Source organism: Procambarus clarkii, chromosome 26 (assembly GCF_040958095.1).
Source record: "Procambarus clarkii isolate CNS0578487 chromosome 26, FALCON_Pclarkii_2.0, whole genome shotgun sequence".
In the NCBI taxonomy this organism is placed as follows: Eukaryota; Metazoa; Arthropoda; class Malacostraca; order Decapoda; family Cambaridae; genus Procambarus; species Procambarus clarkii.
Genome location: NC_091175.1, coordinates 6,270,565 through 6,342,653, shown reverse-complemented (window position 1 = coordinate 6,342,653; position 72,089 = coordinate 6,270,565). Strand labels below are relative to the sequence as shown.

Below are 72,089 nucleotides of genomic sequence, written 5' to 3'. Positions count from 1 at the left end.
AGGGCAGAGCCATCCTCCAAACCCTCTGCCTCTGGAGAAAAGGCATAGTCCACCGGAAAAGCAGGGAAGAAGGGGGTTGGCTGGTCTGACCCAAAAACCCAGGCAGAGGAAACTGGCTCAAATGCCTTCACTGTCATACTGGAAGGGGCAGCCCCCAACCCCCTTCCTCCCCGAGTCTCACAAACCATCTAAACCCTGTCTCAAGTCCGAAACCCTCAGATGTTTGGGAGTCAGCAACAGGGAAGGGAGAGGGGGGGAAAACAGGATGAACAACAGAAGGGGATGGTCGAGGAAGCAAAACCAAAGTCGGGGCGACTAACGCCCCAAGTCCGGGTCCTTATAATCAAAGTGGGGCAGCCTCAGGACATCCGGAAAGGCAACCAACCTAGCACGTTATCTTGAGATGATTTCGGGGCTTTAGTGTCCCCGCGGCCCGGTTCTCGACCAGGCCTCCACCCCCAGGAAGCAGCCCGTGACAGCTGACTAACACCCAGGTAACTATTTTACTGCTAGGTAACAGGGGCATAGGGTGAAAGAAACTCTGCCCATTGTTTCTCATCGGCGCCTGGGATCGAACCCAGGACCACAGGATCACAAGTCCAGAGTGCTGTCCGCTCGGCCGACCGGGTAAGTCCCTCTTTTTTTCTTGTCTTTGGTTAGGTAGCTCCGAGGACCCGTAGGGGCTCTCCACAGAAAACTAGCATTGAATGAATGTAATGAAATGCCATTTTTAGGGCAAGTCCCAGGGGCTCCCCAGCAACTTTCCCTCTCTCCGTTCTGCAGTTTTTTCATGTTTTTGACATTTAGCCTTTGAACTGGGGTAGGATAGCTGGCATGGGGGGGGCTTCCACATCCTGCCTCCCGGGGAATGGGAAAGGGGGGGAGCTGTGCAGACAGTGGCACAGCGGCAATGGTGACTTCATTGCTTGTTTGCTTGTTTTTTATTTGGGGAGTTCTGCTTACTTGTTTGGCTTTTGGTTGCAGTTTTTAACCAGCTGCAGTTTGTTTTAGGATGCTTAGCTTTCTAGGTGCCTAACCTGGTAGATGGCAGACATAGAATGCTTCCAACCACATGGGTTTTTTATTGGCCATTGCTCCTCGTGCCTCTCTGAGGGGACCAGGTTCTGGCTCGTGGTCCCCAGTAGGCTAGAACTCCATCGAATTGACTGATGCCATAGTCTATTATATACCTATCAGCCCAGTGAGCTCTGGCGAGCCTCCAGGACTCATCCAGAAAATGGGGTTTCATTACATTCAAAGCTGGTTTTTCAGTTAAACAAGGAAAGTAAGGACAATGTATTGTATAAAAAAAGAGGAGTTACAGACTATCTGTTGAATATAAAACTGAATCAAAAGAATTGATGAGAGAGGAATTCTGGTAAAAAGATCCCACAGATCAGTAAATTAAGGTTAATAAAGTACTGTAAATAGGCACGAGATTCATGCATGAGTTTAATATCAAAATTAATACTCAGAAATCATATTAACGTGATATATCACTGAACAAATCCACAGGAGCCGTGATCCGAGGCACACTTAAATTCCAGGTATGCTTTAGTCGACTGCACCATGACTGTGCTGGGAACACCCAGCGCATAGGTTCGAACCCTCATCATGGTTCCTGTGAATTTGTTCATTGATATATCACATTAATGTGATTTCTCTGTGTATTGAAGGTAGGAGTCAGAGGTAGAAATACTGGACGACAGAGCTCAAGTGCATGGGGGGAATTGTGCGAAACCCTGGTTAGGCTTCAGTGGAAGCCTAAGGATCCTTGTGGTTGCTAGTACCCAAGGTTGCAATTCTTTTTACCATGTCATGGCACAGTTGACTAGAGTGTGCCTGGGAACACCCAGCACATTGGTTCAAACCCTCATCATGTCTCGTGTGTATTTGTTCATTAAAATTAATCATAACAGGGTGAGCCATTAGTGATTGTTGAAAGAGAAGTGTTTGGTAACAAAATCAAGCTAAATTCAAATACATAAAAAATGTAGTTAAACCTCACAGGAGACAGGAAAGCATGTGCCCAAATAAAAAAAAAAGTGCAGAAAGTCACACTCCTAAATTTGGTGTGTGTGTGTGTGTGTGTATACACACACACCAAGTGATTAGAACATGGTTAAATTAGTGTGTTTACAGCAGACTGTAAACGTGAGTAAAAAACATCTATTTACTATCTGAAAGCCCCCACATGTATTTTATTAATTTTTATTTTTTTCTGGAAGAGCTCCCTCAATAAGTACCAACCTGGCCTGTTGACACAGACTTGAGAACCACACAAAGGCTCCATCGATTTACAAGCACATACTGGGAACCAGGACCAGTCTGACCCCTCTCAAAAGTGGCAGGGAAGTTACTATCTAAGAATCCAGAATCAACCATAGTACCCAAGAGAAAAAACTCATCAGAAAGGCAAAGTTCACAAAAATAGATGTATAGCTTCATGGTAATTACTGGAAATGCTGCCCCTAAATATGTAAACAATCATTACCAAAGACTCATATGCCGCGAGGCATATTAGTTTCCAGTGATTGGCATCACTTGTTTTGCGATTAGGCTTGGCATTTCACCTTTCCGGGTTTTGCAATTAACCCTTCTCGGCTACGCTATGGTGCATCTGATCCCACGATCATCATCGCCCCTAAATCAACAACAACAACCCATCATGCAGCAGTACTGGCCACTAGCAATCTTGGTACAACATCCCACTCATTTTCACACTGCTGACAAGACCTGAACTGTTCCCCAGTCCCAAGTTCTGAAAGTATAAATATATGTTGGCCATGCTTTGAACTTTGTTCAGCATTGGGTCTGTTACTTCTGTTCCTTGTTTTACACTCAATGTATAAAACACGTAGGGCTGGACACAGAGACAGTTGTGGAAGAGATTCAAACAGCTGCATATTTTTCTAATTTGGTCTCTGAATTTTTAATGTGTCTGAGGGATGGGGCTGTGGTCTGAGGTTGATGCCAATCTTGTTTCTTCACCATCTCGTGGGTATCTCAGCTCAGTCCCACCCACATTACTAACTATTTTGTATGTACAAAGGGGAAAAGGGAAGCATCTTTGCTTTTAAGTAGTACTGTACACAGTATTCATAATATAGTACTGTACTGTTAACTGTTAGTAGTGTTGGGAGATATAGTACTTGTGATCACCTGGCAGGGATCATGAATACATCCCTCAGCAGCTGTAGTCATATCGTATTCAGTTATTAGCATCACAATTCCCTAATAATCACTTTTTTTTCTTTGTTGCAACAGTTGTGGGCCAATAAAAGCAGGAAAAAGTCGAGTGTTGTACGGTGTGTCAGAAGACTTTCCAGTGGTGGCTTTGGTGGGACTTGGAAAGCAAGATAACAGTTTTGATCCCATAGAGGAGAGAAATGAGGCTAAAGAAGCCATTCGGACAGCAGTAGCAGGTAGTGCACACATTCCAATCTTTCATGTTCATACTGCATCATAGTGCTAATGTAATATGTACATTGTTAGCATGAAATGATCTGGAGTAGCAGAAACTACATCTGAACAAAATTTGTACAAAGATTATTTTTAAAATAAAAGTTCTTTTATGTTTTATGTATGGTTCACATTACTATATCATGAGGCTTCACACACATTACTGTTCCTCATATTGGTAGTTCATCATTACAAGACATTAATAATGTGATGAAATCTCTGTCAGTCAAAGTTGGAATCTCTGTACAGTATTCACTATGTATCTGTAAAATGTTAATACAGTATCTTTAAGAATGTCAAAAATTATTTATAGTGTACCCTGAAAATCATCTCCTAAATGTTGCAAAAGTGTTTATAATATTTGGAGACATAAGAACTCATTCTGAACCTCTGTAAATGGGTGAACCCATTCTGTGCCTCTGTAACCTTTTCTATTACTACCTGTAGGATGGGTATAGGGTGCATAACAGGTGAACAAAAATATAAAATAGTAACTCAAATGTTGTACAACATATGGATGCATAACTTTGTTTTAGGGATAAGAAAAATAGTTTTCAGGAACATGAAATATGACCTTCAATTCTATATCTGTTCATTTAAAGCTGGGTGTCGGGCACTGGAAGATACAGATATCAAAAAGATATTGGTTGACCCATGTGGGGATGATGAGTCAGCTGCTGAAGGAGCTCATCTGGCTACATTCAAGTACCAGGATTTTAAGAGTAAAAAGAAGCTCATTCCAACAGTCCACTGCTTCACAGGAGTTAATGAAAGGTTAGTTAACAAAACATTTCTGTGGGGAGTCCTGTCAGCTTCCTGAAGCTATTCGAACTAATACGTGCTACAGTATATTAGTTCGGAGTGATCAGTCACAGGAGTCATTATGCCTACTGGGAACCACAAGCCAGAACCTGTCTATCTCAGAGAGGTGCAGGGAGCAATGGCCTACAAGGCTTGCTTTAGGCTTGGAACTAGCCGGGCAGGGTTCTGCTCTTACCAGATAGGTAAAAGTTCAGGAAGCAACTGAAGGGACCCCACCAGAAAGAGGCATTTCATTACATTCAATATGATTTCAGGTGGACTCGTGGATCAACTCTAGCAGAGGGACAAAATATTGCTCGTAGGCTTATGGAAGCACCTGCCAATGTTCTCACTCCAACAAAGTTTGCACAGGTATGTATATTGATGGTAACATTAATTTTGTCTATGTCAATGTTTAATTTTGTCATAATTTCAACCCGTTCTCGCAAATTCGTAAAGTCAGTATTGACTTATTAACTACGTGCATAGGTGATATACTAAACACAATAGATACCCTTAAAAAGATTCATAGAAAACACCATCCTTACCTAACCTTGTTAGTATCTTAAGATAAGCATCTTATTGCTTCGTAATTACAATTTTTACTTAACCTATACCTATTATAGGTTAGGTAATAACTGTAATTACGAAGCAATAAGATGCTTATCTTAACATACTAAGTAGGTTAGGTAAGGTCGGTGTTTTCTATGAATCTTTTTAAGGGTATCTATTATGTTAAGTATGTCACCTATGCACATATTTAATAAGTCAATATTGACTTATTAAATTTGCGAGAACGGGTTGCATAATTTTTGTTAAGGCCTGGCAAATAGCAAAAGGCCTCTTTGAAACCCAGCCTTGCCTCTTGGACACCATGGCTTAATTTCTAACCTTCTCAAAGAGGTGAGTAGGAGCTTGGGGATCAAAGATAAACTCAAAATTGAGGAAAACCTACCAAAAAGTATAGGTGCAACAAAACAAGCAGCTGCTGGAAGAAAATTAGTAATCGAGAGCTAAATAAGGCATCAATCATTGCTGCAGGATAAATACTCACACCATGAACCCATGGTGTGAGTATATGATTCCCACCTGCCCGGCTAGTTCCAAGCCTAAAGCATCCTGTCACACCAACTCCTCTGAGTCACAAACATCAAGCCCCCCCTCAATAGGAGCAAGGGAGTCTGAAGATACTAGATAAACAACCCAAATGGAAAAGACATACTAGGGCAAGATGATCCTTCTGGCACCTTGATAGCCAGTACAGCCTTTTGTTTCTGGCATTTTTGGTGTAGTTTCTAAAGCTGGGCAACCCTTGAAGGAACTGGGAGGTAGGCCAGGACTCCAGGTCACCTGGACTGTTCAGGCACATCACAAAAAAGGTTAGGGTTGATTGCTTATAACAATGAATTTGCCTTGAGGCAAACAAGTTTTATTCTTTCTTCAAGCTATTGGTTGTTAGTTAGGCCTACCTTCTGGTTGGGTTTTTATGTTTTTGGATATACATGATACCTAAGGTATCTTGCCTTGTAGAGACAGTCAGGTAATATTCCTGGTGCCCGTTAAGTCAGCATTGGTCTCGGATGCATGTTGCACTTCTTAAGGCTTGGCTACACTAACACATGAACTATGGTGAGCTACAGGAGAACTAGAAACCCACTAGAAACCTGCATTTTAATGCATGATCATGGATTAAAGTCGAGTATTGATGGAAACTACTGTTTTTCTTCTGTCAATCATTATTAACTATAGCAGCATTGATTTATAGGTATCCTTCGTTGATAAATTACAAAAGTTAGTTCATGGGTCACATACATATTAATAGTTTTTAACTTAAATGTCATGAACTCAAGCTTTTCAGGTATGTACTATTCATTATAAAAAAGTTCGCAATAATTTAATTAACATTTTTAATCCACCCATAGGAAGCAGTTAATTATCTAGAAGGTTTAGGAGTTGAGGTACTCACAAGAAGTTATGAGTGGGCCAGAGAAAGAAATATGAATGCATTTTTATCTGTGACCAAAGGATCTGCTGAACCTCCAGTGTTCCTTGAGCTTAATTACCGTGGCAGTGACTCTTATGATGAAAAACCTCTGGCTATTGTTGGTGAGTCGTGTACTGTTTATATTTTTGATACCATATTATAATATTTTCTGGGGGGAGCCCCTTCGGCTTCCCGGAGCTTATCCAGGCTGATATGCTAATGTCATATGCTTGTTTTCATCAATCATAGTGGCCGGCTCTGTTCCGCCTGGGTACATTGTCCTCTTGTGGGTTTTTTTTTTTTTTTTTTTGTCTGCCTGATGGGAGGGGGGTGGGTTCTGCCTTGGTTCTTGACCCCCTGTGTACTGAGTACTCTTCCTTCTTCCGGTGGTTCCCCCTGCTAGGTCCCCATGAGTGTACACATCCCGGGGGTACAGTTCTTAGAAAGTTGTTTCGTAGACTTGGGCGCCGGTTAGCAGTACCCTGCCTGGGCTTCCCTGAGCGTGAGTTCTGTTTCGAGACCCTGGGAATCCCCACGGGAATGCGCGGGTTCGATGGATGTGACCCGGAGTCCCCCCCCCCTCGTTTTGTGCGAGTTTGAAGGTTGCTCTGTCCCCTTGTCTCAGGGTGACTCACTGTTTTTGCCTCCGTCTGCTGCCTGTGGGGGGGGGGGTCGGTGGCACCTTCGACCTGGAGCCCTGCAAGTTTTTTGCTTGTTTGTGGCTCGATTACCCTGTCTTATGCTGACTATGCGGGTGCAGGCAGCACAGGCATTGTACGTTGAGTTTTAGTGGTGGCAACACACTAGGTTGTTTGCTCCCAGGGAGCCCCGAGGCTGCCCGTTTTGGTTGGTGTGATGGGGCTTGGGGGTGTTGGTCGCTTCAGTTTTGTTTCCTTCCGAGCCCACTTATCTTTCCCCTGTTGTGGTCTAGTCTGGTTCCCCCTTTCTCCCTGCATCCGAATCCTTACAGTTTGTGGGTTTGAGGTTGGGGCGGGGCTTCGATGGTCTTGAGACTTGGGCGGTCTCGGGAATTTCCCCTTCCGGGGTGGCGACAGAGGCATTCGAGCCTGTTCCTCCAGCCGTGTTGTATGAGTCTGCCAGTGGGCTCCCTTCCTCAATACTTTTCCGGCTGCCCTGGCTTTTTCTTGTGAGGCTGGGGCTTTGGGAGGACGGCTTGGCCCTAGGGCCCTGCTGTGTAGGTTCCCAGGGCTGGAGAGGGCCTGACTTGGGGGGGTCTCGGGCCCCGCTGGACCCCGCGGGGTTTTCTACCCTATAAGCGGGACTTGCGGTTACGAGGAGTGGGGTTTTTTCTCCCCCCCTCTCCGTACGAGTTAATGGGCGTCGGCCCCTCCTCGGGTTCGGTTCCTTGTCCCTTGGGTCCGTCGTTCCGTCCTGGCTGTGGGTACTCTTGTCCGTTTATTCACCTTTCTTCCTTGGGATGGAACTTCTCCGCCATGTCCCCCTCTTCTCGGGGTTCTGCGTGACTTTTGGTCTCGGGTGCGACTGGGTCTTTCTGTGCCTTCGTGCTTAGTGTTTGCTTCTATGTGTTCTCAAAGGTTCGGGAAGGTTTTCGCTTCTTCCCGTATTATTGGAACATCTGTCGTCTTCCGGTCTGGCTTCCCTCCAGTCCTTTCTCAGGCTTGTTGGTCCTCTTCTGTGCTTCTTCTCGGTTTTCGGTTCTGTCTCGTTCTTTTGTAATTCTCTTCTTCCGTGCTGTCTCGGCATTGTTCATTTTCTTTACATACTCCTAGTTGGTGCCTTCCCACCGCTCAGGGAAGGGATGTCAGGGAAAGTCTGACATTAGCATATCAGCCTAGTAAGCTCCGGGGAGCCTCCGGATCTCACCCAGAAAATGGCGTTTCATTGCATACAACGCTGTAATACTAGTACTAGTGTTTTAATATATTTTGTCAAACATATATTATGAAATAATTTTCTGGTTATTTGCAATCAACTAAATTTAAGTGTTCTTAGTGTATTTCAAATTTATGTGCAAATAATACTTATGCTAAATGTCTTCATGTCCTTTGCTTTTTGTGTTAAAGACCAATAGAACCAAGCACACCTTGCAGTGCACTGGTATGTAACCAGTGCAGATACCTTCAAAGGTCTAGATTGTCACTGAAGATGCAGAAATCTAGTATTATTTACAGTCTTCCTAAGGCAGTGGTAAGGATTAGAAAAACTGGCAAAATTGAGACTTGGCAGAATTAAATAGGATCACAAAGACTGTTAGTATGGACAGTATAGCTCCAGAGGTTGAAAATTGTTTCAGTAGTGGGAAATATTGAGAAGGATGTATTCACCTAGTTGTATTCACCTAGTTGTGCTTGCGGGGGTTGAGCTCTGCTCTTTCGGCCCGCCTCTCAACTGTCAATCAACTGTTTCTTCTACTACTATTCCCCCCCCCCCCCAGGAAGCAGCCCATGACAGCTGACTAACTCCCAGGTACCTATTTACTGCTAGATAACAGGGGCATAGAGTGAAAGAAACTCTGCCCATCGTTTCTCGCCGGCGCCCGGGATCGAACCCAGAACCTCAGGATCACGTGCCGAGCGTGCTGTTCGCTCGGCCGGCCAGCTCCCTGCATAACTAGTGAAGGTGGTTTGCATAGCAGGGGAAGTAGACACACACACACACAAATACAGTATAGTTGGCTGTTGCTCTAAAGAACCACACTCCTAGTGCTACGAATTATATATCTTTTATTTTCAATAATTTGGTACTGTAGTTTTATTAATTTAACTTTTTGTTTGTTTTTAGGCAAAGGTGTTACGTTTGATACGGGCGGCATCTCTATAAAACCATCAGCAAGTATGGACAAAATGAGAGCAGACATGGGAGGGGCTGCATGCACTGTGGGATCTATTTTTATAGCTGCTGCACTGAAACTTCCTATCAACATTAAAGGTTTGATACTTTTTGCAGTTGCCCTAACTATTGAAACATTTTGATTTAGTAATTCTAAGCAAATATTTTGAATGATTGAATAATATATGTAGCTGAAGAAATATACTGTAGGTTAAAAAATAAGACATTTATAACAAATTCTCTGTTTATAGAAATGGAAAAACAGTGAGTTTTTTTTTTTAATTTATCTTTTGTATTTTCTGTGTAACTGTAAATTGATACGTTATATAAAGTTAGGATGAAGGCCTGGGACCAGGGACTGGTTAGGTTATTCTGCTCTTATTTGTTTGAGTGGTGTTTATTTAGCTGTGTGTAGTTACCTAAGTGTAGTTACAGGATAAGAGCTATGCTTGTGGTGTCCCATCTTCCCCATTCTTTTTGTGCCTAGTAGTAGGCATCCTGCAGTCTTGGGAGACTATGGAGTTGCACTCTGGTGTCCAAGGTTGGAGTACCACAAGACAGTACAGTACCACTCATAATGGATGATGTTCAGAATGTATAATATTTATCACATCTTCCAAGAGAGACAGCAATAACACTTTCCTGCCCCATGGGTTGATTACCTCATTCCAAATTACTGTCTCCCTTCCCTTTCCTACCCAAGAAGCTGATTAAAAAACAAACCATGCTTTGACAAGAAGCAAAGTACAATACTTTAAGCCAAATTGATGCATTGGTGCAAATTGATATAGGGTGTAAAACACCACCACTATATGTGGTGTTTTTATGTTAAATATATGTAGGGACTGATTTTCATTCCCATTTTCAGGGTTTATTCCTCTGTGTGAAAATATGCCAGGGAGCAAAGCAACAAGGCCTGGTGATGTTGTAGTAGCATCTAATGGCAAGTCCATCCAGATTGACAACACAGATGCAGAGGGAAGACTCATATTAGCAGATGCTCTTCATTATGCCTCTCAACACAAGCCCAGAGCTATTATCAATATGGCTACCCTTACAGGTAATGCAGTTGGAGTAATTCAATTAGTATATAATTTTCCATTTATCATTTGAGTCTTCATTAAAAGTTATTTTATTCTATTGATGCATTTTTAGTCAATCATTACTTGTACTTGGCCAAATTATTTACCTGTTGGCTACTTTATTTAGTAACTCTCACAGGAATAGAAAGGCATTGACTTTTGAAAAGTCCACAAATTCTTCATTCTGACTGTATTTTACTTAGCCTTTGCAAGGAAGCTATTCCATTGTAATGAAGTGGTCTGGGTTAACATTATCTAACATAAACAGTATCTTAAATGTCGCAATGAGATATGTCCTGTCATGTCTTGTTTGCATTGTTTTCAGCATTTTTCATGTATACGAGTTGTTTAATCCAAAGATTAATTTTTGTAACTGTGCTGAACTTTTTCCAGTGCAGTGGTGTTTTGTAATAGTCAAGGTCACCATTAGATCATTCCTAAGGTTTACCCAGCAATTCTTCCCCACCCCATCTTGCATGTAGATTGATGAAGCAGCTGAGCTACCAGCCATTCCTTGCAGTTCCTCCCCTTCACCCCACCACCAGCAGTGTTTTCTTCTATATTCTTTACCTTTTCATGTTCATTTTTTTATTCTCGCAATAATTTGAATGTATACGTTATGCTGGGATTGGTTGTATAGCTTTGATAGATTCATTCTGTGTAAATGTTGACTGGAAAGTAACTGCAATAATTTGTAACTGCAAAGGGCCTATTAGCTTATACTTCCTCTTGATGCTTCTATATTGGTACGGCGTCTTGAAGTGGGTAGAATATAGTTGTGCATTAATTGGCTGTTGATTGCTGGTGTTGACTTTTTGATGTGTAGTGCCTCGCAGATGTCAAGCCGCCTGAGGCATGGCTAGACTAGCACTTCAGTCATGGAACTAGTGAGGGCCTCACCAGAAAAGAGCATATTTTTACATTCAGTGCTCATTTATATTTACTTTTAAATTCATTTGAATTTTTCAAAACTTCATTACAGGTGCAATGGCTGTGGCTTTAGGGAGTGGAGCAGTTGGAGTATTCAGCAACAGTTCTGCCTTATGGGATGTAATGCACAAAGCAGGTACAATATCTGGTGATCGTATATGGAGAATGCCTTTGTGGAAGCATTACTCCAAACAGGTTACAGGTAAGAGTTAGATTCTTATTACTGTAGTTAGTTAAGCTTAATTTTGGCTTTTGTCTTGACTTTTGATAAAATGAACTAATGTGAAAGTTGTTGGTAATGTAAGGTAATTATATGGCTAAAGTGCTAAGCTGGTATGACTATATAGCATGTGATAAATAGCATGACTATATAGGTATATGAGGGCATGGAGCTGTGATAGAACAGAGGAAAGGAGCAAAGCCCAACCACTTGGATCATTGGGGGATTGAATGCCCACCTTCAAGAAGCAACACATAATTTTCTTGTCTTTTACTTTAGAAAATGATGTTTGTGAAACAAGAGCTCTTTTTATGGCACATTTTCTGTAAAAGGCACATTCAAAAGCAAAATATAATTTTGACAATTAAATTTTGCTACATTAAATTTTAATTCAAAATACTGTGTAGCCATCACACTAACATATGGATATCATTCTTGGCTGGACTGATACTTTCTTCACTGACTTCTTAACACCTTGTATGGCTATTCAGGCTAGTTTTGAAAAGATCCTTGTTACAACTGTTGCACCAGTTCTGCCTAACTGTGTACGATTTTCGATTGAGTGCGAGTACGATCATATTTCATAGGTTTATTGCATATAATAAAACATACAGCATTAATTGCTTAAAAATTTTATGTTTTTTACCTTCATATTAAGAAAATTTTCCACTAATTTTCAAACCAATTATTACTACATTATTGAATTTTATTTTTCCATGCTTGGATTTTTTTCACAAATTAAATTTTCTTGGCTGCTCATTAAGTTCTATATATCGTGTTTTGCTATATTGTTATCACATCAATATTGTGAAAGAGCTTAATTGTATTAAATTATTCTCCGTTTATTTATACAGCACCTGAGTTATGCATAAAACTTTCTTCCTTCAATGATACAAATGCTACAGATAAATAGCTTAGATTAGTAACACATTATTATTCACTTCAGCTATACATTATATATTCAATATGCTTCTACACATTTTTTTATTTTAGACTTTGGAATGGCTGATGTGAATAATGTAGGCAAGTACTCGAGAGATGGTGGTTCATGCACTGCAGCTTCATTTCTTAAGGTAAGGTTCATTTCATAAGATAGGGGTAGAAGGTGATTTATCTCCGAAATAATTGTCATTATATGAAGCTGAGAAAATTGCTATTAGATCATTACCTTTGCCTCCCTGATATGTGTCAAAAGAAGCATTTTAATGCTGCTATCATAAGCCAATTTTACTGCTGGTAGATGACAAATACTAGGGAAAGTTTACCATGCTAATGCAAGAAATTTTATACTGAAGTATCTGAGCAATAAGATAATCTTAATACAATTCCAGTAATCTTAGGTTATGTAATTTCAGGAATTTGTTACATGTGATCATTGGATGCACATGGACATTGCTGGTGTGATGGAGAACAAGGACGAAGTGCCTTACCTGGGCAAAGGCATGAGTGGCCGTCCAACAAGAACTGTTGCATATTTTACTGAGCTTGTGGCCTCTGGTAAAAGTGAGTTATAAACATGTTTTAATTATCAGAACTCAGTTTATACAATTATTAAAGCATATATTTTTACAAGCTTTTTCACCAAATGTATTAAGTTCAGTGCACTGCCAACTGTGAGCAAAGCTTGTAAGAAGTTCATTATTTCTTTTTAATTGTAAAAGAAAGATCAAAAGCATAACTTCTTAATTTTTAAAGTTTTAGGGTGAGGATGATAGTTAGGTTCCTGTGTACAAGTACTCATCAGTAATGAATTCCAGTACCAGGTATTTTAATTAAATGTACCAGAGCACAGCAATTACAAAATCGTTTTAATCATCCCTTAAGAGGCTAGGTTCCCAGTCATATCGATTTCACTTAACTTCTAATGACCTAGTGGATATTGCTACTAAAGTAGTTATTTATGCCTGTCGTCTACCAGAAACTAATTATTTTGCGAGATTTTTACCCACTTATGATGCAATCTGCAACTATTGGATAAAGAGCTAGTGCAAATAAATTACATATTGTACTGTCAAATGTGATGGAAACAGAGTGGGAGTGTGAAGAAAAGTGCTCAAGGTAAGGTAAGGAAAAGGCGTTTCAGAACTGCAGGAGGGGTAAAAGCTTTAGTGATTCGGGTCAGGGAAGTACAAAATTTTGGAAGGGGGGACTCTCCACGGGGGCAAGGAAGGAACAATATGAGGAGACATTAGAAATAAGAACGGAAAGAGAATACTGTAAGCGAGACAGCCGGACAGAAAGAGGGAGGCAGTGAAGAGGAACAGGAGCTACAGGAGGGGTAAGAATCAAAGCACGACAGAGGCGAGAGGAAGGATGTTGCAAGGACCGCGCCAGATAGCGAAGACGGTAGCGATCACGGCGGTCCTGGAGAGACAGGAAGCCAGTGTCAACATACAAGCTGAGGACAGGAGTCAAACGAAAGGCACCAGAGCTCAGGCGCAACCCAGCATGGTGCAAAGCATCAAGACAGCGAAGAGCAGAAGAAGCAGACAAGTAAGCAGGGCAACTATAATCGAGTTTAGATAGGACGAGAGAGGAATGTAAAGAGGAGCGTGCGCCTATCCACCCCCCAAGAAGTATGGGACAAAACCTTGAGGGCAAGGGCCTTAGAGCATTCAGCTCAGAGGCAAAAGATATGGGGCGACCAAGACAAACGCGTGTCAAAGATTAACCCCAAGTACTTGAATATAGTGCAAAATACAATGATTTATTATATATGATATAAACTCTTTCAAGAACTTTCATTGACAAAACTGCAATGTGCGTGTTAGTTCATAGATGCTAACCACAATTCTATGTACAGAACCTGTCTCTGTTATAAGGAAATTGCTTTAAATATAGTAAAGCATATTTTTAGTTTAGTACCAAGGTAAAGTAAAGCTTATAGTTTTTTAGCATTTTATTAGTACACAAATGTTTTTTCACCCCATTTTCATAAAAATCTATGTTGGGGAGTTTTACAGTATTTCATCTATACATTTTTAGTTTTATTTTCTTTGGTAATTGGTTCAATACAAAAAGCATGTGAGTGTGCTCAAAACGTATGGTATTGTATTTTTATACAAAAACATAAAAAACTGCCTCACAATCATACCATACACACACAAACTGTACAATCAGACAATATGCATAGGCTAAAACTCTCAAGATTCCTGTTAGTTCATAGATAGACGAGTGTTATATTTCTGGGGGGCATTTGGTTAGCCTAGTTTTGAAGTTACAATTGAACCACACCAAACTTAAGTTCATCACCCAGCCTAGAGAAGCAAAGCACCCAATTTATCTTTTGTCTAACAAGAACTTCAGTTCTTTAGCCTATAGGTCACAAATGAGTAACTTTTTACATGTTAATCCATCACAAATACACTACTTGATAATAAGAAAAAGTCTTAATTGTAAAGTTTTACATTACTATAGAGATGATCTTTGGTAAAATACACAAAGACTCATGGTTGTCATCTTAATTAGGGTGTTACTACAGGGAAATAATGGAACAAGCATTTAGAACGAGCAGCCCTTCACCGCAATAAAACACATAATGGGAAATATTCCATGGGTACACAATAAATCTCTTGCATTGAGTAAAGGCTGTATTTATTCCATTCAATGGAGGGCAGGAAAGAGGGACGAAAACCAAACAAAATTGTTATGGCTCATATACACTCGAGTTGTTTGTTAATTTTGTGGTTTTCCAAGAGATCCAAACTTGATCAAATATTTTAAATGCAACAACATTATTAAAGATTTAATGCAACGTAAATTTTCCATGTATAAATTTTGTATAAAGGAAATTTCTTTTAAAATGAACTTCATGCCTCATTTCATGTTCTTTAGCACTTCCAAAATAGTGACAGAATCAAGATTTCAAAGAAAATTAAATGAACACACAATGTATTGTGAATTAAACAACTGCAGTAACCAAGATATGCTTTCTCCAAGTTGTATACAACTAGAAGAGTAAGCATATTAAGCAACATGTGTGTGTGTTTAATTTTCATTTGGATGGCTCTCCAAAAAGCAGTCTGATTGTTACAAAATTATTTACACAATAGTAAGAATAGTTTGTGAAATTTGGTTGTGCACCCTTATATTTCCACTTTCCCAATATATCTTCAGGCTACTGCTCTTCTAGAACTTAAAAAAAAAAAATCCACAATAACAAGCCATAGTCTTGTAGGATTTCACTGATAGTAGTAGAGTACAGTGATAGAAAAAAAATTAAATTGCATGCCTGAAGAAATACACGGCAAGATTTTTTTCTTTGCATTGTAACATTCCGTTTTTAGATGAGACTTTGGAATTAATCCCCCATTTAAATTCATTTCAACTTACTAGCATATTCATTACAGTGGCTAATTAGATTGATTAATTACTTGATTATCCACAAATAAATTTGAGCCTTTAACATTCCATGCTTATTTAATACATACATAAATTAAAAGCACCTATCTCTGAAAATCAGTGTTTTGGTACAAATGCTGAGCTATATACATAATAGATAATAACTGAGATAATACAAATATTGATTATATGACTTGGAAAAATAAGGATGACATCTTGTACTGTATGGTCTAAATAATTTTCACATACCATTTTTTTTATTTATTGATTTTTTTTAAGTCCTGAATGATATCCAAATAATATTGATTTCATAGTCCAAGATATTTTCAAATTAAGCAACTCTACCAATTTTTAAATTGCCAAAGAAGATAAAAACTAAATAAACAGCTCAAAACTTAAAAAATAAATAGTAACACGTGATAGTGATGAGATATTGACATATGTAACTGTGATCAGATATGAGAATATTGCAGATCTGTATTTCCTTCTATCTTCCCTAAACTTGTTGCTTTGTAAGTGAATTTTACAGATTGGGTAAACATGTTATGATTCATTACACTAATTATAATAAGGCAATTGGGGTTGAAGCTAAAACACACAACTTTACAGAATGGGATATATTACCAGCAATTTGTCAAAAACCATTCTCAGCATTCTGATCTGTACCTAGCCTTCTCTGGTCTTGAATGGACACTGTATTGTAAAACACATTAGCATCAGCTCATAACTCAGAGAATGGAGATGGCATGAACGATTTTGGATGCTTGTGTAAACAGCACTTGTGTACACACATTGCTAGGTGCAATAAAAATACAGCAATGAACTCTTGTCAATTTCAGGGGATAATGCTCTTAGGAAAACATCTTTGAATCATAGGTGAAACCTTTCAACTAATATTAAACTACAGCAAAAATCATCAACCATAGTTTATGAATATTTACTTTTTTTCCTTTTTACATTGTGTAGTCTTCAATATTCATAAACTTAAACATCCAAGTAAAAAAAAAAAGTGAGAATACAATATAAAAGTATGAAGTTTATTATTCTTTCCTTTGCTCAACTTGATCCTTCATTATTGGCAGGATCAACAGCATTCTGCATTCTATAATTCTATTTAATCCTCACAATTTTTTTTTAAGTGGATGAATTTGGAATTAAAAATTTAAGTACTGTATCTGATTTCAAAATTAAGAAAACAAGGTATGAAAGTGGATGACAAGTACTCCCACATAAATGGGAGGGGGGAGAGAGAGAGAGAGAGAGAGAGAACTACCCACATGCTAACAAGGGAAAACACACCAAAAATAATGGAATATGCTAAATAGCATTTGTGTGCAAAAAGAGATGAAAGATATGCCAAATAGCATAATAAAAAGAATGTGGATGTAAGGTGATAATAAGTATGAAGGTGGGGGTAGTAGGGCCAGGGGCTGCAAGGGAGAAATGTGCCTGTACACAGATCAAACTTAGCATAGTGTTATTTCTGTGCTTCATAAATGACTTATCACTTAGAAATTGGTTTAATAATTTAATGAGCATTGGTGGTCAAAATATTTCATAGGATTACATAATACATTATCAATGCAAGACATGAAAAACTAAACGCATCAAATCTCAAGCCACTAAAGAAATTAAAAGGGGGAAAACAAAGAAAATTGCAGCACAAAATCAGAGGATGTTCTGCCCTACAAATCACAGTTAATTTGGAAGTTGCTTCACGGCCTTGGCTAACATAAAATAGGACAAACACATCGTCAAGGACATTTCAAAGGCTTAGCAGAAAGGAAGATTCCCTAAATTTGCCTGAGCGCCGACTTGATGAGATACAAGTCAACTACTGAGCAAGGGGAGTGTTCACATTTCTTCTGCCAAACACACACCTTTCTTACATGCTATAACAGGTAAACATTTGGCCAGCATAGAATAGAGGAGCATGGTTAAACTACTACTTTACATTGTATGTAAAGTTCGTGTATCACTTCTTTTTTTTCTTTACATAACTATTAAATACTCATGGTACACAAATTACCAAACTAAATCAATACATTACTGTAAGCGCCATAATTCACATTATTTGATATATTACCCATAAATGTACGGTACTTGAATATAGTGCAAAATACAATGAAAGATTTATTATACATGATGTAAACTCTTTCCCACACTGAGAGCAAGGTAGCACCTGTAGGACATTCATCACATGTGGAAATTAGTAACTGTACCAATCATATTCTGATGAAAGTTTAATCTTCACCAGTCAAAGATAACATGTATTAAGAGTGGTGGTGGTGGTGGTGGTGGTCAGAGGACAATAGTATAATGCCACAGAGTATAATGCCACTATACTTCCAGCTGCTCAAGTTGATCAATGTACCAATTATGGAAGGTCAAAACTATAGCAGTGGCAGGTGTTGTTACAGTGGTAAATGTTGGTGCTAGTGGCAGGTGTTGTTACAGTGGTAAATGTTGGTGCTAGTGGCAGGTGTTGTTACAGTGGTAAATGTTGGTGCTAGTGGCAGGTGTTGTTACAGTGGTAAATGTTGGTGCTAGTGGCAGGTGTTGTCACAGTGGTAAATGTTGGTGCTAGTGGCAGGTGTTGTCAGTAGTAATGGTAGTGCTAGTGGCAGGTGTTGTCAGTAGTAATGGTAGTGCTAGTGGCAGGTGTTGTCACAGTGGTAAATGTTGGTGCTAGTGGCAGGTGTTGTCAGTAGTAATGGTAGTGCTAGTGGCAGGTGTTGTCAGTGGTAATGGTAGTGCTAGTGGCAGGTGTTGTCAGTGGTAATGGTAGTACTAGTGGCAGGTGTTGTCAGTAGTAATGGTAGTGCTAGTGGCAGGTGTTGTCAGCAGTAATGGTAGTGCTAGTGGCAGGTGTTGTCAGTGGTAATGGTAGTGCTAGTGGCAGGTGTTGTCAGCAGTAATGGTAGTGCTAGTGGCAGGTGTTGTCAGTGGTAATGGTAGTGCTAGTGGCAGGTGTTGTCAGTGGTAATGGTAGTGCTAGTGGCAGGTGTTGTCAGTAGTAATGGTAGTGTTAGTGGCAGGTGTTGTCAGTGGTAATGGTAGTGCTAGTGGCAGGTGTTGTCAGTAGTAATGGTAGTGCTAGTGGCAGGTGTTGTCAGTGGTAATGGTAGTGCTAGTGGCAGGTGTTGTCAGCAGTAATGGTAGTGCTAGTGGCAGGTGTTGTCAGTGGTAATGGTAGTGCTAGTGGCAGGTGTTGTCAGTGGTAATGATAGTGCTAGTGGCAGGTGTTGTCAGTGGTAATGGTAGTGCTAGTGGCAGGTGTTGTCAGTGGTAATGGTAGTGCTAGTGGCAGGTGTTGTCAGTGGTAATGGTAGTGCTAGTGGCAGGTGTTGTCAGTGGTAATGGTAGTGCTAGTGGCAGGTGTTGTCAGTGGTAATGGTAGTGCTAGTGGCAGGTGTTGTCAGTGGTAATGGTAGTGCTAGTGGCAGGTGTTGTCAGTGGTAATGGTAGTGCTAGTGGCAGGTGTTGTCAGTGGTAATGGTAGTGCTAGTGGCAGGTGTTGTCAGTGGTAATGGTAGTGCTAGTGGCAGGTGTTGTCCAACCCATCCTCTCAAGTAATGCACCTCATTTTGTATGTCATTGTCCCTAAAGTGCCAAATGAGGCATACTATGAAAAGTGGCATCTCACAAATATCCACGTTTTCTACGTGGATGTTGGTTAAGTTAGGTGGGTTGCTTGGGTTTGTGAATTTTAGTACTTACAGTATTTTATATGTTGTGGTAAATCAAGAGAATGGGCTGTTTTGTCAATTGTAGTGATACTGTTACTGGTAGGCTTTGTCACAGTGGTATACTGCTAACAAATATTGTTACAGTGGTAATTGCAGAGCTAGTAGCAGGTGTTGTAAAAGTGGTAATGGTGGTAATAGTAGCAGGGAAGAGCCCCCAAAATTCTTATATTTTTATGTACTAGTAGTAATATTAATATTCTTAAATAATAACGTGGTAATAATAAAATGCATCAGTTGGGCTGAAAGTACAGTAGTTGCAGCTAGTAGTAGTAGTAATAGTATAGATTATAAAACCTAACATGAAAATTATCTCTTTAGGTGCATTTCTTGAATACCAGATTACATTGATAGATTAGCTTTAACCAAGCAATTAAGCTTCAAGATCTTGGCATCTTTCTGTTAAAACCTTGATGACCAAAAGCAGTTATCAAAAGGTGGTGTCAAGCTGGCAAGACTATGTACCACTGTGTGTGTCATGGGATATTCAAAAGGTGCTAAATATCAGTCAGGATGCCAAAACGACAACAAAAGGACACAAGGCGAGTGATATCAAAGGTATTCTATTCACCAAGGATTCCATCAAAGGACATCTGACCCTGAGGGAAATTAGGAAACCAAGAGATGAACATCCTGAAAATTGGGACATTCTACAACGTTCATGACAAAGACAATGCAATTTAGACAATAAAGAGCAGGGTGGTGCTCTATTAAGTACCTTGAGTTAAGCATGTGGTGCCAGAGCCATTTCCTACTCCATTACGAGGATAGGTCACCTTTAAGAGTGTACAGTTTGTTTCCTATAATGCCAGACCAATGACCCTGCCAATCTGCCAATGGTTACAGATTGCAGAATTAATGACTCGGTAGAAATTCAAATAAAGTATAGTGTCCCCTTTTTGGCTAAATGGGGGGGGGGGACGACGACTTCTGTGGCAGTGTCTGCAAATTTATTTGAGGTAAACCCAATATGGCTGAGAACCCAGCAAAATTTGACTGCATTAAATCTGCTAAATATACAGTATTGGATTTTGACCACCACAGGATGCAAAGGGATAAAAAGACTCGTGAACCACGAGGATACTGCACGAATCAACCACAGTGACAAAGGAACATTAATATAAAAAAAGCAGCCAACAATGAATACACAAAACTGCACAAGTTCTGCCATGAAGATGCTAGCTTCTGGGCACAGATGGCACATATAAGTTTGATCAGGAAAAACAATGGAGTAGCCAACCACTGACAGATTTAGGCCTATCTGTAAATAGAGCAATGGAGTGAGAAGTAACATGTTCAAAGAAAAGGTGTTTCAGAATGGTAGGAGGGGTATAAGCTGCCCTCTTCACTTACATGGTGAACCATGTAGGTGAATAGAAGAGAAAAATTTTGCCAGCAGAACCCTCCATGGGGCAAGGTAAGAACACCACGAGGAGAGGGATTGCAAATGTGAACCAAGAGAATCTTGCAGATGAGTCATCATTACAGGAATAGGGAGGTGATGAGAGGGAACAGTGTCCTCCTGAGAGGCAGTAGTCAAAGTATGGAATAAACAGGAGTGATGATGTTGTAGGGGGCCACCCGAGCACCCGAGCTGAGTCCGTGAAGAGGACAGGGCAGCCACAATTAAGTTTAGACAACAAGAAAGAAGTGCAAATAGAAGTGTGTGTATCAGCTCCCTATAAAGTGAGTCAAGATTTTAAGTAAGGTAATGACCTTTAAGCATTCAACTGTGAGGTGAGACACACGAGGTGACTAAGATGAACCCCAAGGCAGTATGAATGTAAACCACAAAGTCCACTAAGATGTCATACTGTGATACTTGCAAAAGCCAAATTGAGAGGGAGAAGCAGTAGTGATGTTCCAAGAACCAAAAAAGTCATACAGTAACAATACATTCAAAATGTATGTATATGCAACTCATCAAGGCAATGGAGTGAAAATCCTTAGGGCAAGTCCCATGAGTACTTGGTTTCCTTAATGGTAAGAACAATAGTCTCTAGCAAGTTCACTGGGATAGATGTTGTCTTCCAAATATGGTTATAGTTATTCAGCAAATACAAAGAGGAGCACAGATTACAAAGCACCTCATAGCAAATGGTGTCCAAGCACACTGCCATAGAACTGCAGAGGAACAAGATGGACTGCAGTTCAGAAAAAGAGAGCGTGTTACAGGGGAGTAGGGGGTGAGTGCGAAAGTTCAAAGAGCGAGATTCAATAAGGAGCCTACAAATACGAAAAGAAGGAGAAAGACGAGAACCAGAGCTACCAGCTAAAGACTGCAAACTTGGTTCATTTGTGACGAACACCGGATCTGCCACAATGGAAGTACAAAGATGAAGGATAGCTGTTATGTTTGGAACAAATTTATCTGCAATCTCGCGGATTTTATTTCTAACAAGAGGGAGAGGGGTGGAATAGTCATGCTGGACACATGGGTTCCAATTTCCATGTTTAGCTGTACAGATGGCCCTCCAAGCCACCCCACACACCTTCTAAAATAGAATAAAAGATTCAGGTGTTTGTCAGCATCTGTGCTTTTCCCAGACTGCACACTTAACAGCTCGAGCACACTCAAAATTCCACCAAGGAACACACTCCTGTATGCCATGAGAGGCATAGCGAGAAACAGAGGTGAAGGGAGCATCTAATAAGGTTCCATGGAAAAGGAGAAACTGAGGGAGCTGAGGGATTACACAGGCTGGGAAGAGCAGCATGGAGGGTGAAGAGATTAGTCACTCTTATCAAACCATCACTGAGGGAAAGAGGAGGGAAGAAAGAGAGAGAAAAAAAAAAAGAGGGGATATGAGAATGGTAAATACTGTAGTCAGTCATGAAAGTCATCAAAGGAGTCTCCACAACAGGTCTTATAAATGGAAGCGCAGAAGCAAAGATCAATACAGGAAAACGTGGAAATGCGAGAGTGTACAAGAGTCGGCTTGCTAGCATTCACGAGAATGGAGGAAAGATAACTAAAGGTTCTAAAAACTGCCCTTGGATATTTCTAAGAAAAACACTCCCAGAGGGTATGCTAATATTTAAAATTACCTAAGAGGAGCACAGGCTCTAGTAATGAGTCTTAAGACGTGTTTAACATCAGGAGATTAGAGGAGAGGGAGAGGAACCAGGTTTGTATTTCCAAGAGACAGAAGAGTGGTAATTTCAAGGTACAGGTATATGTACTGTACTGTATGATACATGCCATTTCCTCAGGCAGGAGTGATAGTGGGCAAAATGAGGATGGTTGGGGAGGAAGATTCCTATCAGCCCAGATGGTCATAGGTCAGGGAGGGTAAAAAAACTGAGGGGATGACTGAGGAAAAAGAGGAGCCAAGAGCTAGAGCTCACACAGACTTTGAAGAGTGAAAAGGAGAAATGACACAAATATGGCAAACGGGAAGACTGAGAAGAGTGGAAATGTCAGCTTGAGGAATACCTTCTGCCTCAGATCAGAGAAGGGGAGGTGGGTGGGGATGTCAAGAGCTTATGATTTGGAAATGGTTGTGGGACTGAAGAAGGAATGTAGGGTGGGGGGCAAAGGAATGCGACACAATGCACAAGCATCATGTTAGAAAAAAATGGAAAGATGTCAAACCTGTCATCTTGCCTCAAGAAAAGATGTACAAGCTCTATGTTTCAAGTTGAGGATGGCTTGTTCAGAGTTATAGTGCACATGGATGAGCAGGAAAAGGCAGGATTAGCATCACCACAGTTGATGCAATGAGTCTTGAGATGATGGACAATCTGACCTAGAATAACACAAGGGCCAAGAGAATACCTCGCCACTGCACTTTGAGGTTCTATGCCCATATTGCCAGCTCCTATTGCAGAGGCATGGAGAAAGGGTTTCCTGAAGGAGCATCTGACACCAGCAATAATTACAGAAGTTAGGAAGTCCTGACCAAGTGATCTTAAGGAATTGATGTGACGACCGGAAGGGGGGTTGAGTGAACGTATCAACCTGGAGGATAGGCGAACCTTGGGTCTCAAGGATATACTGTATTTAACACTGCCTGGCCCGGCGGGGCACCCGCAGCACACTGCAAGGTAGGCCAGGTGTTGACCATGGGCACACAACCCAATGTTAAACCCTTTCATTCACAATGTTTATACTTACTAATAAGAATAAGACAAAATTAATTGATGATGATATTAACATCATCTCCCGAACTACGTGTGCTGTTTTAATGACTGTGTGAATGTCATCATGATGCTAAAGTGTTAATATCCTTATAGCAGTCCTTAAGTTCCCTGTCCCCGGTCATAATATGGAGTGGGAAAATGAATGTCCATATAATTGGACACTTTTGGGAGACCTAAACTGGGTTCTCACCAGTGCAAAGTAAGGCAAATAGGTGTTCAGCTGCCTCCTCAGAAGGGATTTCAATGACGTGTACCAATTAGGGAGGGGCAACATGTGTATCGAGAGTCAACAAGGTGTGTATGTATAACTCATCAGGCTGGGTAAGGTCATTGTGACAAACCAAAATATTTAGGCCATGTAGCAGGGCCAAACAGATTATGGTATGTAGCAGTTGTCGAGGTAAATGCATGCTTCGATTATGAGAGTGGAATCAGTGTAACAACCAAAGATGGAGTCACTCCAGGTGACAAGGTAGTCAACACTGGGGACTTGGGAGTCATCCCTGCCAAGAAAGTGACAGGGAAATGAAGAGGATCAGTAGGGTGAACCAAAGATGAAGCTGGGTCTGGAATCAACATAGGTGGAGATACAAAGCCCAATCTTCCATCAGTCCAACTCAGGGGCCTGGTTGCCGGCCCCATTAACCTGAGTTTGAGAACTGAATTCATGTGCCATATGCATCCTGTTTTTTTTCCAAATTTGGGCCTCAGAGCAAAAGGATATCCCCTAAAAGGGCAGCAAGAGGGACCAAGTGCTGGCTGGTGCAGAAAAAGGGCATAACATCCCAAATGATACTCACGGCCCCTCCTGTGGGTGGTTCGACGACCTGAACAGGAGTCCTTCGTTGGTTTCCTTCACACATCTGCAAACATGGAGACTGCCAGGAGAGGGAACTGTGGCAACCCCCATCAGCATCAGGGAACTGTATGGGAGCCTCTTACTACATGGCAAATCTCTTGAGGGGGGTTTACTGGCCAAAAGTTCTAATATATATCATAACATAAATCCTTGAACAATAACAAGTACATTTAATTTTTAGCAATTATTATTACTACTAGTCTGATAATCTTTGATAATCTTTCAAGCATCGATTTAAGATGTTCATTATAATTGGTCTAGTTAGTGTTTTCCTTTTGTAGTTAATAGAATTTACATAATATAGCTAATGCTTAATTTCAAAGTACTCTGGAAGAATATTCAGAAATGATAAAATTGAACTAATATTATCCCTGCACCTCCTCATGACAAGTGTGTACATTATCACCCTACATGTAGTTAACCATCACCAATATACAGGGCTGACCAAATTGTGTAATATTTTCTTGTAGTTGCACAGCTTTACGTCCACCTCCCAGGTTATCTTCAACACTATATATTCTGGACCCCCCATTCAAATATCAAGAACTGACATGATGAAATGAGTTAGAAATTATCACACATGAGACCATTCTAATAACAGATTGTTCATACAAAGTATTCTAAATGAAGTGATGAAATAAATTACATGATGTAAGTATGACAATATGAAATCTACTCATTACTTTTGTGATGATGTAGCTCCATGATACTTGTGAGGGGGCTTTACATGAATTATTTACCAACAATATGCAAGTTAAATGCCACTGGTAGCATGCTTAAGTGAAAAAAAAAACACATACTTCAAGTGATAAGTAGAAAGTGCAGTTTGGACTCATTAACCAAGAATTTTATGAAGACAACACTGCAATCTGAACAGAACTACTTCAGAATGCCTATGGCATTTGCTCAAAGTTTGCTCTTAGTGACATCATATAAGTAACTGCAATAGACACTTCATAACATCTGCATCAAATTTCACACTGTCTTCAAAAGATTCCATAGCAGTTCAGTCTTTATGCCCACAGGATATTACCGTACACAGTCACAATCCACTTATCAGACTCATCCGAGAACATTGCACACAGTTGTGGGCTGTCCAGCAACACTGTAGCTGGCTCCACAGTACTGTGCTCACTCCTAGAACCTTTCTGCAGGATTACCTTACATTTTCCTAGGGGGTTGTCAGTCACGAATTGTTTAATTAAACTGGATGGGTGTGTGTTGTGATTTCAGATACACAGCTAAACACTGACAGGAGATAAACATATCTGCATGGGTACTGGAAGTATGATTTCAGTAATATGTATTATATTTGACACATTCATTTTTTTACTGTCAATTATTAAGTTATCCTCTGCCATGGATTATCAGATGATATTCCAAAGCAGGGGCAACACATCTCACAGAGATGATACAGCTACTCTACCTGTGGTAATACATGTATCACCCAATTACTCGACTGCAAAAAATGCTTTACACGTTACATTAATTTTTACACATTTTGATATATGTTAATTTAGGCATGATCTTCAAGTTCATTAGAACTTTTTTAATATATCCCTGAATAAAATGTACTGATGAACTGCTTTTAATGTACTGCGTGTGATATACAGCAACACATTCATATCAAAAACCATTCTTCCACAAAAATTTTGTTGTATATAGAGGTATCTTCATGTAAACTGTCACAACAAAAGAACCAGAAAATAATTGCGTAGATTTGTTTCAGATTTTTCTGAACTAGCAATTCAAAAAATTTCTATATAAATTTATAAGTTGATTTTATTATTGAAGTGCTACCACAGGCAATATAATTCCTTCCACATTTAATGCATCTCTATGATGACATACATGAAGATGTTTATGGTTCTGTTACTGTTTAACAAACTAGTAGCTGCCGATAGCGGAACTTAAAAAAAAAAAACTCCGAGGATTGTGCTCACACAATGTACAGACGTACAATGATACTAACAAATAAATGAAGATACAAACCCTTTGCACACTGTTAACTGTGATCATATTTAGTTCTATCCATGCACTGAGTTTATTAAAATGAGCAAATGATGAATAGAAGAGTTGGATGTGGTGAATGGAAGCAGACGTGACTGATGGCACCCCTGTAATTCCTCCCTCATCACATTTGCTGGAGTGGAGAGTGAGAGAACCACACCACTCACAATTACCCACACAGTTAAGGTCCACAGAAATGGGAAACAAAGATATGGTGTCCAATTATCTTAAACACTATGCATATGGGATTCAATTATGGAGAAAATCAGTGGATATCCTAACCTACATTTTTTATTTTTCATATACAATCATAACCATAATGATAATAATCGTAATAATAATAATAAAAATAATAAAATATAACAACAGATCTGAGACATAGAATGAGAGGATTTTTGTTGCCTCTTTCACTCCCCAGTTTGTCTGTTGGGCCGCAACTATGGAAGTCCACTGGAGATTTGTCCTCAGGTAATTGAGCGGTGTTTTCAGTATCTACATGTCATTAAAAACTTGCCAAGCACCCTCACTGGCTTTTCCTCGTTACTATGTCTCGTGTGGTATTTCAGAATTGTGGCCCTTTGTCCTTAGTACAACTGCCCATCTATCCTCACTATTCTCTGTGTTCTGGTGTGACAGGCATTGCCACATCAAGATAGGCTATCAACAAACTGGTATCAATGCCAGTTGTGAACAAAATATCCATATATGTATTTTAAAGTTTAATATCAAGAAGTTTAGGTTTAATACTGCAATCATGAATGTGGGAAAGGCAAATTTGTTTGAGTTATCACTTGCTCTGCATCTGGAAATTTGATTGGTTATCTCATGATTGCTAGTATGATTTAGAAAGGAACTGAATAGTCGAGATTTAGCCCGTGTATTGAAATATACTGTACAAGATACTCATTAAAATCAGTTTTAAGAGGATTATACAGTATATAGTAGTTTTATATAAATCACATACCTATTCACTTGAGGTAAACTTTAATTACAATATTCTCTTTTCATATAAAAGGCATATACAAGGCATAAAGACAATGCACAAAATTACTTTTGTCATTAACATGTAACATATATGTAATTCTTGTTCATAACAAGCTAATACCAATTTGTTCATCTGACTGATGCTAGTTTAGCCCTTAAAACATGTGGGCCAAAATAGGCGTTGGTATATCCCATATTTCCCCGAGTATGAAACTAGAAAATGACCATAACAGCAGTGATCACTTGTATAACATATGGTAATAATTACACTGGTTATATTACTAGAAATGTTGGCACGTCGGTGACCGTTGACTGACAGCAGATGCTGCCCAAGCAAGCATCAGCCTCTCATATAATATCCAACTTCTTGTTGAAATTGATGTTCTGCTCTGCACAAAAGTCCCGTGTTAAAGGGATGCAGTTAAGGTATTCGCAGATCTTACACTCATATATGGGCGTGACGTAAAAGAGTATTATAAGCGCTGTGAGCATCACCACCACGGCCACCAGACACACCCAGATGAGCAACACCTTCCTCCGCTTGTCGTATGGACCAAACGACACGAACGGTAGCAGTGCATAAGAAAGCAGGAACCCGAAGATGAAGCCAAATATGTGGGCGTAGTTGTCCACCCAAGGTAAGAGCCCCACCAAGAAGAAAGTCAATGTCATGACCACCAATTTGGCCAGCACCCTCCAGGGGTTTCTCATCATCTGCCAAGAGTTGATGAACTCTACAAACACACACGCCAGCAGTCCAAACTGAGAACCAGAGGGACCAACTTCTGCCCGATACGGGACGAAAATTGCAGAGGCCAGGTTGCCTGCGATGCCCGAAACTATATAGATGACTCCAATTCGCACAGGGCCAGCCAACTTTTCCACATCTCGCATAAGGAGGTATTGAAGTACTACCGAGATGGCCAGGTGAAGAATTCTGAAAAGTAATGGTTATCAGCATCTTTCAGTACTTCTGGCACCAAGGAATGAAATTCTAAAACTCAGTTCTGTGGGGTAGCTCATTTTCCTATATGAGGGTAAACTTTATGTATGTTGGCCTAAATGATAGGCTACCTCTGCAGATATGAAAGTAAAATAAATCTTAGACTTTACACACTTTACAAAAATATAACAGCATTACATCATGAATGTAAAGAAATGTTCACTCATTGAAAGTGCACTTATTTAAGCTTTTGTAAATAACTAATGTATATACAGGATATTCAGAAAAATTATGTCTCTTTAAATAGTTATTAGTCTCTTACCCTGCATGAATAAATAAAGATGTCCACAATCTATAAAACTGGTCTGGAACATCTGGGTTGTGAAATGGTATCATACCACACACGTTGTTCAAGCAGGAAACCTGTAGTAATAAAGATAATGAAATGATTAAAACTAAATTACCAACACCATGCAAGTGATAAATCCTTTAAAACATATACCTTAAAATTACCATCAACCTTTACTAAGTTGTTATATTATTGCTGACATTACTTTAACAATACTTGGATATAACACTACATATTTAAAATTATGGCTCAAGTACGCGTTGCAACAAATTGTTGCAACGTATTGTTCTCAAAAACGTCACAAGATGGTAATGTTCTCGATACGAGAAAAATCTATGAAATGTATCATAAGAATGGGTTACTCTGCTTCCACAGAGCATCATGTCCATGCCAACATCATTTTATCAATAGAACCTCTAATGTGTAGAATTAATGAGGCAAAAGAACCTGGGATTCCTATGTAATTACTCCAACTTTATTCCATAAATTATATTTCCTTTAATTTTAAATTCAGATAAAATGCATTTTAATTGTTTATGTGCTCGCAATTGTTTTCTTGGGTGCATCTTATCAGAGCCCATACCAGTGGCCCCCTTGGAAAATAACTAGAGATATATAGTAGCAACACAGGAATCATCTAGGGCAGCATCACGAAAGGAGGGAGAGGTCTATTTGAGAGTAGGTATCTGAAATACAAATGGCTAGGGAAGGGGCTAGAAAACAGTATTGAAAGGTTTATAAGAAAATGAGATGGCACTGTTAGGTTTGCAAGAATATAATGGGAGACCACAAGAGATATAACAATTTAATGGAAGAGCAAAATAGAGTTGTCTCAATTTAGTAACCCTAACTGTGATTGTGACAAATTGGCAAATTTAAACAAAAAAAATTATAAAAAACCAGCGTTGAATGTAATGAAACGCCATTTTCTGGGTGAGTGAGGCTCAGAGGCTCCCGGAGCACTCCAGACTGATATGCTAATGTCAGGCTCTGGCATCAGTCATGTGTATGGAGTTCTGTGGGCCTACCGGGGACCACGAACCAGAACCTGCCCCCCCCCTCAGAAGAGGCACGAGGAGCAATGGCCTATAGAAACCCCCTTGTAGTTGGAAGCATTCTATGTTTGCCATCGATCGGGTCAGGCACCCAGAAAGGTAAACTTTCCAAAGCAAACCCCTATTCTGGCAGATTTGAATATATCAAAATTTAGAGATTTGTAACTAGATTAGTACCAGAATTGAAAGAACACTCCCTCACAACCCCTCTACTCCCTTAGAGTAGAGTAAGATACGGTGGGGATATAGCTAAATTTAAAATATTGAGGGAAAATAGAGAAAGTCAATAAAGGATGCCTATATAAATTGAAATGGAGGTAGGACGAGGGGACATTGGTGGAAGCAGGACACGCAATCGAGTCAAAGAATTGTAAGTTCTATTTTCATGCAAATAAGTTCTCATTTCCTATACGGATGGTCAGCAAGTGGAATGTATTGAAGGAATAGGTTGTTGAAGCCAGTTCCATCCACAACTTTAAAAATAAATAAGATAAAAACTTTAATGTTGAGAGGGATAATTAGAGCACCAGATATAAAGAGCTAGAGAGCTCACTTTTTTGTAATCACTAATAGATAAGCAGATGCTGTAAACTCAATATAGAGGAAACTACAAAAAGTCAAACATATGAGATGAGAGAGATATAAAATAATACACATGTGGAAAATACTGGAGGGCCAGGTCCCAAATCTACACAGTAAAATATCAACATACTGGAGTGAAAGATATGGAAGAAAATGTAGAATAGATCCAGTGAAGAGCAGGGGTGCCATAGGCACAATCAGAGAACACTGTATAAACCTCAGAGGTCCACGGTTGTTCAACATCCTCCCAACGAGTATAAGAAATATTGCCGGACACAACGTGGACACTTTCAAGAAAAAACTAGATAGTTTTCTTCAAATAGTGCCAGACCAACCGGGCTGTGTTGGATATGTGGGCCTGTGGGCCGCTCCAAGCAACAGCCTGTTGGACCAAGCTCTTACAAGTCAAGCCAGGCCAATGGGCCAGGCCTGGGGAGTAGAAGAACTCTCAGAACCCCATCAAGCAGGTATAAAGCAGGTATGTGACTGTGTCATTACATACAAGGACTCAATAGGGTAGTAAACATAGAGTGATCAAAGTTTAACTGCAAAGGTAAAGTATATGCAAAACAAGAGTACAAGGGGAGGAGGGGGTTCAAATTACAGATATAAAACCAACAACATGGAAGAGACAGTAGAGGATTACTTTAATAGTTTCCATGAAGATTTACTAGAAACAAAGCAGGCTAGTACAGAATCTAAAGACAGGGTTTCCTAGAGGCCTTTACGCTATGTTCACTTCAAATAGAGGAAAATTCTAGGGGAGAAAAAAGGTCACGAACCGATATTAATTTATTTTTACCTGAGAGCAAAGCGTAGCCTCTTCATGGAAGTAGCCGCGCACAAAATTACAGTACTCCCGCGTCGTAATGCGACACTCTCCATGAATGCCTATACAGCACGGGTGACCAATAACCTCACAAGCCATATGCTCTGCAGCATGGATCTTTTTAACAGCTGCAATTCTTTTTCTGCAAATTGGCCACCGAGTAATATCATCTGGCCACTCATGTGGCGGAACAGACGCTGGTTCTTTACAGTAACTGCAATTTATCAAGAAATATTTAATTACTAAAGAAGTAAATATTACCAGCTTTAGCTGTTCTATACTGTATAATTAATTTATAAGATAAACTAGACAGCTACATAAAATATCCCTGTTAACTGGCTCAAAACATAGTTACATAAATAATAAATGAATAATAAATACTTATAGATATAAGCTACTATTTGTGGTATAGATATGTTATTTATATTTTCATTAACCCTTAAACTGCACATGGCGTATATATATGACTGGACCCGATGGTACAGTAAGTTCAATTTTTCAAACTTGTTCTAACGTTTTCCAATTTTTTGTGCATAATTTACTAGGCAAACTCTCCAACTTTGTTTAAATGATCACCAATGTAACTTGAAAAACATGAAAATTACAAATAAATACAAAATTTAATATTGAAAATTTCAGATTTTCAGATCAGCGGCAAAAAACCAGCATTCAATGTAATGAAACGCCATTTTCTTGGTGAGACCCGGAGGCTCCCTGGAGCTTTTCCAGGCTGATATGCTAATATCAGACTTTGGCATCAGTCATGTGTATGGAGTTCTAGGGCCTACTGGGGACCACGGCCAGAACCTGGCTCCCTCAGAGAGGCAAGGGGAGCAATGGCCTATAGAAACCCCCGTGTGGTTGGAAACATGTGCAGTGCGGTGACATGTGATGTTATACTAGTTTGCTTGTTTTCTGTTGGGAGTTCTATCCACTAGTTCGGCTTTTGGTAGCAATTTTAACCAGAATAGGGGTTTGTTTTGGAATGCTTACCTTTCTGGATGCTTGACCCGGTCGAGAATGAATGCGTTAGAATGCTTCCAACCACACAGGGGTTTCTATAGGCCATTGCTCCCCTTGCCTCTCTGAGGGGGGCCAGGTTCTGGCCGTGGTCCCCGGTAGGCCCTAGAACTCTGTACACATGACTGATGCCAAAGTCTGACATTAGCATATCAGCCTGGTAAAACTCCGGGGAGCCAACGGGGCTCCCTCCGGAAATATTAAATATCACCAATTGTTCATTAAGTGTTATTATGCTCTCCGAATAGTATAAGATCTTCATTTTAATATTTTTAGAATATACATTTTCAGTTTAGTTAACTGTAAAAAAAATCTTCAATATGACATTTAAAATATGTACCAAATTCAGATAACAAAATTTATAACTCAAATTTTTAAAGAGTATGAAAAATCCATTCTAATAGGATTGTAGAACAGACACCGGCGCACACTATATGTAAAAATGGTGAGAATCGGTCAGAAACTGGATTTTTTGAAGCTGACTCAATGTTGAACTCTAGATTTAGAGATAATTGAAGTTGAAGTTATCAACAATGTATAAGGTAGTTCTAATTCATTAATTTACTTGTATGTTTTAATAAACATTGTTTGGCATTCATACTCGAATATGTGAAAGCTGTAGGTCAATGTGTGTTGAAATGAAGTCAAGAAAAAATACCCCCCCCCCCCAAAAAAAAAAACAAATTATAGGGATAATTATAATAATTTTAACTATTTAAGGGATATATTTAGGGTATACTTTATAAAAGTCAAAAGTCTGGTCTCTAATCGTCAAAACAATCTAAAGAAACAAGGAAAATAGAATTTGAAATCTGTGAAAAAATCATCCAAATAAAAATCAAAGTCCCAAGTTCTGCCAGTTATGACTGATTTATTTGTTGACCAATTTAATTCTATTTTCACATACCTGTCCAGAAAGGACAGGTATGCATTCTCCAGGATGTAGAGGTTACAACAATATCAGATATTAAACAAAGGAGGAAAAAACTTAAAAAAATGAAAAGAAAATAAAAAAAATTTGGACATTGTTGAAAGTAACTGATATTAACATTGGGGCAATGTATTTATATGATATATAAAAAAATAGAGCATAATAACATACATACTCATTATTATTTGTGTTACTATGTATTACTCAGCAATGCTATAAAGTCACCAGCTGCATACCCACTTTATGGGCACTTCTTACTACTATTCTTTTTCTTTGTACTTCGGACAGGTGCTTGTATCTCTTTATTACTGCATTTTCCCTCAGTTCTAGTTAATAGGAGCTGTTCTCCTTATCAACAAAACGTTCTTTAAAAAAAAAAAATTGTCTAAAATAAATTTCTGAAAATATTGGAATGAAACTTTCATGACGCTGAAGCCAATAAGTTGGAGATTTGTTTAACAATTAATTTTCACATAATTCAAATATATTTTCGCCTAGCCCCAGCTTATACTCCCATTTACAGCCCAGGCTGTAGCAGTGTAAGGGTTAAAATTTATTTAAATACTTTTTGCTATAGAGAATAAAATAATGATTAAATGCTAGAACCTACAAATACTGTATCTAAGAAATAATACATGCCAACACATTAAAAAAGAAAAATACAGTATGGGAAAACACTACACAACTTTTGCTTGATTTTACCCATTTTAATGTACTATACGCATATAACATTATGTAAATTATAAAATATAATGATTTAAACTAATTAAACAGAAAACAAAAAAAAAAAGATTTCAACAAGAAAATATTCTTACTTTGGATCTTGGCCACAAACAGATCCAGAAAGGCGGCCATCTGGACCCTTCGCCAGCTCGCTCCACTTTTTCCAGACAGACAGTCTCGTCTAGAAAGTTAAATTCATAAATGAAAGTATATACTCAGATGTTCAGTGAAACAAAATATTGCACTCAATCATTTTTTTGCATACACAAATACCTCTTACAATGCTGGGAATTTGCTCCTGGACATAAGAGTGTTAGCTGAATCAGTGGTGTAAGAGGTCATTATGAACAAGACTGGCTGGTACAAATTCGTCACTAAAACTACAACTCCTATGTGTCGGGAAAAAGGTGGGTGTGTGCGCATGTGTTAAGTGTACTCACCTAGTTGTGCTTGAGCTGCAGCTCTTTGGTCCCGTCTCTCAACTGTCAACCTACTGGTGTACAGGTTCTTGCGCTTCTTGAGCTCTATCTAAATTTGAAATTGTGTATGGAGTCAGCCTTCACTACAGCACTGACTAATGCATTCCATCTTTTTACTACTCTGAAAAGGTTATTTCTATCATCCCTCCAATATGTTTTTCCATTTTCCAGAACCTCTTATGGGGAACTCTGTCAAAAACCTTTTTTAGGTCCAGATAGATGCAGTCAACCCAACCATCTCTTTCCTGTGTGGGGCCTTGCGTGTGCTCCGGTCATGTGTGGGGCCTTGTGTGTGTCCCGGTAGTGTGTGGGGGTCATGCATGTGCCTTGGTAGAGTGGGGGGGGGGGGGGTGTCATGCATGAAGCTGTGTGTGCGCTCCAGTTATGTGTGGGGCCATGTGTGCCCTGGTAGTGTAATTACCTAAGTGTAGTTACAGGATGAGAACTACGCTCGTGGTGTCCCGTCCTCCCAGCACTCTGTCATATTACACTTTGAAACTACTGATGATTTTGGCCTCCACCACATTCTCACCTAACTTGTTCCAACCATCTACCACTTTGTTTACAAAAGTTAATTTTCTTATATTTCTCCGGCAGCTTTGTTTCGTTAGTTTAAATCTATGACCTCTTGCTCTTGAAGTTCCATGTCTCACGAATTCTTCCCTATCAATTTTATCGATTCCTGTTATTATTTTGTACATAGTGATAATATCGCCTCTTTTTCTTCAATCGTCTAGTTTGGCATATTTAATGCCTCCAACCTCTCCTCGTAGCTCTTGTCCTTCAGTTCTGGGTGCCATTTAGTGGCATGTGTTTGCACCTTTTCCAGTTTGTTGATGTGCCTCTTAAGATATGGGGCACCATACAACCGCTGCATATTCCAGCTTTGGTCTAACAAAAGTTGTAAACAATTTCTTTAGTATTTCTCCATCCATGTATTTAAAAGCAATTCTGAAGTTAGAAAGTGTAGCATAGGCTCCACGCACAATGTTCTTAATGTGGTCCTCAGGTGACAGTTTTTTTTGTCTAGAACCACCCCTAGATCTCATTCTTTATCAGAATTCTTTAAAGATTCCTCACATAATTTATAGGATGTGTGGGATCTATATTTTCCTATTGTACATTCCAAAACATGACATATATTTATATTAAATTCCATTTGCCAAGTAGGGTGAGGCCATGTGTGTTTATTGGCAAGTGGAAATATGTTCTGGGAAATAGGAGTGCTTAGTGGAGGGGGGCCCTTAGGTTTAATAATTGTGTAAGGGATGGGGCACTCCTAAGTAATTAGGTAATTACGTAAGCATAGTTACAGGATGAGAGCTTTGCTCAAGGTGTCCTGTTTTCCCAGTACTGTACTAGAAAATGAAATGCTGATTGGGTTCAACCTCTGGACTGTGAGGCCATGGAGGATGCCTCCACACCTGGGATACTTTGGCTACACACATTGTGTGTTGTGTGCGAGACGAACAGGATGCCCAGGTTGACCCGGGAACCTCAGATCTATCCCTGTCAGTGTGTCTGTAAGTGTGTAGGGGATTAGGAGTGCATGTAATTACCTAAGTGTAGTTACAGGATGAGAGCTACGCTCGTGGTGTCCCGTCTTCCCAGCACTCTTTGTCATATAACGCTTTGAAACTACTGACGGTCTTGGCCTCCACCACCTTCTCACCTAACTTGTTCCAACTGTCTACCACTCTGTTTGCGAAAGTGAATTTTCTTATATTTCTTCAGCATCTGTGTTTAGCTAGTTTAAATCTATGACGTCTTGTTCTTAAAGTTCCAGGTCTCAGGAAATCTTCCCTATCAAGAATCAAGACCCAGAAGCCTTGGCAGGAGGAACAGGCTCGAAAACCTCCGTCCCCAACCTGAACGGGGCAGCCCCCGAAGTCGCCCGAGTCTCGGCCCCAACTAAACCCCGCCCCGACCCCGAAACCCACAGACGGTCAGGAGCCGGGAACAGGGAGGGAAAGGGGCGAACAGCACCTAACCAAAACGGGGCGGCCCCAGGGCATCCAAGTGGGAAACCAACCTAGCGAATTGCAGCAACCTAACCTAGCTTGCAACACGGATGCCGCCTGTACTCTTGGGATTATTGGGAGTTTCTACCTCTCTGTTCGGTTTTCTTGTTTTAGTTTTTTACCATGTGGGGTTTGTTTTGTTATGCCTACCTTTCTGGGTGCCTAACCCCAGTCGATCACAGATAAGGTTAACCCCAACCGCAAGGGGGTTTTCCAGGGCCATTGCTCCCTGAAACCTCTCTGAAGGGGCCAGGTTCTGGCGCTGGTCCCTGGTAGGTCTGAACTCCTTAGCTAATGTCCCGGTCTAATCTAACATACATTAGCCCGATAAGCTCCAGGGAGCCGTAGGGGCTCCCCACAGAAAAAGGCAATATAATTACTACATATAAAATGTAACCGGAATCAACGAAATTGAAAAGTGATTCTTGAAACCTTCACCTTTCAAGATTCATAAGGTCACACATTCAAGATAAGGAAACAAAGATGCCGAATTTTTTTTTATAAAGTTCTCATTTGCAGAGTGGTAGATGGTTTGAACAAGTTAAGTGAAAGAGAGTGGAAGCCAAAACCATCGGTAGTTTCAAAGTGTCATATGAGAGTACTGGGCAGATGGGACAACACGAGTGTAGCTCTCATTCTGTAACTATACTTAGGTAATTGTGTTCTATTATTTGCATTTAAAACATTTTGATTGGGGGAAATTAAAAAAAAAAAATATGAATGTAATGGATGACTGGAGACAATGTAAGGAGTCTGGACAAATCGTTCTATTCAAGCAGGAATCCTCTGTACTTAAAACTATATCAGCTATTCTACTACAGAAAAAAATATTCTGATCAATTCATGAAAGCATAAGAAAATAAAATTACCCGCTTCAAAATTAAATTATTAAATATTAACAACAAGCACGTTCAGTTCTTAAAATTAATATATCGTACACTTTCCAATACAGAGATCAACACTAACTTCAACTTTAAAAGAAACCATTAAAAAAAAAAAAAAAGCCTAACTAAAGAACATTGGAAATTGGTATTATCCTTTATAAATTTAAATTAATATTTTGACATTTGAATAAATAATTTGAAATATTTTGCAAAATTCAAAAAGCTGTCAAATATTAACTACTTTGAATTTAGAAAAACTGGTTACAAGTTGTAGCATTTCTTATGCTAAGCATTTTGTGAACATTTCATCAAAATATGATTAATACTAACTTTGATAATACTAGATGATGTTTAGGTAAAAATTTTATTTTTGAAATTTGAATTTCTCACTGCCAAGAATCACAACTCAACAATATTAGTTTTTCCAATTAAAATAATTATGAATATACTTTCTAACGTCTTGTAATCAATAAAACTGATTATGACTTCATAGCCCCCCCCAAAAAAAAAATTATACAACAAATAGGCCGTGTTGTGATATGAAAAGGAAGATATGGCCAAAATGCAATTATTTGATTCTGCAAGGGTGACAATGGGTCGTAGAACAGATGTAATAAAAAGAGGCAAACCATTTACAAATTATTCCCACCAACATCCTTAATCAACGACATACAACAAAAATGAAGTATTCCATATAAATTATCAATGTCAAATTTTAATTCTAAAAACTACCTTAATAAAAATAACAGATTTTAAATAAAGGTTCTGTGAATAAATAACAAAAGTATAACATAATAAATAATAACACAGTACATGAAAAATCCGAGTGATTAACATTGTGGTGAATAATTGTGAGCAACGAGCGACACACACACACACACACACACACACACACACACACACACACACACACCATTACAAGCTAGGCCAGGCAACATCATACACAAAGTGCAAGGTAAATAATGGCAGCTATCAATACCTGAAAAAGTTCAATTTAGAAAAACAAATTAATCTTACCGATTCCATATCTCCTTGACCCAGAGGCTTGAGGAAAGTTAGAGAGAGATAATGCAAGTTAGTTGGGCAAGAGAAAGTTATATCAGACACTGCACACAGCAGCAGGCCTAACTCAAAAAGTAATAACACAAAAAGAGCAATACTAGTAACCATCGTAATAACTAGCAATACATTGACAACACTTTCTTGACAGTTTTTGTCCAGTATAATATTACACTTGCAACAAGGGCTTCAAGGCCTGTTTTATTTAACATAAAAAAAAATGATGATACAAACCATAATAAAACATTTATTCAGGGGAAACAGTAAACATACAACATAGTCCTACACACAGTACAAATCAATAGTTACGAATAAATCACAGTAGATAGTGCAACACTAACAGAAGCCGGCTTAAGTCATCATTTAGTACCCCATATGCCATGTTTAAGTGTATGCTAATCTTACACAGTTGTCTAAAATCTGAGCATTGAAATCAATGTATTTTGAATAACAAAATAGCAACACATGTATAAGATATATGGAAAAAGACTGTGTTGTTAACTAACCCCAACAGCACTAGTCCTGGCAGGGTGAATGCCAGCACATATCTTTCTACATAGACAGAAATAAAACTTTTCTTAAATCATGTTAAGCTATATAGTGGTTCAACATTCTCTAACTTAAAATCACTTTTCTCAGTAAAACCAATGTTTATATCATGGCAGAAACTTTCTTAAAGCACAACTTGTCTTGCAGTTGAATTAGGCTGCTTTCAAAGCCATCCATACTCCAATGACAGTCTAGCTGCTACTATGCAAGACATACCGTCCAATACTACAACTGAATACTATGCAAGTTTCATACATCTTATACAGTTAACTTTTATGTCAAATTTATCTAGGTCAGCTGTTACTGGTTTCCCAAACCCCAGCCCAGAAGCTAAAGGGGTATCATAAAATTGATAGCCTCAACCCTGTGCATCCTGAAAGACTTGAGAAGCTTCACGCATGCAGTATAAGCAGTTTGTTGGTGGAGGGGTTTCAAGAGGTGTAATCGGTCAAAATCAAATGATCTTCATATTGTTATGGGAATGTTAAATTGACTATTAACACACACAATACATATATTTTGTTAAAATAGCTCTCAGGTGTAACTACTCCTAGGCATAGAAAGTTTCACACTCTCCATAATAATAGCATGACAATTTGAGTAATGTTCTAAGGAATTAGTTAACTCTTTCACAGAATGTAAGTGACTATTGTTTGATTTTTAGAAGAATTAAATTGAATGTAAATATTTATAATTATGTCCATTCAAAAGGATCAGCATGAAATTTACAAATTACTCAATGACTGTCAAATATTATTTTTATATAGCAAAGGTGCAAGACCATGTGGGATACAACAATGTAGCCTACAGTTATTACATCAAAATAGTGCCTTGCTATCTGTGGAAAAGGAGAAAAAGACCTTAGAATTATAGCCCTTCAACCTCTAAAATTAATGCAATACGTAGTAGACAAGATAAATATAGGAATTATCAAATATCATTGAATAAAAGAAGATTAATCCACTAAACTTTTGATAACCCATACCATGACAACTATCATCAAGCATAAAAATAATACCAACAAATTGACATAACGAACTAGGGTCAATGAAGAGCGACAAAAACCTTTCCGTGTAAATAAGTTATTTTTAAGTGTAAGGACAGGTTGGTGGTTCCAAGACTGACAGCTCTGCAAACAAGATAGGATAGGAAGAATTTCAAGAGAAACCCTTAAGATTACTTAACAAACTTGATGGTACAACCCCTAATATTGGAACGTTCGGGGAAGTGAACTGTGCCTGATGATTGGAAAAAGATCCATAATTTTACGTTATACAAAAATAAAGGCGAGTGTAAGAAACAGAGGCATTAGTCTGTGTGTAGTGATCAAAGTGTATGGCAGAATAGTGACTGGAAGAGTATAGAAAATAACTTCTAGTGATATGTATAACTTTAGCTAGTGATGAATAAGGTGGGTTACACAGTGAATTGCATTGATCATGTATTTGCATTGAGACAGCTAGTAGTAGTAGTAGTAGCATGTAACAAAGATTCTAGCATATTTATGGCATTAATGAGCATGGAAAAAGTATAGGTGAAGCTGTGTGAATAGAGGGAGTCCCTGGAGAGTATTTAGCATGCATGGAGATTAAAATGTTATTAATAATGTGAAGATCTTTTTATGCAGGAAATATACAGTGTACATGTGAAAGCTAATATAGTAATTGGTGATTGGTTGTATACAAATGTAGAAGTATGCCAGCATTGTGTGATGTCCCCTTAACAGTTCAATGAATATATATCGAGTCATGAAGGAGGTCAAAGTAACAATATTAGAAAAGGATGTAAAATTAATGCATAATAGGAATAAATGGAGTTTATTAAGCTTTATCTATGCAAATGATACAGCTCTTATAGCAAAAAATAAGAGATTCATGTAGATAAGTAAAGGTGTTTGTTATTGCACGTGAAAGAAGACTACTGAAAGTGAATGTGGACAAAAATAAAAAGTTGGAGAATGACACTCTGAAATGTGAATATGGCCAACCATCTTCCAAAAATGTTAGTACCTTTAGCCAATATGAATAGACTGTACAAAATATTGCTTGTTTAGCACAAAAAAGTCTTTTGTGCTATTGGAATTCTAAAAGGCATAACAAAAATTAAAATGGCCTAATCATAAATCTAACCTAAACTTATGCTTAAATAAACAATCCTAAGCCTTACATACACCATCTTAGGCCTAATTTATAATATATATACTATATTAAGGCCTTTGGGAGGTTATGTTTTGCTATTGCCTTCTTTTTCAGGCACTACAAAATCAATAGTACAAAACTTGGACTGTGTGCAATAGTTTATATTTTGTACCGTCCAACCACAGTAACTAGTATGTGTAGTGGTACTATTCTTTTTGGAGGCTAGGTTGGAATGTGAGGAAAGGCAGCAAGTCCACCTCATCGATCAATTCAAAACTTGGTTTTTTAATTAAAAAAGGAGCAATTTTTGCATTAAACATTGAGAGCAGAGTTGGGAAAAGTCGGCATTGCAATGAATTCTGGTCAAGATGAAAATGAAAGGAAGACATGCAACTAGAATACTGCATGAAGGAGTGTTGATGTATGTATGGATGGATGCAATACTTGTGCAACATGAGCAGGGAAAAATAAAGGCTTACATGATGTTCAGTGGTGGTGGTGTTAGAATAGAATAGGAAATGAAAATGTCACAAAGATGTCGAGTACAACAAAAGTTTGTAAATCACAAAATCTACAATGTCATTGAGATGGCTTGGTCATATTAAACAAATGGATGATAATAATGTGGTTAAAAGTTTATTCAAGTGAATTTAAGGGTATAAGTGAAAAATGGAGAGAGAGAGAGACATGACAGATACAAGAAAGCAGGCTATTAAGTCTGAGCAGTGCAGGAGGTAGTAGGGAATTGGATTGTTAGGAGTGAATGATGGATTATTTAAAGAACAACTTAGGAGAAGCACTTTATGTCTGATTATATGAAGCTGTGGTGTTTTGTTGTGAATCTATTGTTGAAATGTGACAGTGATGATTTTCATGATGCAAAAGTATCTAGTGTAAAAGATGTGGCCAATGGGTGGATTGTCTGTTTGGGTACCGTATCTATATTATTTTCTATTTGCTCTCTTATTTCTTCCAAACTGATTCTTCTCCACTATGAAAGTGGGATACAGGGTAGGGCCTTAGTTCAGGAAGAAATGTATGTATTACTATTTGTGCCTGCAGGATTGAGCCATTATCCCTTGGACCCCGACTTTCTAATTGTCAATTGTCTAATGTACCAACTCCCAAGACTATTTCCCTCTATCATATCTATTACATATATATATAGTTCTCTCTCATGTACACAAACACACACACACACATCTAGGATGCAGCCTGTAGCAGCTGTCTAACTCCCAGGTACCTATTTACTGCTAGGTGAAGAGGTGCATCAGGTAAAAAAACTCTGCCCATTTGTTTTTGCCTCATCTGGGAATCCAACCCAGGCCCTTAGAACTACGACCTCTGAGTGCTGTCCAAGCAGACAGGTAAGGATTACCTTGTATATAAACAAGACAACAGAGAGGAGCAAAAATATAAAATAGTAAAGAAGCAATATAAGAAAGTGTGGTAATAAAGTACAATTCTGAAGAGAATGGTGTGGAGATTGCACATTTATCATTCTTAATAAAATTAATCAAAATTTGTGAGAGAAAAGGCAGACCATTCAGTATTACTTTGGTAGTGTATATTCCTGGGCTAATTATGCTAATTAATATTAATACACAACATGTTTAAATCTGAACATTTTCCTTAATCCAAAGGAAAGGTTGCAAAATCAACTTGTAATGCGCATCTTACCGAACATTCTCTCCGCGATGACTGAACACAACCCGAGTCATCATTTCGAATGCAACAGCCAGTTTCTCTTTCTGCTCTCCGTTGCTCTTCAACATGGCGAAATATTTTTTCATCTTTTCTCATACATGGTGCAAACTTGGCTCCTAAATGTATAAGATCAGCCTGTAAAGAAGGAAACAAACCATTTAAAAGATATAATATATTTTTCTTAATTACTAAGTAATGCCCATTCAATTGTCTTTTTATCAAACACCCTTGAGTAATTAAGATGGACCACACAAATCATCTTTCATATACCACAACTACACATTTTTGTAAACTCCTCCACTGAAATACTTTTCTTGCAATCACATTCTCATTCCACATATCAAACCTAATACAGTACAGTACTGACACTGTTTCTCTTCACCAAAATTAAAAAACAATTAAAATTGTTTTTACTCCCTCGACATCCATCCAGCAAGTGACTACATGAATTATTTAGTTATCTACCGAGTACCTTCTACACGCCAAAGATCTTATCCCATTTGGCTTTTGTCCATCCAACCATTCTTCAAACTACTGTATGGTTTCATTTCATTAATCAAATGCAATTGATTAAATTAAACTAGTATCTTCTTCCTGAATTATTAATATGTCAAGAGTCAAAAGTCTTGAGAACAACCTCATCTTATACCGGAGTCTCTCTAATGCGGCTCTATAACTTTTGCTTTTATCATTTATTTATTTACATATACAAGAGTTCTTACATTCTTGTACAGCCACTAGCACGCATAGCGTTTCGGGCAAGTCCTTAATCCTATATTCCTCAGAATACGACCCTGCCAAATCGTTTAGCAACCAGGTACCCATTTTACTGTTGGATTAAACAGAGGCTCCTTTTAAGGATTTGTGCCCAGAAAATCTTCCCCGGCCAGGATACGAACCCAGGACATAGCGCTCGCAAAATGCCAGGTGAGTGTCTTAACCACTACACCACGGAGACTACTAAATCATGTACTGTACAATTAATTTACAGTACAGTACTATTAACATTTGCTGATCACATCTTGTACCACAATGTTTACGATAGACTATCAATATCCTTTAATAAAATACTGTATTTAATAATAATCATGGCATAAACCTACCTTTCTCTTATTTCAGGCAGTTGATACATTCACTTATATTTATCATCAATGATTTGCTTTACTGAAGGTTTTAAATCTAAAAAGAATACATGAAAAGAAAAGTCTCAAGCTAGTAATAATGTTTCAACATTGTTGAAACTTTTCAAAGAAACTACACACAAGATATTATTTCCATACAAAAACCAAAGTCTACCAGTGTTGTAAAATAATCTCAACTCTCACACAATTATATTCAGACGGAAAAAGAGCCATTTGCAAACATTCTTCCTTGACTTGGACATCCATGACACTTTCTTCCAGGAATAATAAGGAGCAACTCACCGCTCTTGGACCTATCCAGAAATTTGATGGTTCCCAATAGTCTACAGTCTGGATTGATAAGCTTGCCATAAGGACCTGTAAAAATGGACAATTACTAGAAATAAATTTACATAATTCCATTGACATTAGGGGATAAAATTAGGCTTTGAGTGAAAATGAAAGATACCACCTTAAGTAAAATCCTGTCTCCTTGTACTAGAGGAAGTTGTCATGCAGCATGATGTATTGGTACTGCCACAAGGAACTTTTCAAATGGTCCTTACAGGATCATTATAGAGGCCAAGAATGACTGACACAGGTCAACTCATAGAAACTCAAGTTCTTGCCAAACCACTCTTGGTATCACATGTAACCACCAATGTGGCAGAAGGTTCTTGCTAACTGCAGGTTAGCGTGTCTGCCTTTTTCTATTGTAAAACTGAAAAAGGGAACCAGACTAAGAAACAGGTTGAAGAGGACAAGAGAACAGATGAAGAATCTACAGGATCCCTCATCTGATATGGCCAACCTAAAGAATGTTCAAATGCAAGAGTGATCTTGAGTGATCCTCAATCGTCAGTGATTGAGATGATGGAATTTGTAGCACAGCAGCAACAGAGCAATTCATATCAATTAGGAGGGAACAGAGAACAGTAAAGGTGTGGTTTAACAGATAATATATAGAGGAAAATGAGAAAACACAAAAGGAATAGAAAAAGTAAAGATAATTTGATAAAGAAGCAAATAGAAATGCACTAAAGCTACCAGCCAGGAAATCAGTGAGCAGCTGTTTTCAAACAATATTGCAACAAATGAAAGGACCAATCTAAGCCGATACGTAGCCTTATACAGACCATGTTATCAGACTGCAAGGACATAGAGGAATACTCATGGAGAATTACAAAGTGAGTGAAGAACTCAACAAGAGGTTGCAGAAGGTCTATAACCTGGACCCATATCAGTGTCGAAGGAGAGGTGATAACCATGAGCCAGAGGCAAAACTGGACATAACAGAAAATATTGTAGAAGTGGTGTTTTATCCACTAACAAAAGCTTTCAACATAACACTAGACTGGAGAGCTTCAGGGAATCTGGTAAAAGGCAAATGTTACTCCAATATTCAAAGGAAACAGACATGAAGCAGTAAATCATAGATCGGTATCACTAAAATGCATCTCGTACAAAATTCAGGTGAAAGGAATTGGAAAAAGAAAAGAAGAACACTTGGAGAGTCAATTTTGTAATGAAGGGACAACACGGATTTCAAGAGGGAAAATCATCACATTTGATTAAATGTTATGACAAGGTTACCAAAATAAGAGAAGAGGAAGAAGGATGGGGAAGACTGCACCTTCCTAGACTGGCAAAAAACTTCTGATAATTTCTCACAAATGCACAAGATGGAGAGTAGTTGTGATAACAGTAAAAACACTGAATTGGAAGTAAGGGAGTACCTAATAGAAATGTCAATCATAATCCGAAAAAGACATATGCTGGAGTAGAGCAGAAAGTGGGATCTCTTAGGGATCATCTTAGGATCAGTGCCAAGAATGTCATCTGCCTGACTTCCATGATCATTATCCTGTGGCAACTGAATTCAGTATATAATTTCAGTTATTACACATTAACTTATGTAAAAAGTTCACTTATGAGAACTTAAGTAAACTCCACACAAGAATCCATCAACCTTTAATATACTTACCTGTCCCGATTGTTGTTGCAGAGTGAAGCCTTTAGGAGCGAGGCCATAACACATGATGGAGAGCAGAAGGATGAACACTTGTACAGTCGTGACCCACCACGTGAAGTACGGTCGATAGTCACTCATCTCGTCTATTTGCTTCTTCACCTGCCAAAACATTAAGTGCAGGTGTTAGTCTAAAATATGATACAAGTCAATTAGCTAAACAACCTGCCTACTTAACACAATTTTTTTTTTAATTATGGTTAGTAGTTAAAGCCTTTAAACACAAACAATTTGCAATGTAAATATAAATTTGAAGCTTAGTCCACACAATTATCCAACTTGGACAACAAAAAATGCAGCCTTATTCTAATTTTGTCAAATGCACATCTAACATGAACATCTTTAAATGAGAAATGCAAATGCCATGGTTTTGTCCAGCTGTTGGAAAGTTTTCAACACTAACACATCATTATTGTATTAACCCATAGTAATTACTAATACTACTACTACTATATAGAATTAATAACGTTAGCGTTTCCATAGTAAGGCACAATTTAGCCAGAAAATTTCCAGCCATCATGACGCAAAGCGTCGACAGCAGGCTAAACCATGAAGTCTCCCACACATGTTGGAGAAATATAGAGTTCAGTTAATTACTCTCTTTCTAAAATTATTGTCCTTTATGAAAGAAATAACCATTTCGCATGCTTAAGCATACTGAGCTCGACTATTTAACTAAATCAATTATTCCAGTAAAAAATTACTGTGGCGTAAAATAAATAAACGTCAACCCTTCTCGTTCAATTTGTGCAATGTTAATTAGATCAACTGCCTTACGAGAAAAGGTATTATTATCCAATATATTTATTGGTGATAGTTTAAATTGTACTCCTTCAGTTTCCCAAATAATTAATAGTTTCCCGAATATAATTAATAATTTCCCCAATATAATTAATATATGAATTTCTAGTAATACCCCCCAATGTTGGTATTCTAGGCTTTTAACTTTCAATTAATTATTAATACAGTCCATTCATTCTCTATAAATGATTGTTAAATAATCTAACATACACAGGCACTAGTTCCACAGTGTCAGTCTTATAATTCCTTTATTTGTCTTCCCTCTTTTCTCAAAAGTGGGTGGTGCTTCGAGTATATTCTCTTAATTAAATAATTTTATATTTGAGTCAAAGCCCCAGATACCCAACACCAGCAGTGAAGTGTTATTGCTAGGTAAATGACCAGGAACCCATAGTAGTATTGATAATGCCCCTTGGCCCCCCAGAAAACCTGAATGGTTTACAGACTTTACTACTTGTAGAAATGGTATTCCTTTTGCTAAACCATGATTTCACTTATTCAGCCGATGGATCAGGACATCATATCAAACTTCAAGCTCTACTACCCATGACAAACTCTCAAGGAACTTGTCCAGAAAAAAGAAGGTAAAGATCAACAGCCAGAGGCTTGAAAAATCTTTCAATATTATGAAGAGCATCAGAAATATTAGTGCAACCTGGGAGGAAGTGACAGATACTTGTATGAACAGTTGCTGGAAAAAGCTATTACCAAATGCATGCCACAACTTTAGGAATTCTGAAGACAACAAAATGGTGACTGCCAATAGTTTAATAGTTCAGCTTGCCAACAAACCAGGTGTAGATGAATTTGAGATCAATGATGTGCAGGAGCTACTCAGTCTCATTAAGTAAGTCTTATGAATGAACTACTGAAGCTGGAAAACAAGGATGATGACATCTACAAATGATAGTTCTCCAAAAGAAACCTACCCCCAGGACTTTTGACAGAATATCCAAGACCATGGATGGCCTGGATTTTCACTGAAAATTATGCAGATTTTGACAGCAACACTGCAGTGAAAAAAAATGTTGTCAATGTTATCTACTGGTACAAAGAAATGCTCTGTGAGAAGCCGCTTCAGGCAAGGCAATTAAGCTTTGATATACACACAGATATCACAATTTCGTGATACATCAAATACACAAATCCACGAGGGCTTCGAAGGGTGAGGGTTCGAACTTACGTCCGGGGTGATCCCAGACGTGCCTTAGTCGATTGCTCCACAACATAGTTAAAAGAAATGCAACCGGGAGTGCTACTGCTCTCACACGGATCCCGCAGCCTCTCCAAGACAAACCGGGGTTTTACACAATAGGGGGAATTGTGTAAAACCCCAGTTTGTGTCTCGGAGAGACTGCAGGAGAGCAGTAGCACTCCCGGTTGCAATTCTTTTAACCATGTTGTGGCACAATCAACTAAGGCGTGTCTGGGATCACCCTGGACGTAAGTTCGAACCCTCATCACGGCCCTTGTGGATTTGTTCATAGGCTTTGATATCTTCCTCGAGCAGGAGATGGGCCACAACCTGGGCTTTCTCCTAGTATCTTACAGTTTGTCTCCCAACACTGACAAATTCACCATGTTTGGGTTTTTACTATGCACTAATGAGTACACCATTTTACTTAATGAATTTGAATCTCACTTGATTATTATTAATGATAAAATACAGAACAGTATTTATTAGCAAAATCGTATTTATCATCTATATTACTGTTTTGCAACTTGATAATCCTAAGTATGTTGACCATAAGTAATAAATAATGTTGAAAATGCATCTGTAAAATTATCCTGAAAAGTGTTTATTAAGTTAGCTCTCCCATTTCCAGGAACACATCCATGGTACTTAACCAGATATCCCTATAATTCTCCACCTCACTATATAACCTGCCACTGTGGTCAGTAACGATCTCATGTTAACATTACAGGCATTTTTCACATTTTATGTGTCTGAAATTTAGTCTTGAACATAAGCATGATTACTGGAAACCAAGTTTAAAGCAAAAGAAAGAAAATTAACAATAACAGTAATACACTATGATGTAACTTAAACTTTCATTCACAAATATTACTGCACTCATTTATATGGGATCACCAGAATAACCAGACAAACTTCTAGTGTTTCTTAACGAAAATATTAAGAGCCGTTTCCTAATGATGAAACATATCATGCATCTTTTTGATCTCGATAAAAAAATTCAAACGTTGTCAAAATCACTGCAAAGCTTGCCGATTTGTGAATTGTGTGAAAACTGTCAAAATCGGATAAAAACAATGTGTTGAACTTTAGAAAAAAAAAAGGTGTTTTGTGGCTTGCATTTTCCCACCAAAAATATAGGGTTGCAAATTTTCATTATCCATTTTAATTTAAATACATGGCGACACCTTTTTTGCAAGTTTTTCTTGGTACTAAAATATGTATTAAAATATTTAAATAACAAAATATAGAAAAATTACTCAAATAACTCAGGAGGTGACTTTCCTATTAAGTAAAAATAAAATGCACAATTATACCAGTTTATTGTGGAATTTCCTGTTATACAGATAGTATTTTCACCATCAATAACTGGTGAATGTATAATACAATATACTAACAATTCCAGTAACAAATCTTAAATATACAAGATGCAATGTGTTTATTATAATGCATAGTTTACAGAAATTACAAAAGGAAGCAAGGTCAGGGAATATTTGGCAAAAATATTATACATTTTTAAACCATGGTTACTCTTCACAATAAAAGACTGATGTTCAGTTATTACCGTTATAAATAAATGTCTTCTAATAGAAAATTAAAGAAACATCAGCACAAAACTTATTTTAGTATTAGACACATGTAGAGTACTTAACAATTTCTCCCTATCCTTACCTCCTTGTCTTTCCTCACACTCTCCTTGAATGTTCGCCGGAAAATTCGACCAGCAATTCCTCTGCCATATTGTCTTCTATCAGAGTTATCGAAACAGCTGTCCAAAATTCGATTCCAGATACGCGAGCGGCCTATGTGAGCACTCGACCGTCCACTGGCATCAACCGAGTCTGATACCGGTCTCTGCCACTCTTGAACACTTGGGTGGTACCTTCCTCCTCCGACCTGAATGAAACAATTCAATTACCCAAAAACATTAAGACATATAGATTTGTACATTTTATGCCTTTTTCCCTTTTGTCAAGAACTCCATATCACATGAAGGTAGATTTTTTTCACCTTGTAGATTTTTTCGATATACTGTATTTCAAATGATTTCAAAAGTTGAATCCTCTGGAAGGAACACCATTGTACCAAAAAATAAGAAAGTGTAGAAAAACAAAGATTATCTAGATTCTCCATTTGACCTAATATACACCCATTTCAATGTGCCTATATTACTGTGTATTATATCCACCACCCAGCTCACTACCGGCAGCGCATCAGCCCATAATGACCCTTTTGGTCATTAAGAAATGATCTTTCAAAAGAAGACAGAAGTTGAAACCGAGCCTCATTGAGGCAAAATGAGAGCAGGAAACGAAGAAGAAATTCTGATAAAGAAAGAGATGTATGGGTGATTCTAGATAGAAAATATCACCTGAGAACCACAAAGAACATCGTGCAAGGAGTATGCTACACTTTCTAGCTTCAGAATTGCTTTTAAATACATGGATGGCAAAATACTAAAGAAATTGTTCATGACTTTTGTCATATTAATCTTGAGAAAACAATAGGAAACCCAGCCAGGCATCTAGATGTATCAACAAATTAACTGAAACTGACTGACTTTAGCTCATCAAGCACCTAAAAACACACATTCATTAATTTAAAAACTGCACTTAAGGTTAAACTCATTCATAGTGAACCAGCTGCTGATAGAATTGCAGATGTTGAATAAACTGGTGTCAGTTATACTTCCCCAAACATTGTAATTAAATGTCAAGCATTCAAGAGAGTCTCTGTACAGGCGAGTGGCCAACTCAACAATAATGAAAATTTAAACACACACACAATTTCCAGGCTGTATTTATACACTTACTTCTTTACTATTATCATAACTAGTAGGGCCAGTCACAGCTTCAGGGCTCCCTGGTACCTTGCTGTCAAAGAACACCTGCAAGAACACCAACACATTACTACAATTCGCATAACAAACCCTCTAAAATAGTAACATTTCAATTGGTTCCAAGTTAGTCTGAAACAAGAGTTTAAAGTTTCTTTACACTTATCATCAAAATTTACATAGGTAATTATTACATTGGTAACACTACATATCAATTATGACACTAGCTTTCCATATACAAGTTGCTTAGTTTGGAGACTGTGTTTGTGGTTGGTCTCTAACCCATAGTTGATGTAACAATATACATTAAATTTTGTAACTACCTCATCAAGACTAACTTGCTTAGCTAAATGAATTTGGGGGGTTCAGTCCCTGAGCCCATTATGTGCCTCTGTAACCCTTTCCACTAATGCCCACAGGACGAGTATAGAGTGAATAATAAGTCAACCAAGATATAAACTAGTTGTATATTACTAATACATGCCAGAGCAGTTCACGAATTATGTTTAGTATATGTATAATGAAGTAAAAACACTACACTGTACATTTATGCCACTCTACTAATACATTTATACAAATATATATATATCAGTAGAATACAGTGGAACCTTGGTGCACGATTGAACCTGAATATACATTTTCTAGGTACGATGTACGTACGATGACAACTTTGTCTGAAAATGTGCCCTGGTGTACAAACCGCTTGTTCATACTTGTCCGAGTCAGTAAGATCAGTTTACACTTGTATCTTCCCCCCCCCCCCACCTTGTGATAACCGCGCTTGAATTCTTTCTGAAATATTTCATCGTTTATGGGCTTTTTTGTGGCTTAATATAAAAATTCTTATTACTGTATATATCATGCCATGGATCCCAAGAAAGTCAGTGGTAAAGTTCAACCTAAGAAAATAGTTGAGGATGATGATAGGAAGGGGAAAAAAAAAGTCTTCATAAAATGAAGGTGGTAGGCACGGTTGATCTGGCTAGGCTATACACGTCTCACTACAGACAATTATTAAAATGTGGGCAAAAACCAAGCGTCTTTAGACAGATTCTTAGTGAGAGAAACAATCAGTGCGCCACAACTAGGTCCTAGTGGTATGTCTACAAAACACATGAGACAGTAACCCAGAAATGTCTTAACTGTCTGATGTTATAATGGAAGTGACTCCCCTTCCATACACCAACACCTCTCCTCCTTCTCCCTCCTCGCCATCACCTCTCCTCCTCCCCTCTCCACACCATCTTCCATACACCAACAAGAGTCCTCATTAAATGTAAAGTGCAGTTAAATGTACATTTATTATATATACAGTTTATATTTATTCCTTAACATTTTGTACGTGAAAAATATAGGAAATATTCTGTATAAAATATAATTTTAAGTTATTATTTTTTGTATGTGGAACAGATTAATTAAATTTACATAATTTCTTATGGGAAAATTTGATTCAGTGTACCAATATTCAGGTTGTATTGCATTTTTTTTGGAACGAATTAAATTCATACACCGAGGTACCACTATACTTATAATTATTGCTGGAATTTGTTGACATTTCCACTCAAATATTTCAGACAGTTCTGTACAGAGTTATATCAAATTCAATGCAGAAATCTGTAGTTTATTATTTTGTCAAACACATTCTTTAAACCCAAGTTAATATAAAGGTATGTATGAAGGAAAAGTGGGAATGAAAACAAACTGAAGAAACACGTATGTCAGTCACATTTAAACAATAGAGGAAAGAATCCTCTGTCTTCTAATGATGATGTATTTATCTATGCAAACACTGACATATTACAAAAACATGCAACCTGCAATTATAAGCTATAGAAATATAAACTATAACTCTTAAAATTATCGTAAGAAACCCAAAGAGAGCCCACAAGGGGAGAAATAGAAGTGAGGAGAACGTTTTGATAAGAGCTGCCTGCAGGCTTTTGTCATGACTAGTCATGACAAAAGGGAAAACCAGTCATCAGTTTAAATATATATAAAAAGGTAATTAAGCAGATACAGAAATCTGGTTATGTGATAACACAACACAATGACAAAAATTAAATACGATCAAGATGTGTTGATAATCAAATTCGTAAGTTGATGAATTTTAGGGATATTGTGGTTAATGTCAAGTTATGATGGAATACAATCACATTGTATTCCATCATTTGTATTTGTACATACAATTATGTTAGTTTTAAGAGAATGTGAATGACAGATTAAGAAGAAACAGAGGACAGAGTCAGAATGGGAAGTGAGAGACCAAAAGAAGGACAGACATACTCAAAGAATAATAGAATGACAGATGGAAGAGATACAGGGAAACCAACAAATGAGTAACAGATAGCAAAGAGAGAAAGAGAGATGGGTAAAATCTAAGGAAAGGGGAAGACAGATGGAAGATGCATATAAGGAAAGATAAAAGGATAGGCAGATGGAATCTTAGGCTGTGTCCTTTACTCTTCTACCAATAATACTGAACTACCAATAATAAACCCTCAATAATTAATACCAAAACTGACATTTCTAAACTGTTGCTTGTACATTGGACATACTTCATCTGAAAGTGACTCCATAGTATAATGATCCGCAGGTGGGGTAGGGCGCATGGTCGCCGCAGTTGTGGTGGTGGTGGTGGTGGCAGTTGTGGTAGGAGACACATCTGGCTCTTCAAACACATCATCCGCTGCAGACATGGATGATGGAGCATAGCTGCGACTTTTAGACCGGCCGCCAGCAGTGCCCGATATTTGACTCTTCGCTCTCCGTTTTGCAACCGTCTGCAAAGGTACCAAAAATACAAAAATTTGTATTTTTTTATACATAATTGATAAGTTATCAAAGACTAGTTTGATAAGGCTAGCACAAGGCTAGCCCAGGCATCTAGCCCCCCAAACTCAGACAGACTTTCTGACTTTGACCTGTTAATCCCAAATAAGATTCATATAATATCAAAAAACTTCGTTAGAAGTTCCAGTCCCTTGCAGAAACTTTGCTTCAGTGAGAAAAACACAGTAAGTCTGCTCGTGTGCAACTACCAAATGCAAGTGAATCGGATGAATGATTTTTCCAGATATCGTCTAGAAATGAGGCCCCAAAATTAAGAATTTTCAAGCACTTTCAAATTTAGTGCACCAACAGTACATAAAGAAATTTTTAATAACCAAAAATAAATAAAATCTCCCTCAATTTAATCAGATACATGAGTTTAGGAACTGGGTGCAGGTATAATTTAGAAACTGTAAAGCTATATAACACACTCACAGAAACTACAAAAGAGAGGCCATCCCAGGTCATCTTGGCAACCGAGTCCTTCCCTCGGTGAGGTGGTTGCGGCCACGGCACTCCATCTATGGAGTCAGACAGACCACTGCCCACTCCCTCCTGAAGCTGTAAAAGATGAAGTGCATTCAAATTTAAATGTTAAATTAAATGAGATCCCAACACTAACATTTCTCTTTCAATATATAAATTTACTAGTTGAATAGGTAGTAGACTAGTTGATCATGGTTACACCTGTGGAAACTTTTATTTTATACATAATCAACCCATCCATACTATTTTATTCTAAATAAACTTGTATTAATCACAATTTGGCATTTCCCACCAGTGTTTGAATCTATTTATGGACAATATTAACAGACAGAACAGCAGGAAATGAGTATGTTGCAAGACACTTCCTTTGAACTGTGCCAGGAACAGATTTACTTGCAATGCAATGTAACTACACATATTACATTGTAGGCTATTGACAGTTTGTAAATTTTGTGTAAATAAATAGTTCTTCCACACATTTTGTAAACTGAAAATAGCAAACTTATAAATCCCCCTAATACAATCACACAGCTCACAGTTCTCTACATGATGAGACAGCAAAAACTTACAAGTCCACAGGCCCAATGACTTCTTCTTGTCATGAATATTTTTTTTTTTTGGGGGGGGGGGCTTTTCCTTATTAATTGCATGTAAACGTATTTTATAATTTGTATTTTTGTACATAGTTCTCCTCGAGCCCCAACCATGGCAGTCTCCGGGTTTGGAGTCCCTGTGCCTTCTTTTACCAACTTCGAGGTAACATTTGGAGCTGGAGCCCCTGGGGCCATTCAATGTTACCTTCAACCTCGTTCTGACAGTTCCTGCGACGGCACTGGAACCAATCGTATTGGCATTTGCCTTTCCATTGGAGACTTTTGGGGCCGTGGAGATGGGGGACCTGCTGCATGGGTAACAGCTTCTCCGTATCAACCTACCCTGGCTTTGCGCCCAGGAGAGGCCACTCCGGACCGACAATCGGAACACAACTCCATAGTCTCCCAAGACTGATGGATGCATACTACTACATAGGGAGTGGCATATTTTATGACGGCTACATGCCAAGAGTCCCCCTTTATGACAGCTGCATGCCAAGGGTCACCCTTCATGACAGCTGTGCCAAGGGTCACCCCCTTCATGACAGCTGTGTGCCAAGGGGCACCCTATGTGACAGCTGCATGCCAAGGGACACCCTTCACAACAGCTGTGTGCCGTAAGTCAAAATTTGAAACAAAAAATGAGGGCATTAATGCTGCCTAAAACTAAACAGGACAAGAGGAATTGGTAAATATTTATCTAGGAAGGTCATTATCATCAGGAAGGTCAGAGACAGTTAAAAAACAAAGACAAAAAGCTTTCAGATAAAAAGTAGTTGCATAACCAACCATCCTCATTGGGTGTACAGAATCTATTTTTAATTTCTTCAATCATTTATGTCTATTCAATTTGCTTCTCAAATATTTCACAATATGCAAGAAACTAAAAAAAAAGTATTTTTCTAAGGTATATATTTTCCTTGTCATCAATATCTGACTCTCATACCCTAGAACAAACAAAACCACACTTAACAGATCCCATACTTATCATCTGTCTGCTCAACAACTGTCCAAAAACCTGCAACAACCTAGTAATACAATACTGTATTACCATACCCACTGCATAACAAACATGCTCACCTACAGATTTGATGAATGATCAGAAGTACCTTAAAAACCACCATAACTGATCTAGCAAGGATATCTCCCTTGCATACCATGGAATGCAAGAGTTACAATAACCATATGGGTATTTACCTCTGGTAAGGCATGGAAGTCACTGGTGAAAGACTGTGTGTGGTGGGTAGTGTTGGGCTGGTCCTTGAGCTGGCCATACTTGCGGCTGGCCAGGCGTTTCCGTTTCTCTTGCCATCGCTGCCGCTGATTTGCCTCAGAAGACTCGTCTAATCCAAAGAACTCTCGGGTCTCTTTCTTCACGTACCTAATGGACAAAACAAAATTATCATTAACACATGCCCTTACCTTTCACATACCTAAATCCACCTATAAATTTAACCAAAGAAAACAACGCGCTTTTTTACTACGAGAGAAGCCATTTACTTTGCAATAAGTCTATATGTAAATAATTATATATTTTCCAAATACTGAATTTCCTCTCATTTTACAGAAATTTTCAGCATTAAATTTTTTGCATATATCCTTCACCTTAAAAAAAATATTGTGTCCAGTTCCAACTAATTTATTCACTTTATAAATTTTACATAACTTTGCTTATTTTCAAACCAAGTACTGTATTTTTAAACTTTTGTCATGAATTTATGCTTTGTGCCATAAGAATCTTGCCCCTTTTAAAGAGGCTGGAGAGCTGAGGAGTCATAATACTGCCCACACTGAGGAAACTCCACTAAAAAGGCTGAATAAGAGTCGCAAAAACTTTAAACACTCGGATAAATTTTTGCTATAAACACATCACCAAAATCTCAAAACTCTTCCAAATAAAGTCAGACATTATTAGTCCAGTGTGACTAAATACTGTATAATGATCATACTACAGAAATACTCCTGTTGCATCTGACTTTCTGGTTTACATACCACATTTCGTTCAAGCAAGTGTCTACTGGGCATCATAACTAATCAATAAAACCCAAGATACATAAACGCTTTTTGAAAAACAAAGTCGGCTGTATTCGAAAGACAAATAGTATGAAGGAATAAGCAGCAATAATCAGATACTATATAAATTTGTCTTGGCAAAGTTTAAGTCTTGCTGTTTGACATTAAGCATCTTGAAAATGTAGTGCTCAAAACTTCAAACTTGTTCAATATTTAGAATACCTATGGTGTCTGCACACCCATTCTTTGTTTGGCGAGATGTTAATTATGTAGTCTTTAACAAATCCTGGAATTTGAGTAAACTTGGAGCTGCAATTACTTTCTTCTTCCTTCTCTAAACTTATGGCAGTATAATGACCTTCCTGAACAGGGCTGTCAAAGTGGGGGAATTACTAAACTGCAGCTCTATTACTTTTTTTACATATTGTATTTTAATATCAAGTAAAATTATTTTAGATACCTTGCACAATGAACTATTACAAGACAATCTATAATAATAACTTTCTCTTAAATAAACAAAGCTACATTACTTATATAAACTCTCTCTGAAATAATTAATTTAGTGATAGAATATAATCCACATTTATCTTTACAATAAAACATATTGCCATACAAATAAATGCAAGTGTATGCTGTATTTCTTGCTAAACCAAACCTAATTACATAATATTCAGACATTCAGCATGAGGGCAGTACAAGACTTGAGCAATAAAACAACTTGGGAATGTGTGTGCAAAACAGTCAGAAAAAAATAAGGAATGTTTCGTATGAACACTTGACTCGGTTATTGTGAGTAAAATGTCAGAGGACAAGGTTGGGAAGACTATCAGAGCACAGTCATAAATGGAAGGTCAAGGGATGAATCATCACAGTACACAGCCAGGGCATGAATCATCACAACCAGGGATAAAATGTCTAGGCATAGTCACTGATAAAGCCGCAGCACCTTGATAAAGCACGCAGCACCTTGTCCCAATCGAACCAAAGCACTCGGTCAGGTGGAACACGTAATGTCAGTCACGAGTGGAACACCAGAGCAAAGAGTTCGGAACAACGACACAACTAAGAGTTGGGGATGGAAAATCAGATCAATGAGGAAAGAGTTCGGGATGTAATGGCAGAAAGTGCTAGGAATAATGTTAGAGCACAATCAGGGATGGAAAACCAGAATATTCAGTTAACTTACTTTTTGGACTGCTCAGAAACCCTGGGATAGATCAGTCTATTAGAATATAATACTGGAAAAATTGGTTTGTAATAGATATTTGGGTCTGCAGGCTGCTACAAGAAACAGCCTTGTCAATCATTACCATAGGATAAGCCTAGTCCCAGTCTGAGATTGGAGAGTAAAAACCTTTAATCTGAATACTGTACAGATAAACTAATGGGAAATATAATGTTGTACAGTCTTATAATCTTTGTACTGTACTACCAAATGATGTTTAAATTTATTTAATACAAACCTCTTTCTGAAGTGGTTAAACAAACAATTTCATCACTGGTAGATAGTGAATTCCAAACAAATTGCCCATAATAAATAAAGCTATAAACATTCAAATCTTTTTAATGTTCTCAAACTTCAGTCAAGTAGGGTACAGTACTGTAGTATAATTACTCGTGTGTTACTGGGTCTGTAAACTTAAAACTCGAAACTTAATGTAATGAAACACCCTTTCCTGCTGGTGTCCTCAGCAGTGTCCCGAGCTAAGCCATGCTTTACAAACATGAACTAGTCCCCTAAGACTAAGGGCTAGGAGCTTGGGCCAGAATCTGACTCGCTCTATGCGGTAAGGAAGCTTTTAGATTATAGATCTGTTAAACTTCTGCAGCCACCCTGAACTAGCATTGAAGTCCTCATTGCCTATGGTATTTGCTATTCTTTCACCTACAGGCAGAAACTGTACACCATCACATGGACAAAGGAGGAGCAGGCAATAAACGAGAGGGCCTCATAACAATCATGAGATATATCCACAAGAGCAGATAAAGATACATCACGACTGCTGGTAGTGACTTCAACTTGAAATCCATAGACTGGGAAGCCTACAAAGCTAGAACGGAGGACTTTTGGACCTGTAGATTCATAAACCTCATCCTGGAGACATTCATATATGAACATGTTAAAGCTAAGTACAGTATGAACACAGCAGTTGCCCCAGATGGAGTTTCACCATGGGTTCTGAGAGAATGTGCACCTGAGCTCAGCATTCCACTTCAATTGATTTTTGAGGCATCTGTGTACAAGAGTCCTAGCAGATGTGTGGAAAATGGCTAACATAGTTCCAAAAGCAACAAAACATGGCAGCAGGAAAGACCCCCTTTTAATTATAGATCTGTATAATTTACAAATGTAATTGTCAAAATATTGGAAAAAATAATTAAAACTAAATGGTAGAACACCTGGAGAAAAATTATTTAACAACAGACAGGCAGTATGGTTTTCAATCTGGAAGATCCTGTGTAATGAATTTACTAAATTTCTATGATAAGAGCTCCATAGATTTTACAAGAAAGAGATGGTTGAGTTGACTTCATCTATCCGGACCTAAAAAATGGCTTTCGACAGAGTTCAACATAAAAAGGCTGTTCTGGAAACTGGAACATACTGGAGGAGTGACAGGTAGGCTTCCAACAGGGACGAAAAATTTTCTGACAGAAAAATGAGGGCAGTAATCAGAGGCAATGAATCAGAATGGAGAAATGTCACAAGTGGAGTACCACAGGGTTCATTTCTTGCACCAGTAATACTCATTGTCTACATAAACAGCCTACCAAATGGAATACAGTGTGTGTATCAGTGTGTAATTACCTAAGTGGAATTACCTAAGTGTAGTTACAGGATCAGAGCTACGCTCGTGGTGTCCCGTCTTCCCAGCACTCTTTGTCATATAACGCTTTGAAACTACTGACGGTCTTGGCCTCCACCACCTTCTCACCTAACTTGTTCCAACCGTCTACCACTTTGTTTGCGAAAGTGAATATTCTTATATTTCTTCGGCATCTGAGTTTAGCTAGTTTAAATCTCTTTCTTGTTCTTAAAGTTCCAGGTCTCAGGAAATCTTCCCTTTTGATTTTATCAATTCCTGTTACTATTTTGTACGTAGTGATCATATCACCTCTTTTTCTTGTCTTCTAGTTTTGGCATATTTTATGCCTCTAACCTCTCCTCATAGCTCTTGTCCTTCAGTTCTGGGAGCCACTTAGTAGCATGTCTTTGCACCTTTTCCAGTTTGTTGATGTGCTTTTTAAGATATGGGCACCACACAACCGCTCCATATTCTAGCTTTGGCCTAACAAAAGTCATGAACAATTTCTTTAGTATATCGCCATCCATGTATTTAAAAGCAATTCTGAAGTTAGAAAGCGTGGCATAGGCTCCTCGCACAACGTTCTTTATGTGGTTCTTGGGTGATAGTTTCTATCTAGAACCACCCCTAGATCTCTTTCATTATCAGAATTCTTTAAAGATTTCTCACATAATATACAGGTTGCATGGGGTCTATGTTCTCCTATTCCACATTCCACAACATGGCATTTATTAACATTAATTCCATTTGCCAAGTGGTGCTCCATATACTTATTTTGTCCAGGTCATCTTGAAGGGCATGACAATCAACTATGTTTCTTATCCTTCCTATTATCTTAGCATCATCAGCAAATATCTTCATATAATTCTGTATACCAACTGGTAGATCATTTATGTAGACAATAAACATCACTGGTGCAAGAACTGAACCCTAGGTTCAGGTCCAATAATTTCCAATGATAATCCTTATTTTTAAATAATTCACAACTACTGTAAATAGGTTCAGAATTTAATATACAAGATTTGTAATAATATTCAACCAGTTGTTAAACTGTTTACCGAGTTCACTCCAACCCTAAAGTTACAAACCATGCTTCTGCCACTGCCAGCTCATTACTAATACACATACTGTACTATTAATTTTTCCCTAAACTTAGAGAACATGTACAATTTATGATTATTAAACATCCTAAGACTATTAGTAAACTGTACCCATTTAAATCACATCTTTATTATCAGACTACATATACTTTCCATCCTGACAACCAATTATTAAAAATTAGCCAAAGTGTTCACTTCAATCCCACAACTTGGCATATTATTTTACTCTTTCACGGCTCTACTGTAAATAAAATAAACCCTCTACATGAAAATGGATAAATGGGTGACGATATACTGTAGTACTTACGCTTTAACTTGCTCTTTTCGAGACAGGCTTCTGGAGAGGGTGTGTGGCTTTGTAGAAGCCATGGTCATGGAGGTGCTTGTGGATGTAGCTGCAGGTACACTTTGAGAATGGGTAGGTAGAGAAAATGAGTGCTGGTGGGGTTGAGGATGAGTTTGTGGTTGATGCTGTTGACGGTTGACAGCCGCTGCAGCAAGAGTGGAACCAAGAGTTGACGCAGGTGCACTGCCAGTCCGCTGACCCTCCGTGCGACTGGCAGGCACAATCCGTCTGAAAAGAAAAAAAAATGTGTGGTTAGAAATATTTTTCTTTGTAATAAATCCTTCCTTTCTACCCTGAATAAGATATAAAAAATGTTAATGAAAATTCTAACATTAAGAGCTGCCAAAGGAATTGCAACTACAGTACTATAAATACAATCAAATCAACAGAAAAGTATCTAAAAGAAGAGTATAATTATTGTATAATTATTCATTTAGGGGATAATAAGTAATAGTACAATATTAGCAAAAATTATTTTGCCCAATAAAACAGGAACAGAAATATGTACGGTGAATTCTTATCTAGAACTTTTCATACTGTACTAATGTATATAACACAATGAAATGTAAATATAATAAGCACTCAATACTTTAAATATTGAGTACTTATTCATATTTATTTCAGATTTATAAATGTAGAACTGTTCTACATTCATAAACCTGGCACAGTATACTAACAAGTTCACTGGTTCAAGGATCGAAATGCATTATCGATCACTTGTACAAAAATAATGTACACTAACAATAATATTACAATATACAAGTACTAATTACTCAAGAAATAAGTTTATTATTTTAAAAGAGTAACAGTTTTTTTAGACTGCATTTAATGTGACCTATTTTTTTATCTTTGGAAGCCTACATTGCTGGCCCACAGCTAAGAGGTCCCTAAATCCATGCAGCAGGTCAGAAGCATTTTGGCAACATTTCCTTTCACCTGATGCTTATGCTCAATTTGCAGTGAACAGATACTTAGGAGATAAGCAACTATTGTGAATTGCATCCAAGGAGAGGTCAGTAGTTGACCTAGAGAGAACCTTGACAAGACTGTCAGGCTTTCTATTCCCGACTATTGGTAACCACGAGGCAAACCTTATGGATGGTTCCACTCCCTGTCTGCACAGCCATTTGATTTTCCCATCATGGTTTTGTAAGGCGAGTGCTCAGTAATCTGGGCTTCCACCTAATGGTAGTCACACACAACATAGCTGTTGTGTTTATCTTGAGGGAACAGTCATTTGTCTTGTTACCTTTCAGCTCCTTCATTTCTTTCAAGCATTTTTTTTTAATACCTTTATGCTTCAGGAGGATATTTTTGTTTGGTTTTGAATTGATCTCTAATTCCCAGCTCCCTTCACCTCAGACACAAATTCTTGTTATTTACTGTATTCCTTTCAGACATGTAGGAGCCTCAATTGAGAAATCCACCAAACCAAAAAGAAATACCATGTTACACTGCACATAAATATCAGATATTCACACTCGTTAGTTCTTATGATATATTGTACTGAATATGGGGTGTAAAATTTCCATATTTGGACACAGTTGGAGACTTGGTCAAAGTCAAGTATTTGGACATAGTCAAAGTCAATTAGTCTGCCATAGGCCTGATAGGCTCTGTATCTTTAATATTAGTCAAATTATTTTCAAATACACCTGGTTCCCCCCACTTACCAAAAATACCCATCCACTCAAACACATACAATATGTATGTATGTGTATATCTATCCACTCAATATCGCGGCTGAGTGGACAGTGCTTAGGGGTCATAGTCCTAAGGGCCCAGGTTCAATTCTGACCAAGGCAGAAACAAATGGGTAGTTTCTTGCACCCTGATGCCACTGTTCACCTAGCAGTAAATAGGTACCTGGAAGTTAGACAGCTGCTATGGGCTGCTTCTTGGGGATGTGTGTGTGCATGTGTGTTAGGGAGAAATGTAGTAGACATAATAGAGGAAAATAGATTGATTAGAAAGGTGGATTCCAAGAGCTAACAGCTCTATTCTGCAGACACAAATAGTAATACTAATACTGCACAGTAATAAATTCATATCCCATCGCGCACTTAGATAAATCCCGTATCAGGAACGGTTAAGGGCCACAGGGCTAACAACACTGCAAACCAGGCATGACAGGGTGGATCTTTTCGAAACCTTTAAAATACTGAACAATTTGCAGGATGTTGATCCGGAAAATTTCTTTAAAAGGTCAGATGTAACACGAATGAGGAGCAACGGTTTCAAGCTCAACAAGCCACACTGTAGGACTGAGAACAGGAGATGCTTTTTCACCCAAAGGGTTATAAACCTATGGAACTGCCTACCTGCCGAAGCTGTAAACACCAAAACTTTGTTGGGTTTTAAAATACAGCTGGAAAAGATCATCAGGGGAAATGGGGGAACCTTTGACAAGCCGCCCGCTTCCTGTTCTCGTCGAGGCCGCTAGTATTAGTGACCCTCAGGTAAATACTGTGTGTCTATATATACATACACCATGTATCTATTCATACTTTTACAGTATAAGCATACATCTTATAACTGCATATAGCATACATTTTGCCTGTAAATATTTAAATGGTAATCACTCATTTGCTGTTGTTAAAAGTTTAATCATTCCTAGTATGGCTGCCCTGCATGTTCAAACACTGGATTGTGATGTTAGTTAGTTAGTTTAGTTCATTTATTATACACCCCATACCCATCTTGTGGGCGGTAGTGGAAAGTGTTACAGAAGCACAAAATGGGCTCAGGGACAGAATCCCATAATTCATTTAGCTAAGCAAGTTACAATCTTGATGAGCTAGTTACAAAATTCAATGCACATCCTCATATCAACAACGGGCTCGAGACCGACCACAAGTACAGACACTTTGTATGCAACGAAACTCCGAATACAGCCTGTTTTTCATTCATATGCCAGTGATTTTTAATGTAGTGTCCATTTCAGCCTTATCTTATGGGAAAATGTCACTCCTTTCAATTCATACCAGAACACTAGCAAAAAAAACTTACATTACTATTTTTTTTTTATTTACCAAGAATGTCAATACTATACCAAGTGTCCACTACTTTACCCAAATAAATTTGTCAAATGTAGTGGTTTAATTATCTTTAAATGCTGTATTTTTTATATAAGGTACACTGTAGAGCACTTCAAGTCAACTATAACAATATTTACAGAATATCAAGCTAAGGGATCACAGTATATGTGCTCAACTGCCAAAACCTTACTAATATACAGTACCTGCAATAACCTCAGTAATGACTAGATAGCTAATCATATGGGTGGGCAGTAAAGATAAGATATAAGCTTGATTAAAATGATAAATGTATCATTATCTTGATCCCAGTGACATAATGGTTATAAGTGCAATGCTAAACTGAATACAGTATATTATTTCAATGAAAAGGATGCATTCTTAAAATTTACAATCCTTATGGGGGATTTATTACTTAAACACTTATGTCCACACACAATCATTTGTGTGTGGACATTACTTGGTCATTATATGACAGTGTGCTGGGGAGACGGGACACCACGAGCGTAGCTCTCATCCTGTAACTACACTTAGGTAATTAAATTAATTACAACTTGTGAAATATAACTGACTTTTATTTACACCTGGACAAGAGTAAGTTAACATCTTTTATAATTTCAGCTATTACTTAAGAGATAGACAAAGTACAGTCGAACGACTCAATTCTGCATTGAGGTTTAACAAGGGAAATACTTTTTATTTATTTATATACAAGAAGGTACATTGGGTTTGTGAAAATACATGGCATAGTATTTACAATCTTGTAAAGCCACTAGTACACGCAGCATTTTGGGCAGGTCCTTAATCTAACAGATAATTTTAACGTTCAGGACTCTGTTTTGAGTCGTGAAAGCCCCAGACCCAGCTACTACGAGACAGATGGATAAACGCATAACACTGTAATAAGAGCGAGACAGGTAGTTCCTAGAGGACTTTACATATGGTATATCAACAGTTTTTGACACTTTTGTTCTCCATGTGAAGTAAACATCCTGTTGATGCAAGTGAACACCCTATACCTCGCTTTGTATACACTAATTTGTTCTATTTTATTGTAGCAGACAATAAACCGACTGTACTGTAGCAGTATTTTATGGTATCTGCGTTTACCATAATAACAACAAGATAAATATGAGGGTAGTAATTACACTGGTGTATTATACTGAACCTTGCCAAACACACACACTACATTCACTGCCAATTTCATACTTACAAGGGAGTATCATCCTCCATCTCCGTCTACTAACAGTTCCCTTACAAATAGGCTGCCAAGTTCACAACGTGAACTTTACCAGATAACACTGCGTCATTTTCAGAGAAGTATGACAGAGCTCCAGTGTGGCGACACCTGTGTGTACTCCTCTCTACCACAACACTGCCCGACCCCCTCTGAATCTGCCTCTCAGCACCTATTTTCATTTTCAACTTACGACTTTTCATACCGAAAATATGCCAATTACTGAAAACGGCGATGGGTCATATTTTGCCCAAACCCCTCTGCAGTTTTCAAAATATCTGAAATGTTGGAAATTTGACTTCTGAGCGTGATTTTTGAGCCGAATTCTGACAGTCCCTCCCTCCCTCCTCATTCACTAATAACACAAATTTTCTTAATTAATTATATAAATATATATATATATATATATATATATATATATATATATATATATATATATATATATATATATATATATATATATTTATATATATACAAATATATATATAAATTTATATATGACAGGTGTCAGACCACGGAGGAAAATTGAAACAGGAATTTCCTTAAGTACTTTCGTATGTTAATACATCTTCAGAAGGAGTCTTTATTTTTTCGTGATTTACACAAAAAATGTATATATATATATATATATATATATATATATATATATATATATATATATATATATATATATGTATATTGGTAATATGTTTATTGTTTAAATAAATAAATAAATAAATGTTTATTTAGGTAAGGTACATACATAAAGAGATTTTACAAAGTTTGTTGGGTTAATAGATAGAGCTAGTACATACAATGCCTAAAGCCACTATTACGCAAAGCGTTTCGGGCAGGAAGTGTTTTTTGTGATGTGTTTATATGTATGTATTAACACAATGTACTGAATGGGGTGAGAATAACTTGAGCTACCTCATCCCTTTGTGTGTATTTTACCTCAATAAACTTATTTCAATTTTTATAAACTGTATAAATTATATATATAATTATATATATATAAACTGTATATATATTTATAAAGAGTGTTAAGAATGTCACAGTACGATAAGTTTGGCACATGTACAAATCTCAGAGCGAGGGGTTGCCAACACTCACATTACTTCCTCCTACCCCTCCCCCCCCCCCTCTCTCTCTACTTTCCAAACCAAATACTGCTACATTTTGGCTATTATATTTTTGACATTCTTATCAAAATCCTAAGTCTTTACACACACACTTTCTTCTACTTGATGAAGGACACTGGACCTGGACAAACTGGAGGAATGGTCTAGAAAATGGCTGCTAAAGTTTAACTCAGGAAAGTGTAAGGTAATGAAATTAGGCGAAGGGAGCTGGAGGCTGAACACAAGGTATCATCTGGGAGGTGAAATCCTACAAGAGTCAAATAGAGAGAATGATCTGGGGGTTGATATCATACCGAACCTGTCCCCAGAGGCCCACTGGAGCGCCCTACCAGTTACTCCTGCCTGTTTCTCCAGCTTATGCATCAGCCTTTTATGGGGTACTGTGTCAAAGGCTTTCCGACAGTCCAAAAAATGCAGTCCGCCCATCCTTCTCTTTCTTGCTTAATCTTTGTCACCTGATTGTAGAATTCTATCAAGCCTGTAAGGCAAGATTTACCCTCCCCGAACCCATGTTGATGGGTTGTTACGAAGTCTCTTCTCTCCAGATGTGTTACTAGGTTTTTTCTCTCGATCTTCTCCATCACCTTGCATGATATACAAGTTAAGGACACTGGCCTGTAGTTCAGTGCCTCTTGTCTTTCACCCTTTTTGTATATTGGGACTACATTAGCCGCCTTCCATATTTCTGGTAGGTCTCCCGTTTCCAGTGACCTACTATACACTATGGAGAGTGGCAAACAAAGTGCTCCTGCACATTCTTTGAATACCCATGGTGAGATTCCGTCCGGCCCAACAGCCTTTCTCACGTCCAGCTCCAATAAGTGCTTTTTGACCTCATCTCTTGTAATTTCGAATCCTTCCAAGGTCGCTTGGTTTACTGTCACCTCTCCTAGCGCCGTGACCTCTCCTTGTTCTATTGTAAAGACCTGGAACCTTTTGTTGAGTTCTTCACACACCTCTTTGTCATTCTCTGTGTACCTGTCCTCACCCGTTCTAAGTTTCATCACCTGTTCCTTCACTATTGTCTTCCTCCTGATGTGACTGTGTAGTAGCTTTGGTTCCGTCTTGGCTTTATTAGCTATATCATTTTCATACTTTTTCTCAGCTGCTCTTCTCACACTAACATCATCACACATCATCATGCACCATACACACATGTCTTTTTCAAGTGTATGTAATTACCTAAGTGTAGTTACAGGATGAGAGCTACGCTCGTGTGCACTCTTTGTCATATAACGTTGTGTGTGTGTGTGTGTGTGTGTGTGTGTGTGTGTGTGTGTGTGTGTGTGTGTGTGTGTGTGTGTGTGTGTGTGTGTGTGTGTGTGTGTCTACGCGCGCGCGTGGGCGCCGGTGGAGCACCCCACATGATGGCCAAAACAAGCTACAGAATTAAAGCAAAAACTAATTGTGAATACAAACCATAAATTTCCCAAATGTCCCTGTGTGCCGTGCAAGCTTCAGGGACGGAACCTGGGATGGTATCCCTGGGTGCCGTGCGGGCTAGGGGACCTCCGTCCCTGACGATAATATCAGATATATCCGTATTCGATGCCAATCTTCATTTTGACAGCTGGATTTTGGAAGGAAAATGTTCCATTACGAGGCTTTCTCTTGCAGATTTTGCATTTTTTTTTGTTATTTTAAGACAGGCTTACACACACATTTAGAAAAAAGTGGGACTTAGAAATGTTTTGAATTTTCTTCTGTTATAAAACTTGTATTAATACTTGTGCCTTAAATTATTGATACAAAAGCTAGTTAGTGGTTGTATTTTGTAAACAAAATCTCGTTTTATAATGATTTTGTTACGAGATTGTAATAGGCTAATTTTTTGTTTTGTATTCTCAAAATTGAATAAGCTAGCTTAAAAAGAAACTACTTATACATAAGCGTTTTAAATTAAAAGGTGCCTTTAATGGAAATTCTAATTATGCAAAGAACATTGAGTTACTGATGGACTGATGGCTACTTACTCAGCCACACACTTGAGCACTCAAACAATACACATTCACCACACTTCAAGAGAGACGGAACCAGGCAGAAATAATAACATAATTCTCAAGGATTGATAAAATATATAATCACAATAACGTGGATACCTTTAATAGGTGTAGTTACTAACGACACACTGAGCCGGAAGCCTCACTTGGCCATCTTGGCCAGCTAATATGATCAACACTTCAGTGGAAACTACTTTACGGGGCTATTCATGCCCGTGCCATCTCTTGGGTGGCTTAATCTTCATCAATCAATCGTTGCACTACTGGTCCGCTTAGGCTCATACACAGCCAGAGATCTGGGGCCAGATTCACGAAAACACTTACGCAAGCACTTACGGTCGTGTACATCTTTCCTCAATCTTTGATGGCTTTGGTTACATTTATAAAACAGTTTACAAGCATGAAAACTTGCTATTTAACTGTTGTTATTGTTATATATAGCCTCCTGGTGCTTCGAGCTCATTAACTGTTTAATAATTGGAAACAAAGCCGCCAAAGTTTGAGAAAAGATTACGCAACTTTACGATAAAAGAACTTACGCAAGCGTAAGTTCTTTCGTGAATCTGGCCCCTACTCTCTTTAGGACAAGGGCATTATCAGGATAAAGAGTTAAGCCATTACGTCTCTATAACACTTGGAAGGGGTCAGGATAAGGATTTGGGATGGGACGATTATGAATGGTGCCCAACCACTTAAGACGGTCGGGGATTGAACGGCGAGCTGCATGAAGCGAGACCGTCACTCTACCGTCCAGCCCAAGTGGTTGGGCGCGCTCTCTCTAGAAGTAGGCTTCAACTGAGCTGTTGCTTGCAGCTTCAACAGGTTCCTTATATAATTGAATAATAATAATTCATTGTGTCGGGGGACAGGAAGCCTGAGTGTATTCACGCATGTTAGGCTTATATCGACATTTCCCCCCCCCCAGGTCGATTTACCCCCCCCTCCCCGGATGCAACCCCACAACAAGCTAACTTACTCCTGAGTACTTACTTACTGCTAGGTGAACAGGTACATTAGGTGAAAGGAAATGTGCCCAACCATTTCTGTCCCGCCCGAGATTCGAACCCAGAATTTTCAACTGTGCGTCGAGAACGAACCCGACTGCACTCCTGGGATATGACAGTTACTATATGATAGATCCCTATGTGATAGTTTCAAAGTGTATTCTCGTGAAATAGTCTCTAGAAGTAGGCCCCGGATGAGCTGAGGTAGGATAACAGCTCTTGCTTGCAGTTTCACTTGGTACGTCATTCGACAGCCTTTATGAACCCTAGTCTTATATAAAAAAGAAGATAGGGGGAGGGTTTAACCCCCTATTTGTTTCCTCCCTCAGTTAATGGAGAAAATAAAGAACATGGTAGATAACAGGGAAAGAGAACAGTGGTAGATTGAAAACAATAATTGATAAAAAGGAGTCGAAGAGAAGTCCGTTGTGAGTGGTGGGAGGAGGAGGAGGTTGGTAGGGATCATGCAGGTGGGGGAAGCAGTGTGGGGTAATTGGTAGTGAAGTGGGGGGCTGGGAGAGGCGGAGCAGCTCTATGCTCCACTTCTCCTGCCAGCTAAGTTAAAGATAGTAGTCTGACATTTACTCTCCGCGGTCGCTTGCACTCCAGCTTGTCGCGGCGCCACGCCATCGCGCGCATATGTCTCCTCTCATCCATCTCTCTCTCTCTCCCGGCTCCAGCTCTTGGGAGTTGGCTTACAAGGCTTCAGTACTTCTCTAGTGTGGTTCACCCAGTCACTGCTTTCACACTCAGTACATAGTGATGTCAGAAACCTTCTCAAAATTCTTTGTTACATTCAACATGGTTTCAGATCAAAGAACATGTTTGTCTCTAGGGGCCTGTGTTGTGATCTTGTCTCTTTCAGCGTTGTTTGATTTACCACATTTAGTCTATCCTCTTATCTCAGGTCGCTTACTTCTGGGACCAGTTTAGCTCAAGTTGCTGGGCATCATCCACAAGTTTGGTCTACCACCGTGTTGGTCTCCAGAAGCCGAGCTTACGTTTTTTAAGACCTTCCACCTGTCACTATACCATTTATCCTCTCCTGTATCCTAGTAACTTACTCTCCTATTAAGTCACTATTAATTTAGCCTATTAAGTAGCCGTTAATAGTATCTGCCTCCTTGGGTACCGCTTTCCTGAGGGCGTCTCCCTAATGTCATAGTTCACGCTAAAATCTCTCGTTTAACATAATTTTTCTTGCAATAATCGCTTGTATATTTCAACCTGAGCCAAGTCTCGCCAGCTTTCCCTCCAGCGTCTTGTCTCGTGTGGCGTCTTGTCTCGTGTCTCTTGTCTCATTGTGGCGTTGATGGCTCTCTCCTGGCTCCTATGTTTTTCTAATTCTTCTTCCATTTCAACTGGCTTACTCTCACATTTCTTACACACACACACACACACACACACACACACACACACACACACACACACACACACACACACACGTGTACTCAGCTTCCACCTGTGTCCCTTGAGCGTGTACCACCTGTGTTAAATAATCGATCCTTGTCTACCCTGTCAATGCCTCTGAGAATTTTGTATGTGGTGATCATGTTTTCCCGAGTTTTTCTATCTTCTAGCGACGCGAGGTGCAGTTCACTCAGCCTTTCCTCGTACCTCATGCCTATTAGTTCTGGGACTAGCCTAGTGGCATACGTCTGAACTTTTCCCAGCTTCGTCTTGTGCTTGACAAGATACGGGCTCTATGTTGGGGCCGCATACTCCAGGATTGGTCTCACATATGTGGTGTACAAGGTTATGGAAGATTCCTTACACAGATTTCCTTGTGTGTGAGTGTGTGCATGTTTGCGTGCATGTGTGTGCGTGCGTGCATATGTGGGTACCCGCGCGTGCACACACTTACCTGGCAGTAATGCAGGGGTTGAGCTTGTGAACACTGTGATTGACTGGCGTAGTTGATTACAAGCCGCGTGGTTAACATCGCTCTCATCTTGTGATTCATTTATCGAGTTAAACCTTCGCTCCATTTCTTCCTGGGCCCTTTCTCTCCCTCTACAGTCCTTAGTAACCCTCAACAAGTCTCTCTAAACGCCTCCGACTCGTGGGGACACCCCAGCTCTTTCAGTGACTGCGTATCATTGTCCACTGCCAGTACTCCTGGGGATCTTATATGTCGTGATCATATCCCGCAACGTTGATCTCATCTGGTTTAGTTGTGTGGTGAAGAGGGTATAACGCAGGGTACGCTCTCCACGTGCACGAGTTGAGGGCACGGGTGCACGCCAGGTGCACGGGTACTGTGAGAACTGTCAGTCATACCTTTACACAACCATATAATTAATATATTTCCTCCGACTCAACCATTATATAAATCCCTCGTGAATTTTTAATTACATTTGTTTAATTTGTTTATGTATATAAGAAAGTCCTAAAGGTTGTTTGGGAATAAAATCAGCATTAACACTGGCTGAAAATGCCTAAAAACAAAATAAACCCAATATTACATGCAATGTAATTGACAATATCCGAGCCGATAATACCACCAGAATCCACCTCGCGTGGAAAATCGCGAGTGGTGAAAATAAATTGCCATTTTCGGCAATAGCCGCCATGAGAATTAAAATCTAAGAACACTTCACGCACTCTCGAACGCTGCAGTGCTGAATGCTGATTGGCAGAGTGGATGGACGCGGGGAGGCGGCGGACCAATGAGGAGCGACCGAGACGAGTAATCCCTCCAAAATGTGCCAGGTTCACTAACTCTGGTAAATTTAATATTGGTACTAGTCTCCCGGCCGCATTCTCAGCTTTATGCCTTCTTGTTGCTCTGCTCCGTGATGCCCCGGCTGACACCCAGACAACTTCACAACAGCAACACGCAGGAGGGCATAATGTACATGCAGAGGGGCATACTGTGTAAGCAGGTTGGGGGG

General features: G+C 38.6%; 2 protein-coding genes across 6 annotated transcripts in view; one reads left to right on the top strand and one right to left on the bottom strand.

The window, feature by feature from the left end:
- LOC123756709 (cytosol aminopeptidase) overlaps positions 1-13,093 on the top strand; it is a 27,610-nt gene extending 14,517 nt beyond the window's left edge. Inside the window, exons 3-11 of the mRNA XM_045739963.2 lie at positions 3,268-3,425; positions 4,065-4,236; positions 4,539-4,635; positions 6,186-6,369; positions 9,011-9,157; positions 9,927-10,118; positions 11,123-11,272; positions 12,284-12,363; positions 12,646-13,093. Coding sequence (XP_045595919.1) covers positions 3,268-3,425; positions 4,065-4,236; positions 4,539-4,635; positions 6,186-6,369; positions 9,011-9,157; positions 9,927-10,118; positions 11,123-11,272; positions 12,284-12,363; positions 12,646-12,804 — 1,339 coding nt within the window. The 3' untranslated portion in view covers positions 12,805-13,093. The remainder of the gene's footprint in view (positions 1-3,267; positions 3,426-4,064; positions 4,237-4,538; positions 4,636-6,185; positions 6,370-9,010; positions 9,158-9,926; positions 10,119-11,122; positions 11,273-12,283; positions 12,364-12,645) is intronic.
- Positions 13,094-14,171: 1,078 nt separating this feature from the next.
- Positions 14,172-65,235, bottom strand: rho-5 (rhomboid-5). 5 transcript variants are annotated; one of them, XM_045739958.2, is made up of 17 exons: positions 65,047-65,235; positions 60,760-61,026; positions 57,732-57,752; positions 55,730-55,913; positions 53,889-54,014; positions 53,180-53,404; positions 50,601-50,675; positions 49,460-49,684; positions 45,748-45,894; positions 44,067-44,141; positions 42,616-42,777; positions 39,615-39,635; positions 38,207-38,233; positions 33,898-33,986; positions 31,105-31,345; positions 28,639-28,739; positions 14,172-28,310 (listed from the first exon to the last, which is right to left on the bottom strand). In XM_045739958.2, the coding sequence occupies exons 1-17, from the start codon at positions 65,064-65,066 to the stop codon at positions 27,722-27,724; spliced, it is 2,595 nt and encodes an 864-aa protein (XP_045595914.1). In that variant the 5' UTR covers positions 65,067-65,235; the 3' UTR covers positions 14,172-27,721. The 5 variants fall into 5 exon arrangements, with proteins under 5 accessions (XP_045595914.1, XP_045595915.1, XP_045595916.1 ...); XM_045739959.2 differs by lacking the exon at positions 39,615-39,635; XM_045739960.2 differs by lacking the exon at positions 57,732-57,752 and having other exon boundaries at positions 65,047-65,234.
- Positions 65,236-72,089: the final 6,854 nt, after the last annotated feature.

Excerpts from the sequence above, each read along its gene's own strand:
- rho-5 (XM_045739958.2), bottom strand. The coding sequence starts at position 65,066 with ATGGAGGATGATACTCCCTT. Across the intron at positions 54,015-55,729 it reads ACTTCCATGCCTTACCAGAG|CTTCAGGAGGGAGTGGGCAG; the intron begins GTAAATACCCAT and ends CATCTTTTACAG. Across the intron at positions 42,778-44,066 it reads TCTGGATAGGTCCAAGAGCG|GCTGATCTTATACATTTAGG; the intron begins GTGAGTTGCTCC and ends CCTTCTTTACAG.